At 31.1% G+C, this 70815-nt stretch overlaps 3 protein-coding genes across 7 annotated transcripts; all 3 read right to left on the minus strand.

Moving 5' to 3' along the window:
• Window positions 1-776: 776 nt before the first annotated feature.
• On the minus strand, window positions 777-8295 carry LOC100803030 (transcription factor MYB88). 2 transcript variants are annotated; one of them, XM_006573039.4, is made up of 13 exons: window positions 7973-8295; window positions 7152-7352; window positions 7011-7057; window positions 6814-6870; window positions 6557-6629; window positions 6088-6143; window positions 5814-5987; window positions 5559-5737; window positions 4829-4974; window positions 3860-3996; window positions 3587-3786; window positions 2978-3123; window positions 777-1522 (listed from the first exon to the last, which is right to left on the minus strand). In XM_006573039.4, exons 2-13 carry the CDS (start codon window positions 7248-7250, stop codon window positions 1418-1420), a joined length of 1419 nt encoding a protein of 472 aa, XP_006573102.1. In that variant the 5' UTR covers window positions 7251-7352; window positions 7973-8295; the 3' UTR covers window positions 777-1417. The 2 variants fall into 2 exon arrangements, with proteins under 2 accessions (XP_006573102.1, XP_006573101.1); XM_006573038.4 differs by having other exon boundaries at window positions 7152-7374.
• A 28856-nt stretch (window positions 8296-37151) lies between these two features.
• On the minus strand, window positions 37152-38039 carry LOC100803562 (uncharacterized). The gene has a single exon (XM_003517733.5). It carries the CDS (start codon window positions 37970-37972, stop codon window positions 37385-37387), a length of 588 nt encoding a protein of 195 aa, XP_003517781.1. The 5' UTR covers window positions 37973-38039; the 3' UTR covers window positions 37152-37384.
• A 7392-nt stretch (window positions 38040-45431) lies between these two features.
• On the minus strand, window positions 45432-48300 carry LOC100814080 (homeobox-leucine zipper protein ATHB-13-like). Of its 4 annotated transcripts, none has more exons than XM_006572822.4 (4): window positions 48152-48300; window positions 47119-47255; window positions 46657-47036; window positions 45432-45974 (listed from the first exon to the last, which is right to left on the minus strand). In XM_006572822.4, exons 1-4 carry the CDS (start codon window positions 48268-48270, stop codon window positions 45621-45623), a joined length of 990 nt encoding a protein of 329 aa, XP_006572885.1. In that variant the 5' UTR covers window positions 48271-48300; the 3' UTR covers window positions 45432-45620. The 4 variants fall into 4 exon arrangements, with proteins under 4 accessions (XP_006572885.1, XP_006572887.1, XP_006572886.1 ...); XM_006572824.4 differs by lacking the exon at window positions 48152-48300 and adding an exon at window positions 47962-48145; XM_006572823.4 differs by lacking the exon at window positions 48152-48300 and adding an exon at window positions 47379-47641.
• Window positions 48301-70815: the final 22515 nt, after the last annotated feature.

The following is a 70815-nucleotide window of genomic DNA, read 5'->3' on the forward strand; positions in this document are numbered from 1 at the left end:
AGCATTATTCATTACAAAATCAATTACACTTTTATATATATATATATATATATAAATCAGTTGTGGCTTTGACCAGCTGATATGTGTAGGTGAGATCAAGTTGTTAAGTGGAAATTGGGAGGTCATATGATTTAAAGAGTAACTTCCCTCGAGAAAGGTAACAGCTAACAAAAAACATGCTTTATTTTGTAAGGAGTTCCCTCCCTCTTTTTACCAGTCTCTTTAGCCATTGTCATTATTATTATCTTTCTCCTGTCTTCCACCACCACCCCAGAAATAATCATCCTAAATAAGACCTAGTTCCCCCCAGAATTGTTCTTCTGCAAAGCATACTCCATGGCAAAACAACCATGTCAGCTGAAAGAAAAGAGTGATAGAAATGTTTCCATGCCTGTCCGTCCAGGGTCCCAGGTATGCTCTGTAGTGTTTGTTTGTAAGTACACAACTTTTGCTTTCTTTATTTTTATGAAGTTTTTGCCTTTTGGAAACGAAATGGAGTTCATGTTGCTGAAAGCTGTTTTCAGTAGTGAAATGAGGGTCAAACTTGCAATGATTTGGCTGCCATTTGCTACCAACAGCTCTCAGTGATGTTATTTTACATTGTTTTCTTTTTTCATTTCTCTTCTTGAAAGCTTAACTTTCATAATGTTCTCTGAGACTGAGTGTGTTCATGGCTCGTTCATTTTTCCTGCTGTGAACTTAATGCTTTTCTTTTGCTTTGTTTGAACTACATATGGTTGTGTTAAATCCAGGTTAGACATGATAGAAACAGTATCTGCACACCCAAGCCAAAATGCATTTCCACTCCAATTATAACTATGTTTCAGTACATCAGAATCACAAAAGGAATAAAAAATGTTTATTCTATGATCTATGCACACCCAAAAACAACAAAGAGGAATCCAATTTGCAACTGGTTAATCTTTTTACTCTATTTTTTTTTCTTTCTCTCTTCTATCTATGTCTCTGTTCATTATATGTAGTAGGATGGCGAGTTGCCGGTGTATACATGCACTCAGGACTACTAGTACCACACTGCAAACTCTGTACAAAAAGGCAAACCAAGATCAAAAGCTGGATTGGAGAAAAAACAAACCCAGAATGATATCAAAACAAACCAAAGAATGACACACTAAGCAGTAAGCACGCTATTTTTTCGGTGCAGGTATCAAGAAAGGTAACCCTTTGAGGAGGAGGGCAAGAAAAGGACACTGTTAGATGTGTTGATGATCCTCAGAATGTACCGTTACATTCTGGAGGAGGGTATGGCTTTCAAAATTTTGGGCTGAACAAAATTGCAATCTTTCTCAAACCAGGCAGAGAAGAACTAACAGGCCATATTGCCATGGGTGGGGAGAAAGGGTTCAGAAAGGGGAAAGGACTTGTAAATGTTTTATATTTCAGATGAATTAGAGATTCAGATTAGGAGGGCTCTTTTGCAGAGTGGCGGTTGTGAGGGGTTGGCACTTGGATTGAGCGACGGAGACTCCATTCCAAGTGTTTTCATAAGGAAGCTCCTTTCCTGAAAAGAAAAAAAAAAAAACATATAAAAGAATGTCAAAGAAAAAAGAAAATATGGTTATCGTTAAGCAAAACTATGAAACAAACCATTTTTAAAAAAATAAAGATCATAAATAATTTTAACCACCAAGCAGTCCACAACTCAACATAGTCCAGCAAGAACAGACAAAGCAGAAACTTAACTAATGTGTGGTTGATGCTTAAGAATGGTAGATGTATGCTTTGTGTTCTATAGATACATCAGATGATAAATGAAGATGGTGATAACAACTAACATCTTACACTCTAAATCTTGTCACATAATTATTTCTTGTTGGGTAAGAGGTTTCTTGCTTCAATAGTTCAGCACAAAGATACAATATTTATAAGCTTCACCTATATGTTTTTGTTTTGTCAATATTTTATCAGTATATTTCTTACAAAGGAAAACAAATAAATACAAAGTGTATTTAAATGAAGAGATGAAACTATTTTTGTGGGTTAAAGTGATAAACATTGTGCCTGCAATATCTTTTCATGAAAACAAACACAGCTTCCCCATTTTTGTAGTAGTTATTGTCTTATTGAGTTGGGACTAGAAGCAGGACTAAAGACCTAGCTGTATATTTTTTTATTTTATTTTAAATATATATTGCATAATATATTATGTCAAAGTATGTGCTTCTTAAGGTAAAAGATATTGTTTTGAAGCATGTCTTGTGAAATATAATGGACCTTCCTCAAACGAAATTTTTAAGTTACAAAGTCTAAAACAGAAACTTCAAAAAACCTACATAATGTATTGCATGAGTGTCAAAAGTAACCCGCATATTAGCTTTTACAAAGCCTAGATACTTAAACTATTTAGGAATGAAAAAGATACTAAAACTAATCATGGTCAGAAAAGAAGCCTATATTATCCTTGTGACACCAAAGCTTTACCTATCAGTTTCAGTTACATGATATATTATATGTGCTTATTATTGCTAAGCAAGCTATTTCCCATCTGAAAACCTATCTCCAATTATGTAACTACCTGTCCCCTTCATACCACTTCCTAGAATAAACTTCTTTTACCCCGTTTTTTATCTGCATCAATTTGATTCCACTAATCCAAAATGATGTTAACCCCAACATTTTAAAGATAAATTCTTAAGCTCAGTAACAGTACATGACTCGATCATTAATAATTTATTTTTTATCTTCCTATTACTATCGCCACCATTAATTATGCTGAAAGATCCCCATCACTACTACTGAAGTTCCTAGCAATAAATGGTATTCAAAAGTCCTAGGGCTGATAGAGGTTGATCTTATAAGAAGTTAAGAACTACTAGAACTGTTCAGGGCACAACTTGAATGCTACATGGTTCAGTATCTCCCCTATTTGTCATTATTACAAGTATAAATGTATAATCAGACTGTAATTTTGTGGTTGGCTATATTTATTTGATCTCGAAGTGCTTGGTTAACTTACACTTTCTGAAAATTGTGGGCTAGGAATTCCAGCAGCTAAGGATCTAAACAGAGGGGTAACTTGAAGAGGTGAACTGAACTCTGAACGTGACAAGGCCGAAACAATGCCATCATTGTTTATCTGTTCCTCAGAAGATGAGAATAAATCTGTTATAGAAAGATATACATCTAATTAGTGTTGCTGATTCATTAAAATGTTATCATCTAAGCATATAACAACATTCTATTTTGAGGAATTATAAAAAATTAATTTCCTGGTAAAAATATTTCCTCTTTAGGAATAACTAACCATTTAAATTAGGGAAGGGTCTGATTGTATAAGCTTATCCAGAAGCACTTCTAAGAGAAGAAAATAAGAAGAAAAAAAATGAAATGAACTTCTTCTTTTAGAGAAGCTATATGAGAGAGCTTCTACAAGTTAGTTTATGGAGAATTTCATTTCATTTTTTTCTTCTTTTCTTCTCCTATAAGTGCATTTGGAGAAGTTTATCCAAACAGATGCTAAAGAAGTGGCTACACATTAATCAACAGAGTGGTTAAACTGGAAATATTTTTACCAAAATTTATCTTCCTTTTTACTTTTTGTTATCATGGGAATTGATTATCTAACCTTGATTCAGAGTTGCACTAGAAAGAATCCCTTGGTCACATCCCCTAACCCCTTCTGGATCTCCAATTTGTATATTCAGTTCGGTTCCAATGTCCTGATGCAGTGAATGTTCCAAATCCTCACCAGCTGAATGAGGCATGAGAGTTGATCCTGTACTGTATTCAGAACTGCCTGGAGAGTCTTCATATAGTTCCACTGGCCTATAATAGATGCAGAAACTGTTAGATATTCCATAACTCTCATGAAGTCATATTTTTAATAAAAATAAAGTACCTCCAGCATGGCTGGATTTCCTCACTACTGCTCTTTAAGTCCGCCAATAAATCTTTAAGATCTACAAGTTGTAAATCTGGAATCTTATATCTAGGAATGTCTAACTCTTTGGTTCGGTTCAGAAATTCTTGAAGAACCTGACATAAATACACACAAGGGTTAGAACATATCTTTTTAACAATGAACTTTCTCTTATTTATAAGCTGAAGAACTAAGCCTTGGTGGTATCAGCTGGTGATGGGCTTATTATAAACAAGTTGAGCCTTTTTATATTTAATTACATGCTAACAAGCTGATCTGAGAAATTATATCATATTTTTGAAAGCCATTACTAACATTTATGACTAAGTGCTCAAGAGTTCAATCCATGCCACCTCATCATTCCTAAAATTAAATTTAGTTCAAGGTAATGTGGGCTTGTGCAATATTCACACTTCAAGTGACTCTTGTGTAAAGGGACATATTGGAGATACACAAATCAATCCTAGGACTTCACCTAAAATCTTTGACATTTATAAATGCTTCAACATAGGCAGGAATGTTGTATTAGTCTAGCAATTATAGTATCATATAATGTCTGATTCTTTGTGATTTGCATATAATAAACGACCAGGGTGCTGAAGAACTAACACTGTAAAATCAGCTAGTACAGAAATACACACAAGCATTAGCAGAATAAATGTAATCTCTCCAATAATAAATGTATACTATCCAGCGGACCAATCAATCTGTTTTAGGTCTTTCAAAGCCAGCATCAAATATTGTAAAATGCTAAATGACTTCCATGATTTTCATGTAGATAGGCTTGGCATGTTAAAAACTGATTTAGTTCTGTTCATGTTGAACTTCTTCACATATAATCTATAATTCGGTCTTTTCTTTTGATGACATCAGTTGGAGCTCAGTTTTAAAGAAGCCCATAAGATGTTCAAAAATTGAAACAAAAGTTCTGAAACTATCAAGCCTCACCTTCCATGCATTTTCAAGACTTTGATCCATGTTCTCTGCATCAACTTTTAGAGCTAGTGAACTTAATAACTCTGCTTGTTGCATCAATGTGTTTATCCTTGGGTCATCCTTTTTAAGGAATGTTCCTTGAATCTTGTTGTTTTGAGCTGCAAAAGCATGATGAACCAAGAGTCACACTAGAGTGATAGAATGGACAATGTTATTTCTGGCATAATATATTTGAGGTGTTTTACTTATTTTCTATTTTCATTTTCAGTTCATATGTTCTCACTTATAACTTAAAAAATGTCACCTTGTTTTCATTTAGTTTCCTCTTTTCCTTATGTTGATTATAGTTTCACCATTTCCTTCACAAAAACTTGAAAACAGGAAACACAATAATGTGATATTTTTATAATTACCAGTTAAAAGATATTAACTGAAAATGTAAATGAAAATATAAAACAAACCAAATGATGTGTTTGTTTTATGAAAATGTTTTGTTTTCATTATCGATTACAAAAGTGTCACATTGTTTTCACTTGTTTTCTGTTTTCAAATATTTGAATAGGATATGGGCAACATACAAAACAAGGTGAAAATGATGTGACATTATTGTAGTTAATAATAAAAGCAGAAAACACTTCTGCAAACCAAACACACCCTTAATGTTGTCCTGTTCTCTTATTTTGAGTTTCACAACTGCAAGAGTTAAGTTCCATAGCAAAAATTTTCAGTCTAAAGGCATTACCATAATCGCTAAACTTCAAATTGCAGACACGATGCTGGTCTGGCAAGTTGACATTGTGAGAGTTTTGAGCTAAAACTGCAAATGGTGCTCTTGACTGCTGATTTAATAGAATCCCATTTTGTTTATGCGATCTGTCTCCAAAGTTGATCTTCTCAGTGGCATCAGAGATATGGGACCTCCTATATTGCAATAAGACGACATGTTAACATTCTTCTTAATAGAATTTGTATATTTTGATCTCTTAGATCACCATACCTCATTTTCTTAATAGCAGATTCTGATGCCACATCTGTATCACACCCATGCTGGAGAAAAATCCTTTTGTTATTTGAATTGATGTATGAAGTGTTGTTCTCGTTTGCTAATGCTTCATATTTTGCTCTCTTTTTGCACAGTGTGGAGAAACGGTTTTTCACAGCATTATCCGTTCTGCACAAAAAGCAATGAAGCATTGCAATAAGATTGACTGTTGTAAAAAAAATAATTATATTTTGTATTTTGACGAAGAAAAGAATGAAATTCTGATTACCTGCCTGAAACCACCTTTGCTATTTCTGTCCACCTGTTACCAAATATTTTTTGAGCCTACGGAGATAATAATAATAGTAAGAAATTAGTTCACAGATCATAAGTTGTCATAAATGATACAATTTAAAGTGCAACACAATTGTTGTCATCTACAGAACTATACAAGCAGAAAATCTTGGTTTAGTTACTTTTGGTTGTAATCTACCCTTGGTAGGTAGATTTTGAGGCAAAATAAATGAATTTGCCAATCACCTTGGTAATAGCACTTACAATGATCAATCCTTAAGTACATCAATGGATTGAGGTCTACCATACAGAATGGATAGACAGAGAAAAGTAAACAGGAAAAGATGAAGTGCAAAATTTCCAAGTTCCTTTAGATCACTATTTATAAACAAACTTGTTAAATTTGAATGGCAACTGCAGTGGTATAAAAATGTACCTATGGAACACAGGGAGCATCAATTTACCTCACATAAAAGCTTGTCTTCCTCTGGTGACCATCCTCCTTTCTTGAAATCAGAATTCAAATAAGTGTACCATCTGGCAAAGCATCATTTACTTAAGCATCAGATTAAGGATAAAAATAAAGAAAGAGCCATGAAATGTCTTCATGATCTAAAGGATTAAAGCAGAGGACCAAAGAAAACATCTTGAATGAATCATCATCAAAAATTCAAAACACACACACACACACACACACTATTCATCAATTCAAAAACTTCACCTTCTTCTGCACTGTCTTGTTGTTTTGTCCTTGAACTTAGAAGCAATAATTGCCCAACTGCATATAGTCGTCATGGCAATTAAAATCCCTTAGTGTCGCATATCATATGAAAATTTAAAAATCTATAGTAGTGAATATTGAGTGACTCAAAGAAAGAATAACCAAATATGGCTATGAATATGAGTGAGATTGATTACTTCTCAGTTCCATGTACACCTATCTGCTCCCTCAGTATGTCATCTTCCTGCAACCCTCATAACACTCATTAGACTCCAAAGAAGGAGAAATTCACAAAATAAAACAGAAGGAAAATAATTTTATAGTGAGAGAAGAAGGACCTCTTGACTCCACGTCACAATGTGACGCTCCTTCTTCTTAGATTCTTCATTGACCATTTGCTTCTTCTGCTTATCCTGCTGCTTCTTGATATCTTGCATGATCTTCTTCTTGTCTCCGTGTGAGTGTTTATTCTATTGCTGTGGCTCTCTTTCTTTGACGCTCCCTCCCACCCAAGTTGCATGCTAAAGCCAACGCTCCCCCTTTATAATATGAAATCTTTTTCTGTAAATTTTTATTCAAAAAGGATATAACAAAAACAAAATTAAAAACAAATAAACAAAAAGGGAAGAGAAAGAAAGAAAGAGAGAAAGAAAAGAAAGAAACCCTTCTCCCTTCTCTTTCATTCACCTTTTACACGCACACCTCACACACACATGACACTACACAACACACACTGTTGTGTTTCAAAACGGGAACCGTAACAAGCATATATTCCCCTCTCAAAAGCCACCTTAACCAAAAGTGCTATATTCAAGTGAAAGAGAAAAAATGCCAATGTATTATGGCTACTACTACTACTTCTACCCTCCGAAGAAATGGCCTCGGATCCTAACTTTTCAGACTCACTCTATCTAATTATCCCCTATAACCAAGGCAGAACATAACCCAATGCTCAAATTAGGGAGCCACAAAATGGGCAATGAAGAATACATATCAGGGCCTATAAAGGGTACATGGTCGTGGCATCAAAATCGCATTTTTCGAAACCCAAGAGAAAGAACATGTGTATGTATTCCGATCTGAAAAATATTTGAGCAACTTTGGGAATACCCAAATGAGAAAAAAAAGTGGTTTTGTTCAAAGTTTGGTAGACAAATACCTCGACTATGAAATGAATACTATTGTTGTATCTTAGATTCTCATGTCTGAGTTATACAGAAAAAAAGAAACAAAACTGAGCAGAGAGAAAAACAAGGATGGTGGTGGCGGAGGTTGAATGCAATAAACTTTTTAGTTAGAGAGAGCAGTGTAGTCATTAGTGTGTACAGTTGTACTAGGAAGTGATGTGTCTCGTTTGTTATTTTGTTCGGTTCTCTCTCTAACTTTTTTAAAACGGTCACACACTTGAAAAAAATAAAATAATGTATTACAAAAAGGAAAATAAAGGGTTTATACAATAAATAAATAAATAAAAATAATAGGTTAGTGCGCGGGTACGAAGGAGAGTTTGAAAATAACGCTGAATTTCATGAGCTACGTGCAGTGTGCAGTATATCATGGCGGCGTAGACTATTTGTCCACACTATGCAGTTTGCAGCACTAAACAAAGCTCAAAGGATTTTAAAATGTGATATGGTTAATTCAGTGCATTGGATGCATGAGTTAAAATTTGTAAATTTAAGTTTGAATAACTTGTATTTGTAAATTTGATTTGTAAAAGTAATTTAAGTTTTTTTTTTTAAATTGAGTTTTAATATAGTATTTTATATGTAAACACGTTTTTAGAGATAACTAAACATGTTATTAAATGAGTTTATTTTCCAAAAGTATGTTTAGCATTTAAAAATACTTTTACAACTGATAATCAAATAGACTCTCCGTCTATTAATTTAAGTTTGTAGATAAAAAAGTATAATTAAAACGAAAATTTTTACTAAAATAATTTTTTAATAAAAATTAATTAATATTATGCATCAATCAATATTATGGTGACAAAGGATTTTTTTAAAATAAACCATACCATGACATATGATGATGATGATACTGCAATATTTAAAGAGAACAACACTTGACCTAGAATCATATACCGATGCAACTATTATATTATATATATATATATATATATATATATATATATATATATATATATATATATATATATATATATATGATCACATATGCATAAGGTTGTAATTTGAATTTTTGTGATTTTTAAGGGGGCATGAGAAGGTACGTGATTGAGCCAACCAGCTAGCTAGCGAAGCGTCGTGACCAAACTTTTGCGTGCATTGAGAATAAATAATGGTTCGTGACTATCATGTGCTACATTTATCTTTGCATCTTTGGTCACGCTTGAATACTTGAATGTACCATTCAATTTGTGTCCCCCTTTTCCTCCATTGTTTAGGAAAATTTGGATTCGAATGGTGGCTAGACTCAACTTTGTGGAAATGTGTGTGTGAAGTGTAAGGGTTTGTCCATTGGTTGCAATGTGTTTTTGAATTTTCTCACATAGGATTGAAAATTTTGTTCTCACGCTCACATCTACCTTTCTCACCTATTAGTGCGTGACATTTTAAATGCTCTTTTTAAAAAAATAGACAAGTAGATACACATACATGTATTGAGGAATATATTACTAATGTCTTAGTATTTTTTTTTTTATTAATTCGACTTGAATGATTAACAATTATCTTGTCGATGGAGGATTTGAAAATCTAATGAAAATGTCGGACTAATAAAATTAGCTGAATTTTTTTGTCTGTGTATTGCCTTAATTCGTTTAATAATTGGTTCATCTTGATGGGAATTGCAAGCTAGAAGTCGCAGACATTCCTAGTTCCAAAATCCATTATGTTGTCAAGAATACATGGCTTTGATGTCTGACATTGAAGCATAAATAGTTTAGAATGTGTTGATTATTGTATTTTCTCTTTTCTTTTCGCATGTTCTTCAGAAATGTTTCACATGGTATCATTACATTTCAAAATTTCCCTATTATTTACTACCAATTGTTTACAAATTAAAAAGGATAATGCCAATATTATGATTATACGCCTACAAAATATTACAAATCAAAAGTCAAAGCGAAAGTAAACTCGACTACTTAAAGGATTGAATAAAGCTCTTTCACTACTCAACTTAATTGTATGGGTTCAAATAATTTGAAATCCCAAAAAATCAGCAAGAGTAAATTGTTAGTCATTTATAAAACATTCTACCATTTTTATAAAAAGAGAAAAATCAGAACAAAACTTTATATTTTGGTGACTGAACAAAACTTTATATATCATTAACTAAAACAATTTCTAAATTATCAACAATTATTCTATATAATTTTGTAAATAGGAAAGAAAATGAGGAAAAAAAACTAAAACATAATATTAATTTTATTTAATTTTATGAATCATTCACTATGATTTATATGCCAGATCGATAGCAGCTTTTTTAGAATAATTATTTTTTATTTCATACATTTTAAAATTTCACATAATTGTTGAGACAAATGATTTAACAGAGGTTAATATATATATATATATATATATATATATATATATATATATATATATATATATATTAATTAGATTCTCTCACACGTACACATATATTTGGTATAATATAAATATATTTATCCTTTTTATATAATTAAAAATAAATAATGTGTATATGCATATAAAATAAAATGAGTGGTGTGTTAAAAAGAAATGAATTAGTATTATTTTTAATATTTTTATATTTAATTATTTATTTTTTTAGGCAAGTTTTGACAAGTCAACTTGTCAATTCATGATCCTTTAAGACACCTCTAAATGGATGGCATGTACTTTTCAACCGGCTTTTCATTGACTAGTCAACTCGTCCTACCCCTATTTTAGACGGGTTGATGCATGGTATGTCGAGATGAGATGACTTCCTTTGTCACCCCTATGAGTTATTTGTTAGAAAATAAGGATGAGATGAAAACTTGAATAATGAGTTATCACTAGACACGGCTACAAAAAATATTTATTACAACACGCCAACAAAGACAGTTGACAGACATTGTCTTTGAAGATAATGTCATGGCAATTTCGTAATTAAGTTCATTAATTACAAAGACAATTTTCAAACAACCGTCTTGGAATTGGAATTGTAAATTTAAGGACAGTTATTAAAAAAACCATCATAATTGAACTCAATACAAACACGATTTTGAATGGTTTCACCTTTTCAAATTCACGCCTTTTGTCTCTCTTATCTTATTGGGCAACACACTGACCCTTTCTCTCTTTTATTCTCACTTTCTTTCTCTCGCTCTCTCTGTTGTGAAACCTCATCTTCCCTTCTCTTCTACATTTGCAGAAACAACAAATTTAATCATATTTTCACTGATGAGCTCATCCTTGTCGACACCAACGCCGACATGTTCCGCGGCGAGAAGCTCGACCTCTAGCACGCCGCCACCTTCCTCCCCCGCACCAAGACCAAAGCCTCCGCTGATTCCTCCGTCACCGTTGGCGCCTGCTAGATCGCTGGTGAGTCATGCCTCAACCTCCTCCAGAGGAACCTTTCCCTCTTCAGCATCATCATTCCGCCTCTCATCCAATACTCCCCCGACACCATTCTCCTCATCGTTTCCAACCCTGTCGACATTCTCACCTACGCGCATGCAAGAAATGAAGGAAAAAGAACTCAAGTATGCAAATTTGGAGAAAAGGTCGGCAAAGGAGAGGGCTTGGGAGGAGTGGCCATGGGAGGTGAGGCGGCACTTGATGGAGTCGGCGATGGTGGCAGCGTCAGGGGCGACGAAGGGGGTAAAGCGGATGGAGAGGATGTGAAGGGAGTTGCAGAATTTGGGAGAGTTAGGGTTTAAGGGGAGATTCTGGGAGAGTAGGAGGTGGACGAGTGCCTTCACCAGATCTGGAAGCTTCTGCTGGTCTTCTTCTTCCATTATCTGCAACCAACTACCATAGGAGAAACCTTTTTCTTTTTCTTTCCTTTTTTTCTTTCTTTTTTTAGTTTTCAAATCTCAATGGAGTAGAGTGAGAGTGAGTGTGTGAGAGAGAATGGGAAAAGAGAATATTTTTTTATTTGTTGTGGGCGGGGAAATGAAATGAGGCCCTTTATTTTTTTGAAAAGACCTATTCTCAGTTTGAATTTCTCTCACTCGCCACTCTCTAAGCAACAATAGTCAGTAGCCTCAATCCATTGTTTAGCTATATCCCAACTGATTACCTATAAGTGATGGATATATGGTTGGTTTGTTATTCTTGAAAATGAATTTTTCCTTGCAGTCATTTGCCTCCTTTAGAAGAAGCTTCAATATTTGTATAGTTTTTTCATTGACTATTGTGCCATATATTAGAAACAGGGACAATATTTGTAGTTAATTTTATTGTCTGAAGTGAATGGATTCTTCAGTTTATATGGAATGTGCTTATTTATATCACTGCCTTGGCTTACTATTGTTTGATATACCCTTCACTTTTTTACAGGGAAAGAGATACAGACAGAGATAAGAAGGTCAACTTTAAAGAATTTTTCCATGGGCTATTTGATTTGGTAAGGAACTATGATGAAGAAAGTCACAATGATACACATAATTTTGATAATTCATATCTCATATCAGTACACCTCCCTCCTTCTTAGGACAACAATACACCTCCCAACTCACCAAGTAATCTTATCTCATATAAATAGAACCAGACAAAACCTATTTTGTCAAATTAATTTTGGTTGTTTGCATTTCCCTTTTGAGATTTTATATTCAACTTTTTAATTGTTATCACTGAGTCACTGACTTAGTTTAGTTGGACACATTTATGCTAATCTACAAATGTTGACAAGCTAACATATTTTGCATTGCTTCATTATAATGGTATCGGGGAAGGAAGTTGGCAAGCACAAAAATATAAGTCGTGGTAATGACCAAAACTTTAATTTGGCAAGCTTCCTAAAAAATTAGTCGGTTGGTTGGTGTTTTCTACTTAAGGGACTTCATTGTCAACTTAAAAAATGATATGTGACTACTTCATACCTGTATATGAGTTTTGCTAATTGTGTCGAGTTGTTCCTTTATCCAGACAGTTGTTGCTTGTAGCTTTTGCAAAAGCAATGATATTTATGATCAAGACATGCACATTTTCTCATTACGATTGTAAGTGATTTTTATTCTTTGTTTTCATGTTTAATTTTGTGCAAGTAAAATAAGTATCTTCTCTGTCATTCATTCTTATTATAACTCCTTCCATGTGATTGATGTAATATTGATGACATACACCACTAAAACATATGATACACTTGAGAAGAGACCCGGAAAAGATTCAGTAACATTTAACCAACATAAATATTGTATAGAAGTTATGACAAATGTTCTTTTTTTTTTTACATTGCCCTTGTTAATCTTAGCCTGTAAATACATTTTGATATAGATGGTTGGCCTTGTCTAGATTGGTGCACGGTTCAAAATATAAGGTCAACTTAACAATGTACTTTGCCTCAATCTCTCTCAACAATTTTGTTTAATTACCACTTTCAGAGAATGTTTCTTAATGAATATCATAGCCTTGATTTTGCAGTATTTTTTATAAGTAGCTCTTTGATTTACTAAACTAATTCGATTCTTCAATTTGTGTATTTAATTTTTTTCTAAAAAGACAAATTATCATCTTAATTTTAGATATAGCAAGTTCAAGTCAAATAATATATCAAATGATGTGCATGCACCTTTGAATTCATTCATTTTGTGTATTAGCCACATTTATTATTACCCTCTTTATGTTTAGCTTCATAGGATACACAGTAGTCAACTAAATCAAGAATTAGTGTAATTTATGTATTTGTTTTCATATTACTGTATATTCAGTTTCCTGTGTGTAGTTGAAACACATTTTACACCAAATTATGCTTCTCTTTTCTCTACTTCAATCGTGCACTCAAAATTGTTTTGACATATGGTAGTTAATTTCAGGTTAAGATTAATTAAAATAGATGATGTTATCCAATGCCAATTGCTAGTTAATCAATGTCTTATTTTTTTTCCACATCATTTGAGCTCTAGATTTTCTTCGATCTACTAGAAAAGGAAATGGAATACTAAGGGTCTATTAGGCTTGAGAAAATGTTTTTTACTTTCATTATCTAATTACAAAAATGCTTCATTGTTTCCATCTTATTTCTTACTTATACAAATTTGTAGAGGAACAGGGAAAATAACCAAAATCTTGTGTGATTCATATAGTTAACCTCACTTGGTGGGATACGACTAATGTTTTTATGTGTTACTTGTTATATTATTGCTGCCATAGATTACTCTAATTGTTTTCATTAGTACTGTAGATAATAGGACTGACTTTCTTAACAATTGACCCTGACTGTATCTATTGTCAAGGGGTTGATTATGAGGTAATTCTTTTCATCTTTTAACCAATGTATAACTACTATTGTCAATCAAGAAAATGAAGGGTGAGTGCAAAATGTGTGAACTATAGAGGGATCCATCTCATAAGTTGCATCATAAAATTATGGGAAAGACTAAGTGACGATATACTGAGACTAGAGACTTGTATATCAAAGTATAAATTTGGTTTTATGCCATCAAGGTCAACTATGAGTTGGGAGATATGTACCATTTTTAATTTTTTTTAAAAGACATTCTAAGACGGTTCTATAAAAATCGTCGTAGAAAATCTACTTTCTAAGATGGTTTTTCAGAAAATCATCTTAAAATCCTTAAGTTTTTTTTTATTAAAAAAAGACATTGTAAGACGGTTTTCTGAAAAATCTTCTTAAAAAGTCTACCTTCTAAGACAGTTTTTCAAAAAATTGTCTTAAAATCCTTAAATGTTTTTTTATAAAAGGCATTCCAAACATTCTTATATCGGAAACAAAATTTAAAGAATTCATCCACCATGATTAACTTCCAATTGAACCATTCTCTTCTCCAAGAAAATCTCACCTCCACACATTTCCTTCCTACCTCCCTAAGCTATTTATCATTCCTTCCTTTTGATTTGAGTTCGAAAAAAATCCTAGGATACACATTGGCCAATGATTCTTGTCTCCCCTAACAATCAAGCAAAAAACTCACTCTTTCCCCTACACTCACCCTCCATTCCACACACTCCTCAAACCAATTTGTGTCACTAGTCTCTCCATACATTTTACGAAAATCTTTCCACCACACTCCCCACCGTACTCAGAGACCAAGACTTCATGCCACAAACCATCCTCATTTTCTTTAAATAGATCCCATATCCATTTTGCAAGAAGAGCTATGTTGAACAACACCAAGTTTTTAACCCTTAAACCCCATTGATTTTCCTTAAATAGATCTCATCTCCATTTTGCAAGAAGAACTATATTGAATAACTCCAAGTTTTTACCCCTAAGCCCCCTTGATTTTTTGGTTTGCAAATAGAATCCCAATTTACCCAAGAGACTTTCTTTTTCCCTTCCTCACAACCCATAAAAAAATCCTTTGTTTGGCCATAATTTTTCTCCTCACAAGAATAGACATTTTTTTTTAAAAAGAGAAAAACATAGGTAAAGTGGATAGAATGGAATTGGTAAGGCACACCCTCTGTGCAAAAGAAAGTAGCCTATGTTTGCAACTACTCAATTTTTTTTTTGAAAATTGTTCTATTATAGAATCTCAAGTACTCCCCCTCCTAGGATTTGTCCCAATAGGTAAACTAAGATACCTAAAAGGAATTTTTAGTAACTTGTAATTTAGAAAATCCGTATACCTCATCACCACAACCAAGTCTACACCAAAAGCCCCAATCTACTCTTAAAGAAGTTTATCTTTAATCTGGAAACCAATTCAAGGCATGTATACTTTTAATGGTTTTCACCTAATGAAAATTGTGTCGTATGCAAATTGAAGAAGATTGACTTCCACTTCCACCTCCACCTTATCTCCACCCACCAAGTAGCTAGTGTAGAGTCTTTTTTCAATTGCTTCTCTCATTTATTTGCATAATCTTTCCACCACCACATTGAACAAGAAAGATGCTAATGGATCGATCCCCTTGTCTCATGCTCTTGGAGACCTTGAATTCATTTATAGGGTTCCCATTCGCCAAAATTGATACATATGTACTCTCCAAACAAGCTTTTATCCAGAAGATTCATCTTTCAACAAAACCCAATCTCCTTAGCATGTACAACAAGAAGCTCCAGTCCACCAAATCGTATGCCTTCTCATGGTCTACTTTAAAGACCAAACAACTTCTTTTTTCATTCTAGCTTCCTCCACAACCTCGTTAGCTACCATTGCATTATGAAGCAAAGACCTATCTTTAAAAAAAGAACTTTGTCTTTGATCCACCACTTTATTCAATACTTTCTTCAATCTATTGGATAGTATTTTTGCCAACATCTTATACATGCACACCACAAGTGAGAATTGTATAAAATCATCCAATTGATTTGGCACCTCCACCTTTGGAATAAGAGAAATGAAAGACGAATTGCAACCTCTTGGAATTACCCCATTTTGATGGAATTCCTCAAGGTATCTCATGAAATCCACCTTTAACATATCCCAAAAAGCTTTGATGAATTTAAGATTAAATCCCTTTGATCCTGGGCTTTTATCCCAACCGCATTCCCAACTTGCTTTCTCCACCTTCAATTCACCAAATTTCTCCAAAAGAAACACATTGTCTTACACGGATATTTCCTTAAACTTGACACCATCCAAGACTGACTTTTCCTCGTCAACCTCCCTAATTCTCTCATCAAAATTTTTTTTAGTCTCTTCCTTGACTTTCTTAGGCTCATCCACCCAAGCACCCTCCACAAGTAACTCATTCAATAAAATCTTTTTTCTCCCCAAATTCACCGATGTGTGGAAAAATTTTGAGTTTTTATCACCCTTTCAAGCCAACTCTAGATTTTTGTCTCAACAAAGCTTCATTACATCAACAACATTCCAAAATTCCACTTGCAAATATTTTTTCCTATCAATTTCCTCCCCACTTAAAGGATAAGAATCTCCTTTAATCTCAATGTCATTCAATTCTTTGGTGATCAACTTTTGCCTTTTGTGTGTATTTATGAAATGCTCTTCATTCCATCTTTTTAAAGCATTTTTGAGAAATTTCAAATTTTCTTTTAGCACATAAGCACCCTAACCTTGAACCCTCATGAAGCTCCACTCATTCATTACAAAGGCTTCAAACTTGTTATCAAGGAACCAACAATCCAAAGCCCTAAATGGTTTGGGTCCCCAATTCACATTAGAACTCTTCATGACTAAAGGGCAATGGTCTAAAATATTTCTCTCTAAAACATATTGTGCATAAGTCGGCCAAATATTGAGCCAACTCCTAGACACCAACACCTTATCAATTCTATTCTTGGTTGCTCCATTTGATTTATACCACGTGAATCCTCTTCCCACCAAAGGTTAGTGCTTCTACTCCATCTTTGTTATGAACTTGTTGAGTTGTCTGGCTTCTCTCCCCTCCATCTCATTACCACTACTTGATGTTCCCCCAAACTTTTAATGCAATTGAAGTCCCTAATCACACACCAATGCCCCACAATGATAAATGTTTTCTTTAGTTTAAGATCTCCCCATAATTCTTTTTTGCTTCTCATGTCACGTGGCGAATACACATTAACAACAACTATTTGAGCTCCATTATTTTTCCACACACCTTCCAATCCAATGAATCCACACCCAAGAAATGTCTATGTGCAACAAAAAATTTTGGGTCCCAAATACATAGCAATCCCCTAGATGCTCCCAAAGAAGGCAAAGCTACCCATTCCAACTCCCCATCGCCCCATAGTGAAGAACACAAACATTTATCCATAACTTCTTTGTTTGTTTCTTGCACACATAGTAGCTGAATCCTCTCCTTTTTTATTAATTGTTTAACAAACTTTCTTTCACATTGCCCCCAAGTCCCCTTATGTTGTACGATAGTATCTTCATTCATCCACTATTCTATCACCCTCCACATGCTTTCTCTTCACCTTTTTCAACTTGGCCTTATCTCTTTTTTCCATAATTTATGTTTTTTCAGCCATATTTTTCTCTTCTATTCCGTATGATACCCCCATTAAATTTTGTTCCTCCCATACTTTCTCTGACCCTTCTATGTCATACACATAAGCAGAGTCAGGATATGTATTTTCAACCCTCTCATCAGTGCTAAGGTCCTCCAGAAGAATAGACTTACATATAAGTGTGCCTTTGGTTACCCATACCAACACGTCTTGTAGTTGCTAGTCCTTTTGCAAAATTCTGCCTTCTATTTCATCCACCCTCCTACATACTTGGGAGCCTTTGTACTCATCTTTTTGTGGTGACAAATCTAACATGTTCTTCATATCTCCACCATTTACAACTCTTTCACTCTTCCCTTTGATTCCAACCTCCACATCCTTTGAAATAGACTCTGTAATCATGATTGGAGTAATCATTTTAACTGAACCTTGCTTCAAAGTTATTTTCACATTGTTGAGGCTTTGAACACGCTCATACCCTATGCTAGGCTCGATAGCTTCTTCTTCTTTTTGAACTCCAGTCATATTCTGATTGTCCCTCTTATTTTGGCACAAGTTGAAATTTTGAGGTCCATTTTGAAGAGAAGTGTTGTACAAAAGACCCTCCTCTTGTTGTAATTGTCTTCCAATACTTTGCACTTCCTTTCTCCTATAGGCTCATTTTCTGCTACAACTTCCCCTATTGGATGTTCCTCCTTGAACGTCTTACACCCCACGTGGTCTTTAACGATCTTAACTCTCCTATGACAACTTTCTAACATATGGTTATTATCTGGTGGGTAATATTTTGAACTTTTCACCCTAAACTCACTCTTTTCCTTCAACACCTTCCTCTTGTGACCGCCCGGGTCATTTGGCACTTGTTCCACTTTATCATTTTCTCCTCCTTCAAAATTAGAGCATGAGGAAGCCACATCCATCCCTACTTCACTTCCCATCAAATTCGCCTTTGTCTCATTATCCTGTTCCCCCCTATCTCTAACAATCACAATGCTTCTTTACATATCATGTCTCTTCCACAACCCTCACCATATGAATCTTACCATTGATCTAATCTTGTTGCAACGATTGATGGTTTATGGTGAAGATATCTCGACCATATGTCTTGCCTCATATAACTTTTCAGCTTCCTTTGTGGCTTTGTTAGCCTTGATAAAGTTACCATATAAGCTAACCACCTACGAAAAACACTCATCACTTTTTAAATACATCATTATATTTTAAATTTGCAATGAATAATTTAAATTTTGATATATATAAAGTTAATTGTTGATAATTGTTTTTATTAAAATTTAATTTAGAGATGGAGATAAAAGACATATTAAAAGAGATAGACACATGAAAAAAAAAATCAAATATTATGAATAAAGATATAAAAAAAGATAGTTTGAGATGGTTAGGAGATTTGTTTTAGTGATTTGTAGGAAAAATGTGTGAAATACACTTGCAAACCAGAGATAAGAGAAAATATTGGGATTATATGAATGAGTTAGAGGGTAAAAGTTTCATTCTACAAGTTGTATATTATAGTTTATAGTTAACTAATATTTTAGTTTGTGCAACACACAAGATAAATACTTATTTTATATAACTAAAATTTATAATAAATAAATATTTTGAACATATAATAATATTATACTTATTATAATTCATAATAAATAAATATTTTTGAACATATAAAGCATATTTTAGATTTATGATAAATAATTTGTATTGTGTTATAATATTATTTTTAATTTCTGATAATTTTATTTTAAAAAATTATTAAAATTTAATTTAAAAATAAAGATAAAAAATGATACATCGAAAGAGATAAGAGATTAAGAAAAATCCTTAAAATGCTCTTGATGTCTATTCCAATTCAGAAGGATTCTTTTCAACTTTTCATAAACTAAATTGCATAAATTCATTTTAATTTATGTTAAAATTTTAATTTATTTTATTTTTGAGTCATTTTATTTTGTTCTCCTATAAATATTTGCTGAAACATTATCCAAATTTATTCTTATCAATAAGATATAACTTGCGAAAATGTCATATGCAAGCCCATCTTTAGGTAAAAGTTTCTCCAACAAGATTTGTTGTATCAACATTTTTTTCAATCCAACGTTTTTGAGTTATCCCTTGAAAGGAAATGCTGACATTTTCTGATATGTTGAAAACTAATATTCTAGGTGGTCTCTCTTGCCATATTTTTCAAATGAATTGCTTTCGACCGCACAATATGCACGAAGGCTACAGTCTACAAGCCTTTAATTTTCTTAAGTTAGAAATTCTCTGTTTTGCTAATTGACCTTCCGTCAAAAAGATCCAATGCAATATTTTCAAATTCGATCGTTACATATATAATAAAAGTCCAACTTTTGGTCTAATATAATGTAGATAAAGAATGTTATATCCAATAATTAAAAATAACATTGCAATAAATGACGCAATTAAAGACTAAGGTCAATTTAATTATCCATCGACATCCCAAAATGAAAGAAACCCTTTGTTGCTTTAAATTGAAAATAATAAAACAACATGACGGAAAGAGAGGGTATTGGCATGAGCCCACAGCGATATGACCTAAACCTAACAACGCTGGAATTTAGGATAGATTTACACTTTCATTAATCAAATTTGACACACTATATATGTAACATCGTGGGCCTCAAAATATAGCCTATGGGTGATTATTTGATAAAGCTCAATTTGAAATATTAATAAAGTACTGCTAATGTATTTCTATCCGTGTAGTCATTGTTGGTAGATGACAGGTGTAGACAAAGTATGTGTCAGTGCAGCACATATATTTGGTAGAGGAAAAGCCAAGCCACTAAACCCTTCAATGTGCAGCCAAAAACTATTTAAAAAATAGTGTTTAACCATAATTTTATGGTACTAACCTATGATCTTAATTAACTTTGCCATGTTGATTCATATAAAAACTGTTTTACCTACCAGATCCACCATTTCCTACGTGGACAAGATGTTGGTGTGCCACGTGGAGAGTTAAAAAAGAGAGTGCATAATAATAAACTGCACAAGTGAAGTGAGAGCCACCTTATCTAGTTTTTTGAATCTTGAAATGGCAGAGCCCTAAGGATGGCATAAAACCACAAAATGGCCACCTCATTGTTCCCTGTCTTGACACCCAAATCTCCCGCCAAAAGAGACCCATTTGATGGCCAAAACCCATGTCTCTACTCATACAAATTGGACCCATCAAAGAACTTTTTTTTCAAATAAATAAATAAATAAGTTAGTAAAATCTCCTCAATAATCTTGTGGGTGAGAAATGATACACAATTACATATTCAAAGGAAAGGGGGAAAAAGAGGAAAGGTAATGATATACAAAGGAGCTGTAAGTAAGAAAAAATGTGAATAACATTTAGAAACAGATGCTTTTAGTAGAGGGAATCTGAAGCTGAAGTTCAAGTAATATAAATAAAGGAAATGAGAAAGTAAATAAAAATTATTAGGTGAAAAAGGGGTGGTGATAAGGGTATAGTCGGTGATATTTTGTCTAGTCACTTTGTGGAACCCTATGGAAAAAAAATGCTTTTCATATAGTATACAATATACATAACCCTGTGTTTAAAAATAAAAGAGCAACTATAAAGGCTTTTAAAATTTTAAAATAGAACACATCCTCACAAGTTATATATATATATATATATATATATATATCCTCCCTATTTCCATCCATCATGCCACGAATTTGTCATTTTCGGCTATTGATTGAACATGGGCACTTAGTCCTTGGTCCTCCCTCCTTGTCCTGGCTTGACCCTATCAACCCTATAGCCTCCTCTTTTATGTATTCTATTTGTTAATCTTGTGTTAATGGGTTATGAAGATGTGATAAAGTTGCTACTAAAACGCGTTGATATTGATTTAATCTTTGACAAATCGCACGCGAGGGGATTAATTGGACCCATTGCTTTGCATTTGAATTTTATTCATACTATATATTAAATATTATAAATATATGTGATGCATGCATGTAAGTAAACAAATAATAATAATAATAATAATAATAATTCCCAGGTGTACAATAGAATAATTTCAAAACGTTCAATCACCCGGGCCAAAATGGTTATACAGTAATCTTACATAAGGTCCTAGCAATTTTAATTTTTGTACCATCTACAGTTAGGAAATTGGTGATGAGACATGCAAAGCCAGAGAGAAAGGGTGAAAATTGGGGTCATTGTTGTGGAAATTGTAATGAGCACTTGGGAGCGGAATTGCATTTTCTGAGTGTCTGAACTTCCCACCTTATATTGTTTTGTGAGAATCATAATAGTCATGACCATGACATGTACAGGAAAGTTTGGCAAAATTGCATATCCTAAGTATTAAAGGGGTCCCTTCAAAAAATGGACTGATTATAACCTTTCAAATACTATGGCCAGTTTGATAGACTTTTTAGAAGGGGTCTATTTAGTTTATATATGGACATTTCCTACCCCTCCACAATGAAATATAAAATCAAGATAATGATAAACCAAGTGGGGAAATGGGGTATAATTTCACTGGCTTTTTCTAGCTAATTGAAGGGTTTATTAAGGACCTATTATTAATGATGTTTGATGTTTTAGGTTCTTGCATCGATCAATGCTTATCTGTAACATATTTTTCAAAAGATTTCTCGAATGTGTTTGAGAAATTAAATTGTTGCTTGTGTAGCATCCTTGTGATCTGTCCAAGAGGTGATACAATTTGAACATAATAAAGTATGTTTAGTGACGTAGAAATGGCCAATATTGAAGCCAAAAAAACTGGTAAGTTTCTAATATCATCAGCTAGAGACAGATTAACAACCCGTGGCATTGAGCCTAATGACACAAAAATTAAATCAATATTATGATGGCAAAGACTATTAGGAGCTTAGTGGAGAGGCCCAAGTTCCCAAAGAGATTGATATTCGATTGGATAGGGAGGGTCTTATATGCATATTCTTTTTATAAGCCCTTCATCATGTCAAACCCCAGCGGCCACCCAATCAATTGCATAGCGCCAAGTGTCCCCATCTTTGAGCCCTAAATTTTCTTTTGCCCAAAATTAGGGAAGAAAAAATCAAAATTAATGAATAAGACATAAAGAAAAAACGTGGGGACTTTCTTCATAGGCTCTCCAAACTGTGTATATTCTTAACAAAAAGAAATAAATGTGAATCATTAAGTACTAATATTTCAATGACCATATGATAACTTGCATCTTAGTTGGTCTAATGGAGTATCCCCTAGACATTTGATTTGGCACTAGTTTACTTTTACCAGAACTTACTCTATTCTTCCTTTGGTTTTATTCACTATCTCATCGTACTTTACACTTGCTTGTGATCACATAGGTCACAGCAGAGGGGGTCACTTTTATTTGGAATAGATTTGGTTAATCTGAATTGTACCTTTTATTTTTCACTATGACTTGCTTTCACCCCCTTATACATAGCCTATGTGTATGGTCATTTATCAATCTGAAACAGTGAATACTGCTGAAAATCTAAAGTGAATACCATCTTTGAACTTCTTGTGTTGCAATATGGTTTATGGGAGTATAAAGTTTGCTTTTGCTTGGCCTCATTTGTTTTTTACTATGACCAAATACAGGTCCCCTTAATATTCTTTAGCCGTTTTACATTTGGAAAAGTTATATATTTTGATAATATGTGATCTCTCTATTCCTCACGCAAATGGGGAAGTAATCATTTCCTTTCTTAAATTCTCTGAGAAATAGAATACAACAAAACCAAAAAGCATGTGGAAAAGGGAGAAAAAACAAAATTAAAGCTAGCAAAGGGAATGTGAACATGCAATATATATCAATAAAATTAAACAATAGAGTTTCAAAAACAACTTTAATTTACAGGATAGAGGGTCCAAATATGCATGAAGGAACACAACATATAATCTCAGGCACTTGGTTTCTTAAGCACGTTTTCTGGTCCTTTGTTATTCTTGCATAAGAAAAAGCAATGTGTCTGGGGACAACTTTGTCCGGTGAAACTGCCTTTTCAATAGGGGATACTATATGAACTGTGTTTAATTTTTGGCTAAGTACAGATTAATTTGTCTTGCTGTTTGTGCTTTCTTTTGACATTCCAGTGATAAGCTATTCAACACAACTTAATCCCTCAACTTTTCTTTCTAAAAGCCACAGTTAAGATTTTTTTACGCTCCTTCATCATGCTCTTTTAGCTAAAACTAATTTGGACTTAACAAAAAAGAGGACAAGAAGGTCCAAAAAGAAGACTGGAAAAGAGAGTGTTTTACCCTACATATAAAGTTTCATTTTATGAAAATTGTTCAACAACCACATAACAAGAAAAAAAAAAAGTACAAGCATCTAGCTAAACTTTTTACTTATGCTCCTCAGTGATATAATTGTTTGTTATCCCTCCTTCCTCTCTCTCTCTCTCTCTCTCTCTCTCTCTCTCTCCGAGTACTATAAACTACCTTGTTGTGTCACATGGTTACTTTTCAGTTAACAGTCATCTGGAACATGAACAAGAATGGAGATAACTAATCTATATCACTTTATCTTGCTAATGCAAGGCCAAATGCATAAGTAGTTCAAAGGTGTCTAATCTAAGTCAAACTGGCCAAATGAAAAGAAGAGCCACTTTGGCCTATTTTGTTGATGGGCATAGTTATTTTTCCAGAGAATTAATAGAAAGGGCTATTAACAATACAAAATAATCAATTAAGTAATTGACCGGCCCTTTAATTTCATATTATTAATGTTACTTTCAGTCCTGTGAAGAAGAGAGGGAAGACAAAAAGGATATTAGAAGAAACTGTTAGAGGAATCTGATGACAAATAATATCTCTAAAATTTCTGTCTTTAACTGAGCTAAATGTTATGATCCTTGTAGCTGACTTCATCTAATTAGATAAGACTTTATTGTTGTATTGTTAGTTTCCATTAGTTGTCCCACTTTGTCACCAAAAAATTATTAAATACATTATAAGGGTTAATTGTTAAAGAAGCTAAAAGATATAGTTAAATTTGAAAAAAAAATTCTGCTGAAGAAGTTTGCAGAATGAATATGAACTTGGCTAACCTAAGTAGCTTATTGCATTACAAGTGGCATGAACCAAAATCAAACTTGACACAACATGAAACAGTACTGTCCCTACTAAAATCCCCCCTTTTTCTTTATTTCCATTTCTAGTGCAATGAGCAAAAGAAAAAAAAAATTCTTTGATTGATCCCATATGAAAAAGAAACAGGGAACAAAGGCCCCACGTGTGGAACAGAATTTGAAGTTCATGCTATTATATTTTATCTATTTTAGCTTTATGTAGATGTTGGGGCTCGTCTACTTGGGATTCCTACATCCTTGTGGGAACCATCCTTTTGATATTAGAGCCACCTTTTCAATTGGCTGTGGATTTTCACTTCACTCACTTTCTCTCCCTATCTTTTCTACTTAGCACGCTCTTGCAAAAGAAAAAGGTTTAGGAATCCTATGCCCTCTCCTTATATTCCCATAGTTTGGTTCTTTTTGCTGTATCCCTTTTGAAGATAATCATAATAATATTTCCATCCTATGTTATTATCACAACTCATCACTGCTTCAAATTATGTTACTGATTTTACGTAACTGAATATGCAGAAGCTTCTGTTCGTTCAGATAACCACTATTGTGATCATACACTTATCTTGTCACTGTACCTTTCTACTTATTATCATGACGTATATATGCCCAAATATATATATTGTTGCACACATTAATCAAACCAAAGTTTTATTTTTGGTTCACTCATTTCATAAACTTTATGATGATAATATTCAATTCAAAGTTCAAAACCAACAAATTTGTTCAACAATCTTTCCAATTGTTGTGCTCAACAAATTTGTGATGACTGTGACACTACTAGCTTAAGCTTCCTATTGAAGTGTTTGTTTGAATTCAAACATAAAGATATTGAGATTACCTATTTTAATTTCATTGGAGTTGCAGACCCTATAGACACGGCTAAGGGAATCCAATAATAATCAAGAAACTTAGGTTTTTTGGTCATGAACAAAGAAAGCGACATTTCTTCACTTCCTAAATTAAATTCCCGCCAGCATAATAAGTATTTCTATAAACCAATAGTGCTGTTTCTTAAAGGCCACGGAACAGTGACCTCTAAGTAGATGAAATTATTACCATTTGATTAATATATATATATATATATATATATATATATATATATATATATATTGTGGGGAGGTTGCTAGTGTTAGGTGAATGATGTTTGTTGTCTTTGTATAAGCTATGAGTTGTGAGAACAAGATTAATGCTATATATATTACATGTTGTTGTGTTAAATGGAATTTGATTTTGACATAAGCTTTAAAAGGGTGAGTGGGTGAGGGTTGCTTTGTTGGGGCCTAATAGCTAAGCAGAACTCTGCAAAGTGCCAAAGAGGAACTGAGGATTGGAAAAACATTATGTCATATTCCAAATGGGTCTATTTCTTTAGCATCTTTCAATAAAGAAGGCACTTAATAGAACAGCTCATATGGCTGAGGCAGGCAATTTCTCTGCTTCACACATGACTTGACATCACCTCTTTCTTTCTCATTACACCCACAAAGGCACACACTGCTGCATAATTTTGCTTTTGTCTGAGGAATAAAAATTTAATAAACCAATTTTTATTTTTTAATTTTATGTATAGGAAATTAGAAACTAGGAATGAGGAGTGCTGGAGCATGGTCAAAAGTCCCAATGAAGCAGTAACCCCAGTTTTCAGTTCCTTTTTTTGTGGCTTGAGGTTGGTCCATTTTGCTTCTTTTCTTTTGAACTGACAGAGTGTATCAGATGATAACCATTGATGAGGAAAGTATGGGAATGATCAAGTGTGGGACTTGGCTCTATTTGTTAGTCCAAACATTTTGAAGGAGATGTATAGTTGTCCCAACCCAGTTGTATAAAATATCCTCTCTTGCCACTGCCCACTTAATCATCACTGCTTTGGAATTGAGGGACCTATAAGCTACATGTATTAAATTTTAATAGCTTTGGTGAAAGTGATTAGTTGGTAGGTTGATGCAGTGGAGTTTTGTAATTGAAATATGAGCATTTGATCATTCTAATATGACTGCCACAGTCTTAGGTTTAAAAAAAAAATGATTTGTGACTGCGATTTTATCCACGACATCAAGGTTTTTGGAGTGTTTGTGATAATCGAATAAAATAAAAATATAAATATAATAGTAATGAAATATTAATATTTCATTAAGACTATATTTTCTATTTAAAATATTAGAAATTCTATTATTACTATGTTATAAGTTATAATTGTTATAATTATTTATAACAAAAATTCTTTAAATATATAAATTTTATTATATTGGAATTCTAAACTATTCTAATTCTAAACTAAAAACTTATAAAAAAATTATCAAAATCTATAAATAAATATGAAAATAGAAATTTAATTTTAATATAGAAATGGAAAAAAATAAAACAACCTCCCTATTATATGACCACAATTATAATCGCTTCTACAATATTTGTTTGTAATTTCAAACAATATCAAGAAACACAACAAAACTACGATCATGACTGCAATTTAAAACATTAATAACAATGACTATAGACTTTCATTGTAATTTTGTTTAATACACTCTCTACTCTACTTTTGGTTAAATTTATTGAAAAATTACAGATGAAGAGTAGGACTCCTTAAATAAGATATGAAACCAATGTAATTTTTTTTATTATTTTCAATAAATTTTAGTAACTAATAAAGAGTGTCTTAGATTCTTAGAAAATATGTTGTTAGTATTTTTATTTTCTTTTGCAATTTAAAACCTAAATCCACCCTCAATGATATTATAAGGATAAAAGTTAAAAATGGCTCAAGAGGGTTGTTTTTAGCAAGAGGGGCAAAAAGGGAAGGTGAAAACTAGTAGGATAAGAACAAGCGAGAGAGGATGGGGTGCAAATGTTTAGATTTTTACTTGTTAGTGCTTGCTAGAGAAAGCTGAAATGAAATAATTGAAAATTGTTTTGTTTGGGCTCGTGATATTGCCCTTTTATCTCATTTTAATTCCTTTCTTGTCAAATGCATTTTCTTTCCATTCTTTGTATTCTTTTGCTAAGTAATCATACCGTGATTTTCACCCTTTTTAAACCTTGTGTTACCCATCCCTACCATGCACATTGAGACGTTTTATTTTTAAAAGAAGGGGATATCTGTAATGAAAATACATCCTCTCGAATCAAATTTTGTAACGTGCCCATTTTTCTAATCTTTTGATGAGTGATATACCAGGCAAGATAAGATTAAGAATGAATGCAATAATTAAAGGAAAAAATTGTGAATTGTGATTGATATATTGGAAAAAAAAAAGTGATCAAATTAGACTGGAGGAGGTATAATTTTGATAATTATTATAGTATTTTATAACTTTTAATTAGATAATATTTTCTTAAAATTAATTGTTGGATTAAAAGTTCTATTCACCTGAATCACATGTGTAAAATTTTATATTAATAAAAAATTATTTATTATCTTATTTTTATAGATTAAAATTGATATAATATAAACATTTTAAAATATACTAAAATATGAATTATTTGATTATTTTTTTATTGTTGTTTAATTTTGACAAAATTTGACATAGACTATCTTGGTGATATGTAAATATAATTTAATGATAGATCAATAAAAATTACCATCTATATTAAATTATAAAAATGATATAATTTGATCCCTCCTTATTAGAAGAATATGCTAAAATTTAGGTTAGATGGTTTGAACGTGTATGGAAAAGGCATTTAGAAGCTTTAATTAGAACTTAAAAAGTAGGGTTGAAAATTGGTTAAAAAAAACCCTATAATAAGTATATATGTCAACCTAAGTCCATGTATTTTTAACCAGGACTAAGTTCAATACTAGCTCTTTCAAAAAAAAAAATGTTCAATACTAGCAAAGCCTATCCTACCTAGTATATTTCCACCCTGAAGGAGAGTATCTCAAATGAAAGTAATCTTATCGCCAATAACAAAGAATTAGAAAAGATAATAAATTTATTTTTTTTATCTGTAAGAATTAAACTCAAATATAAAAAAATTTATAATACTCTACTCACATTATTCAACTAGACCCTTATACCTAAAATTTAGTTATTGTTGTTGTATATTTCTGTATTATCTTAGGATGAAAGTTTACCCTAGCTGAGACAAAACATAACATTAATTTAACGAGTATTGAACTCTATGCCTGAAGCCCTATAGACCTTAATTACCAAACATGTCCTTTCAATTCGATCTTTAACTTAACAAAAATGCTATATATGTGGAAAACTTATTCAGATGAAGATTAATAACAATAAACAACTCAAAATGATGACAGGGGATTCTACAAGAGATCAACTTTAGTGCTAGCTATATCACATTAAGGAAGGTGTAGTGGTGAACTAGTGCCAATGCGCCACAAACAGTGCCAAACAACTCTCAAACGGATTCAGAAATTTCCAGGAAGGTGTCTCCAAATGGGATGGCACAAGTAGTTCCAACCCCTTATTCAAAGAGGCACCTTCTCTTGCCAACCCCACCTAGTTTGTGGTGCACTCCTATATGTAGCTCCTTTAGTTGATTTTAATTATGGTGAAGCATAAAATGCAAGTACACTTCATCAAGTTGCGGTGCAAAGGTTACACTTCATGCAATCTCAAACAAAGAATCAATGTCCCATTGTAGGAGGACTAACCGAGGCAAGAGTATTAGCTGGACCTGATGATTGCTCCCTTTTTCAGGAGCCTTTCATAAAATTTGTCAGAACTTAACTGAATAGAGAGATCGTAGAAGTATATGATTGAAATGGGTAGGTGGTCTTGGTTGATTTTTATTATATTTTTCCATTTTAAAGCCTATTTTAGCTGAAGTCCATGTCTGCCAAATTAATGATTCCCTTCCACATCCTCATGGGACCCCAAACTAAAGAAACGACCACTTTTTCATTACATATTATGCAGATGTTATAGATTTGGTTTAAAAAAAAGAAAAGAAAAGAAAGGGAAATATACTTTCTTTTTTTAACCATGTTGCGAAGTATGTGTTAGCTTTATTGGTCCTTAAGACTTGAGTTTAAAATCTTATTTAAAGAATTCAGATTTAATTTTACTCGAAGCAATATCATTATTGGTAAAGGAGAATATGTTTAAAAAATCACGGTTTTAATTTCAAGAAAAAATGAAGGAAATTCTTTAATTTTTCTAAAAAAATCAAAATCTAAAAAATATATTTTGTATTATTTTGAGAAACTGTTTTGCATAGTTCCCAAAAAAATACATATAATTAGAGAAAATAAATTAGAAAACTGAAATTCTTACTTTTTTTTCACTCTCTGAATTGGTTTATATATCATTACATTTAGTCTTTTTTTAAGTATAATTTCCACTCATAACTGAGAGTAACAAGGCCGACACAGTTTGTGGATAGTTGAATTTCTTAATAATGTTAACAGATTTCTTAGTTATATGTATGAAAAAGATTTTACTAGAAGGGATAAAACTAGGTATCTACTCTAAAGATCTCTATGTTTTAAAGGGTTAGTCTCATGATTTTTCACTATAAGAATACCTTATTTAAAAAAACTTACAGTATAAAGGTTATTATTATCATTTTTGTTATCTCCATGAAAATGTTTTTGTTTGAAATGATAATACAAGTTATTAAAAAATTTAAAAATATTAATGAAAATACTTATTTATCATCATTTAATATATTCCATTTTCTTTTTTGTTTATTTAAAATCTATTAAAGTAATTATATAATTTCTTGATATTACAGAAGTTTTAAAAAATTAAATCGGTGAAAAGTGGTACAAAAAACATGATTTAACTGGTTATTTTTAATATATATATATATATATATATATATATATATATATATATATATATATATATATTATTTTTAATTTTGTTACTTAAACAAAAATATTTTCAAGATAAGTAAAAACATGCATTTAAAGATTACACAAAATTATAAAAAAATGCATTTAAAATTAGCTTATACATAAGTTAATTTATAGAATTTCTCTCATATAACTTTTCTAAAAAATTATTTTTAAGCTTTACATAAACTAAATTTACCTTATAGAAAAGTTGATTTCATTTTTTTCTTATTTTTCTTCTTTTAGGAGTGCTTTTGGATAAGTTGATCTTAATAGATATTTAGTTTGATTATTTATCAAAAGGTGTAAATATATTTAAACCCAATTTCCATGGTGATTTTTTTTTTTTTTTACATATAGAATCTGCCTATACAAGAACGGTTGTTTCTTTCATGGGGGCTTAAATATCAAAGATCTCATTTAAAAAAAAAACTAAATCCATGATTATCTTAAATGTGTTAATTGAACACTAACATACAACAGTTTAATATTTTATAAGGTATGGACATATTCATATTATAAATTGTTTACAGATTCTCAAACAATATTTCAAATGACTGAAATTATATATTCCTAATTTAGGGTTCAAGACTCAAAGACATCTTTAGTGAAAACACGAAATTTCCAAAGTAATAAAAATGTGTTTATTTTGAAAATGGTTGAGATTATTGTAAGAGGATTTCCAAAATGATGTCTTGTACTTATGTATTAAGGCACTTATATGAAAAGTAATATAGAAGAAATTATCTGTGTTTTGAAAGGATACACCACAACAAAGTCACTAAGGTTGCTTTAGCGTAGTTATTTAAATAAAACAACACAACTATATTGTAATAGCATTTTTTTCTTACTTCATATAGTAATAGCACCTAGGTACACCTTTGGAAGACTTATACGAGAATTAAATTTTATCTTACTAATTAATTTTTGTATGATTTCATATTTTTTTATTAAATAATATATTATATAGTATTGTGCATGAGTGTGAAAATTAATGATGAGATCTAGTTATTATAGGAGTAGATGTAATCAAAATTTCTCCATTTTATTAATCTAATCATTAAACTAAAAGTTATTGCCAAATAAATTAATTGTACAAAATGGCGTGAATTGAAAAACACTGTTAATACTTCATCATTCAATGTCATTTTAACATATAGTATGATTTTTATTGATATATATATATATATATATATATATATATATATATATATATATATATATATATATATATATTTGTATATAAATATTAACTATTCGTCTAAATTATATATAGATATATGTGTCTGTACAAACCTTGTGTAAATTCACTGCTTTGATCACAATTCAACTAAGATTGAATTAGTACGTAGATTATAAATCACACCTTAATCAGTGAATGAATTAGTAAATAAAATCAGTTATAAAGATATAATTTTGACATTGTGAAATAAATTATCTTTTTGGAATTTTCAAAAATCATTTACTATAATTTTAAAATAAGACCAAATATAGTTTTAATATTTTGATATTAAAAATAAAAAATTATCATACATCAAAATTAATTAAAAAAAACGTTAACCAACGTAAAAATGGTATTTTTTTAGACGTACGTTTTATTAAAACTTACTCCTACTATATTCTTAAAAAAGGTTGAATTAATTTATCTATAAATTCCTTTTCAAAATATTATTTAAACAATTAAAAGTTAAGAAGTTATTACTTAATAAGACCAAACTTTTAGTAAAACAATATTAATCAAATGCGTTTTTAGTACATTTTTTATTTATTATGTTATAGAGTAAAATATTTAATAATTTTATTAATGATTAATTTTAGCTTAATAATCTGACTAGTTGTTTATATATAATAGGATATTTTCTAATTATATTTTAACAAAATTTAACGCGAGGCATTGTTTAAGATTCCATTCAGACTAACATAATTACTTATTTATCAATCAATTTAGAAAATTAGAACAAATAAATAAGTTATTGCTTCTTAAAATAAATTCAATTAAACAAGCATCTAGAATAACAAATAAAAACTAAACACATGTTGTACTTCTTAAATTATTTTTACAGCAAAATCTTGGAAAAGATTTGAGATGAAAGCTTTGTTGGCTTCTAATTATAATAACTTGGATGGGGTAAGGGGTTCAATTTCGGGTGTCACATGTCATTATGGTGTCCATGCATGCAGACCCTTTCACCAGAGAAAATCATTTGTAAATTTTTTATAATAAATATCATTAGCAACTTATAACAAAGAAATTAGCTAGAAAGAAAAAACAAAAAAATAAGATTAATATTGAGTATTGAAGTGGGGAAGTAGGATGCGACAAAATGGCAAATTCTTATTCGAAAATCAAACTAAAGTGTCGTAGAATAACACTTTCCAAAGGATGAAGCCGTTTGAAACTCAATCCTGCCCTACACACTGATAATCGTCTAATTATAATAAGAACAACCGTAATAAATGGCACCGACGATCCACACACACGAAAGTGGTTATCCATCTCATTGATGGAAGAAATTAATTTTTAATGATATATTTTTATTTTAAATTAAGAGTGCGTTTAGATAGAAAATTTTAAGTAAGAAAAATCAATGAATTTAAATTTCTTTAATTTAAAATTTATTGTTTGGATTTCTTTTATGAAGAATTTAAATTTTTGAAATTTTAAAACAGAATTTTAAATAACTAAAAATGTGAAATTTTAATTTTCTTTTAAAAAGTGAAAAATTGAAATTCTATCCTGAACAGAAGAACTTTACAAAAGCATTCTAGTATTTTTTTTATAAACTTTATTCCTTCTTCCATTTAAATTTTTTTTCGAAATCTCATTTTCAAACTAGTGATTCATTTTCTTTCACCCTCATAATTTTAATTTTTTTTGTTTAAATACAAAATCTTGAAAATAAAATAATTTTAATTGAAGTATTTGAAATTCTTAAAATTTAAAATTACCCCCTTGTTCAAATACACTCTAAGAGAATTGTTTAATATTTATAAAAAATAAATGTTAATGAGCGTCCTAAAAACATTAATTAGTAAATTTAAAGTAGAAATATTTTTATTGAGAGTTAAAAAATTATGTTATCTATAATTTTTTTATGCTCTCCTATAATTTACACAATAAATATTTTTAATTTTTAATTTTTTAACCAATATTCTAACAATAACAATACTGATTAATAAGGCCCTAAAAAAATAAGCACAAAAGTATAAATGTTTTTCTTATTCAAAGGGAGATGGAGGAACTCCAAATTCCAATATTACAACAATTCATGTATAATACTCAATTAATTGAATTAAACTCCATTGATGTAAAAAAAAAGAAAGGATAAAATTATATATCTTTTATTTTTAAATTAAAAGAATTATGTAATATTTATAAAAATAAAAATAAAAACAAGAACAAGACATTAAATTTGTATCATTAACATTTAATTTATTTAAAAATGGGATTTATTAAATTAGAAGAAGTATTTCAATAAGTTATAATTATAATTTTCTTAAAACAAATCAATGTATGACTATTAAAAATATTCCTTTTCTAAAATAAAAGATAGTATTGTTATAGGTATAGGTCAAATTATGAATCATGATCCAATCTTAAACTCATAAACTCAATTGATTATGAACAAAATTAACTTGAGATGTGTGATCTCACACTATCTTCAAGACTTATCTATGTAGTATATTAATTTTTTTAGAATTTAACTGACTTGTTTCAGTAATAATTATATCAACAAAACTAGTAAGAGTTTTTTTTTATATTTTTTTTTATGTGAACCCAAGATCATATACAGGAATAAGAAGAAGAAAAAGATGTGGAAGGGAGTGAGGCTCTTTGAACAACTTCTAAAGTATAGATATTTATAATAAAAAGTAGTGTTAAGTAATGCTTAAAGAAAATGTGAAATCAAGTTGAGAAAGTAAAATATCTATATTTTGGATAAACACTAAATTAATTTTAAAATATTTTTAAAATCAATCAATTAGAAATATTAACCTTTTGAAATATTAAACAAAATATACAATAATCTCCTAAGAAAAAGAAAGAACTTATTAGGTTTTATTTTTGGACTTATTGTGTTGGACTTACCGTGAAACAAGTTATATAAATCAAATCGAGACTGATAAAATATTAATATAACACACAATATAGCAAGTTAAATCAATTAGTGGTATGAAGGATCACAATTTTTTTTTTTCAAATGATTGTGATTATGTACTAAGGGAGTAGGAAACTAGGGAGTTGGGAAAAGTACTTATAAGGAAGGTAAGTATCCCTTAATTTCAGGGACTAATCGTTAAGTTTTCTCTCATCCAAATATTATCAACAATAAAGTCAGGTCCAAGAAAGTCACACCTAAGCAAAGTGAGAAATGGTTTTGATCCTACTTGTGGAGTATGCATTTTCTTTTGATCTTCAACCTTAAGGAGGGCCTATCTCTTTTCCAATTTATCCTGACAAGAAGAAATGTGGGGTACATGGTTTGATATTCCCCGAGAGGTTATGTCTTCTGGGTTTTTCTTTTCCTCACCCCCTTCTTGCTTATGTTTCTCCTATTTAGCTTTAGAACCCTCTAATTAGTCATTGCTCATTATGGTTTCAACATTACAATGTTCCCTTGGAGTTCACTACAAGTCTACAAGAAGCAATTTGGTGAGCAATTTGAGTTTCCAATGGCTTGCTGTAGATAACCAATCTATCAATCTTGGAAGTCAAGCTTTCCACCCTATGACAAATCCATAATATAGTCTCATTTGGACATTCATTTTGGTTGGTTTGAACTGAGACGCAGATCTCATAGAGGATTTCAAGTTTAGATTTTTACATATGCACATTTTTTAAGGGGTATTTTGACTTAACAATTCAAAGTTGACTAAGATTAGAAGACCCATTTAAAGAGTCACATGCTACCCCTGTTTTTTTTTTTTTTCTCTTACTCTTTTTACGGAGAATTTTGCAATGTTAAATACTCAAATGTTCATCAGACCATTGAATCCTCAATTTTCTCGAAAAAAACCATACTGCTTCAATCCTAAACTTACTTGAGTCTTCTGTTTCAATCTACAACTAACTTACTTGGGTACCTATTTGCAAATAACTAAATTAGACTTCAGTTCACCAACTGAATTTGTATCAAGGCCATTGATAGACTCTTTGGGTCTGGTTAGTTGAAACTCAATTTGTTCAGGTAATGACATGACAAGTTTTGGAGAGATTCTAAAAGACAGAAAAATTATCTTATCAACAACGTCATGCAATAACAAAAAAGTTTATCTTGATTTATTTTTTTCTCTATCAAGGCAACAAAATTTTAAATGTTTACATTGTCCACGGGAAATTCCTTCCAAAGTCTATTGAATAATTTTTATGGATTCCATCATTTCATCCATTCAAACCACATAACGAGCTAATAAATCTCCTTTTTGTATTGAACTTCTAATCAAATTCTTAGTAACATTCATAATTATCCACTTTAAGGATATTCCATTGTATTTTGGATTTAGTAGAATTTATTGCTAACAATTGAAGCCTCAAATTTATCATTTTAAACCAATTTCAACGAATCAATGTACAACGAGTCTATGCTTATGATAGTATATTAAGGCAGATGAAAAATTCATTTAGGTTTTGGTACGCACAATTAAAGGAGTCATTACCTTTTTGCTTTTTAAAGCGTATGTTTATATATATGACTATAATAAAGAAACAAAAATGATTATGCTCTTTCAAATACTTAATATAACTTTGTGTGGATTGCATTGAACCTCTTGTGTTTTCGCTACTTTTTATTCGTATTAATAATGTATGAAAACCGTATCTAAATAAAACAATATGTCACAAATTTAACTTATTTTATTTCCCTAATTTATTTTATTTTCTTTTTCTATCAGTGCTTATAAAGAACTTTAACTAAACTGGTAGTAACTTATATCTTGTTTGATCTATTTCCTTAAATTGGTAAGTCTGAATGACTTGTTGTATGAGGAATTTTGAGGGATCTGGATTTTTCATCCATCTCATCGTGCCCAAACTCCACAACTTGCTCATCTACCCCCGACTAAAATAATCTATTTCTATCCCTAGAGAACACATTAGGCAAAACCAAGTTTTCATCTACTGTTTTGGACTTTTGGGATTGAATATAGTTTCAGGTTCACTCCTATAATTTGATGTTTTAAACCCTCACATTCCCAGCAGGTTCAGTAACAAACTTCCATGGGATGATCATGTTGGATTCTTTTAATCCTATGTAGAGTAACATTGTCAAGTAGTAAAATTCAGAATAATTGAATACGAAATACTGTGTAGTAGAAAGTCACTTCCTTTCTATCAGTGGTTACTTCATTTCAAGCATAAGGATATATTTGCATAATTCAGCCCACTCACCCCTAGAAAGAACACCAAAGCATTCAATAACCATCAAAATGAAAAAAAAAAAAAAAGTACTAATCAAAATTCAGCACATTGTATTAACATTACTAAAAACTCAAAAGGGGGAAAAGAAGAAAATAAAAAATTTACATACGTATAGAATTAGGTATACACTTATACATAAATAAAAACCTGTGGAGAAGGTGTATAAGAAAGAATGCGAAAGGAAACTAAGTTTGTCTTTTGGTAGAGTGAATGAGTGTAGGTCTTCCCTCATTTTACTATTGTTTTATTTCAAACCAAGGACCCTAAAATCCTTTGGGTCCACTTTCGTTCAACACGATGGGTTTCTGAGCCATGGCGAGGCAATACTTGGAGATTTCTCTGAACTTGGGGACACTCCTGAGATCGACCTTTGTTCCATCCTTGAGCGTTATGACAACGTCACCCCATTCTCCGATAAAACGCGGCACGACCTGCACGTCCTTGATGACGGAGTAGGCGAAGTCGCTGCGGTCCTGGCCGCTGAGGCCCGAGATGACGGTGACGCGGAGGTTGGTGAACCTGTAGCGCAGGAACATGGCGCGTGACACCGCGGCGAGGGTGAGGGGGAGCCAGAGGAGGGTGAATCCGAGGAGGAGGTTCGCGGCGAGGTCGCCGTAGTGGGCACCGCCGTCGAAGAATATGGTCTCGCCGGAGGTGGTGGTGGTGGTGGTGGGGGGAGTGGTGGAGGTGGTGCGGGGGTTGTTGGTGGGGGAGGACACATGGAGCCGCGTGAGGCGGCGGTGGAGGGTGTGGGATTTGTGGGAGAAGGAGGTGGAGGTGGAGGAGGGTTGGTGGCTGACGGTGGAATTTGTGGCGGTGGTGGGTGGTGAGAGGAGGGGAATGGAGGCCATGTGTGTTGGAAGTAAGTGTAACTGTAACAGTAACTGTGTTATCCGTTTAGTTTGGAACTGAGAAATTTGAGTGGCAGGTAATGAAATCTTCAAAGACTTGTAGGGACCACTTTTTCCTAAGTGGCAATGATCTAACCACGTGGCTGGTCATTGACCACTTATGGTTGTTGTTGTTCTTCAAAGGCCCAATGCTTTTGATGGGTTCAAATATCACAAGCCTGCATTGTCAAGCCCAATATTCTAATAAAAACCGTTGTGTGATGTGTTGTGTGTTAGAGTTGAAGTAAGTTTGTTTAACAAGTCAAATTGTATTCACACACAAAATTAAAAAAAATAATTAAGAATCTTAAAAATTAACCTAGAGGACTCAGAGGTGTGACGTGACAAAGTGTGTGAGTTGCTCTAGTGGTGACGCGGCACATGCTCACTCTAGTGGAGAGGGGAAAACTGAAGAAGTGAAAACCTTAAGTCTCTAATATCTATGACATATTGACTACGATCAATATTATATTATTAAATTGCTGATAAGCCTGTTCAACCCATATATCATGCGGGCTACAGGTTTCATGGTGCGGCCCGTGAGCCCAAGCCCATTTGTCCAATTCTAGTTGTACCATTTGTTCCCTTACATGAAGAACGAACAAAAGTGAGAATAGCTAACTTATAAGCCACACTATTGTCATTTCTCTTTGTAAACACCAACTGGTGCTTTGTGAATGGAAGAACTGCAAGTGGATAAAAAATGTTTGCAATTTAGGCTATATTATAATGTCATTGGTATGCTGCCCAGCATTATTGGAGGTGTCTCTCTGTTCTGCTACATCTTTTTTAACATGGTCAAAAAATTGTTTATGAATAAATTTGGATATATTTTGGAAAAAGTAATGTAAATTGATAAGAACAGAACATGGCTAGTGCACTCAGAAGAGATTTTGAGTTGCACACTATTGCACTCATAAGAACGTGCATGTTAGCCCATATGCCCATGGGCCTTTTATTTAAGCCTAACAAAGAGAATAATGACTCACCCTCCACCAGGAAAGTTCAAGTTGGACCAAAACAATAAATGAAAGAAAAATTATAGATAAGCATCCAATATGCTAATATACCCCAAATGCCAACCTTATCCTTTAACCCTGAACTGGAAAAAAAATGCAGAGGTAATGTTGTGGACGACAACAACAAAAAAAGAATATAACTGTTTGAATTATGAATGGGGGGGGGGTGTTTAGGGGTATATAGGTGACAGGGAAAGTATCAAATCTTTTACATAACCACACTCATCTTAATGACTCATACCAAAGTGCAAAGCAGGATTGAATTGGAACAAATAGTCTAAATTAAATAAATGATCTTTTTAAATTTATTCATTTAAATTTAATCCCATAATTATCAAGCACATTCCATGTATGTTGTCTTTTATAGAGATCTTTCATTCAAAATATAGCACTGTTAAAGTGATGATACACACAGAAGTTAGTAAATATAAAGACTAAAATGTAAAAAAAAGGACTAAAATATATACTACACAAAATAAGATAAAAGTTTAATTAAGTCATATATATGAATAACAAAACAAAATAAAGTTGGGTGAGTGAGAACGAAAATTATCTAAATATCTAATAGAATGCATAGAATCAACAAGAGCAGACTGGAACCCACTTAAATTGCATGTGCAGGCACTAGGACCAGGTGGCTTAAAACTTACTCCCATTAGTACCCTAAAGAATCCAATGTTTTTCTCATATACCTACCTAATATGTGCTTGTCTTGGTATATATTTTTTCCAACTGTTTTCCATCTCAAACAACAAAGTGATAATTATATTACATGGAATAGTAGGGTGTCCTTCTTTAAAAATTATGCAATAATAGTCATGTTTGCTCATCCGAATAGCTACCATACACCTTATTATATATATTGCCTGCACATGTATGGAACAACTAACTCATAGCATCAACCTCGAAGTTAGATGAAATATAACTTTGTACTTATAAATGTGGATAATTTAGTATTATAATATGGACTTTTCCATCAGAACCTAGTATAGTTGCTGTAACCAACTAAAAGGCTACTTATAATTATGTTATGTAGCCGTTGACAGAATCCACACATTATATTAAAATATAGTAAAATACTTTCTAATGTAAAGAACAAAGCAATAACTACAAAATTATTGCATTTGAAATCACATGTTCTCCACACTCTTTATGAGCATTATAATCCCAAACATGCTGGGAATATATGCTCACATTCTGCAACTCTTGAAAAAAAAAAACCCTAACAACCCTTTGATACGTTTAGAAACCCCCAAGCACGTGGCCACCTAACGATTCTACCATTTTTTTAATTATGTCCACTGAAAAAAAAATTAGAAAAAAATAAAAACTTTGCTTAGTTAAAATCGTAGTTGGCTTCTGAAACTGTCATCAAAATGCCAAAATTTTCCGCCATTGGCTAATTTTTAATTTTAAGCCAAGTTCACATGATCCCATACATATAACAGCGTAATACTTTAATATATAATAGGCAATGCAGAGTGTATCACATGTATTGTTTAATACAGAAATGGATACTTACGTATATCATGGTATTTACAACGAAGCCATGCGAAAGATTAGGGTCTTATTCAGGTTCCATATATGCCAATATCATAATGAGAAGTTTATAGATATATAAGTTTCCGAAATTACAAGGAGTTGTGCCTTTCAGACGAAGCAATTGCTTGAAAGCAATGTTGTGTCTTATTGTACCATTTATTAGCATTCATTAATTAACAACCAATACTGTTTCACTGGTATAAATAAATTGTTGAACATGAACACCTAATATTAGTTTTTCTTTTAGAACTAGCAGCGTCCTTTATGTTTGAAAATGAAATGCAAGCGATTGTTCTGACTATCTCGAATTGCTTTCCTGTCAAGAGATCAAGTGTTCATATTTATCCAACCATATCTCGAGTAGAATTTTTTGTTATCAACAATATCTATAGAAAATTAAATAAGAAAAAAAAGAAGAAATGTGTAAAGTGTGAAGTAACTTCTTTTTTTAAACAAAGACAATGCTAGGATAAGAAGGTTGCTATGATCTCAATTAAATTGACACGTACCACTATAATCAAGTGCCTTAAGAATCAGAGATAATATTAGAAGAGTTACAATACCTTACATATCTTACTCAACCAATTGAGTTAATTAGTTAAACCCCATTAACATCAAAAGTTTAATATAAACATACAAATAATTATTTTGAATAACTTTTTAATAAATATGTATTAAAAAATACAATAAAATGAGACAACAAGATTAAATAAATAAGACTTTTTATATAAATTAAAATTAACTTGTACTTTAATTTTTTAAAACTTTTTGAAAATATTTATTTATACTCAACATAGTTGGGATTTAAAAAAGTCTTAAAATAAGGATTTACAACCAACATTATGTTGCTTTGTCTAGAACTAGACTCAACCTTTTGAAAAAATATATGAATTTAAACTTTGTAGATAAAAAAAAGATATCTTTGAAATATATATGATACCTTATTATAAGTGATTAAGTATGTTCTTTATAAAGATTAATTATTAACATAATTGATAAATACTTCACATCTATAATATAATTACTAAAAATAAAAGATTTTACAATTGAAAAACTCTCATGATGTAGAAGCTAACTGAAATTGAATATTATGCGTATAGCATACAGGGTGTGCATCAAGTTATTATATGAGTAACTCTCGGTAAAATTATGTTATTTAGTAATTTTTTATATATACTAAATTTTAATAATTTATCCATTAAATTAGAAAAAAATTATAGAATAGATCAAATTTACAATTTTTAATAAATTTTAAAGCTATTAATATTTCATTAAATATATTTAATTTGACATATAGTATACTTTTTTTTAAAAAAAAAAATATAAGTAAATATCTACTATAAAATTATCTAACTAGAAATATTCGATTTATCTGAAACTTAGTATGAAGATTACAATAATATCAAAACATTCAGAAGTTGAAATATAAAATTTAATACATAAGCAAAAAATTATTATTGAACAAAGTGACTCTACTAAGATTTACTCCTACAGAACTTTCTTAAAGCATTTTCTAAAATTTTTCATTAACAAAAATAAAAAATAAATGTATTAGTGTATTGAAAACATAAAATAGCTAATATTTCTAGTTAATAATTAAAAAGATTTAGAATTATTCATATCTTTAACTTTCTTCATAATAAATTCAGTTTTTTTTTTTTTCATTCCCTGTGGCTAATTAAAACAGCCAGAGACTATCAAGAAGAGACGACAGATCGACAGAAAGGGAAGCATCCTTGCATGAAATTTAGCAAGTTAGGGAACAACTCATTCATACTAGAAAAGAAAAGAATGACACAAGGTAGGTGAAACAGCGTGTATCAATTTGACAAAGAGTGATTAGAAAAATGTTGCAAGAAGCGTGCTGGAAGGGGAAGAAATTAATAGATCGATGACAGTGAAAAGATTCATTTGCGATTGCCATTAATATGATGATGTTGATGGTCTCTACACTGTCCAAGCAAAACTCTGAAAATAACAGATCATATGATTTTTTTTTAAAAGATAGAGAGATAAGCAAGCCAAAGTGTAAAGAACATTAGAATATATAAGTGAAATTTATTTTATATATATATATATATATATATATATATATATATATAAATTTAGGTTATCTTTCAAACCAAATCAATGATTAATCAAATGAGATTCATTTAAGAGATTAATTTTTTTAATAAATATTTTAATTCCTCACATGCATCAATCTAAAATTGAACCCTAAAATGGAATCTTGATTTCATATTTCAAAAATATAATTATCTGTTAATCATATCATCCTATTATATATATATATATATTCACCTGAGCTTTCTACTGTTATTATTATGCATGCCATGACGTGATACAATTTTGACTAATAAATTGTGACAATTTATTATTTGGTTTAAACTTCAGGGTGCAATTTTGACCACTGTCATCACTGCCATATCATATATATAGAAGAAAATAAAGTGCAAGTAAAGCGATGAACAGAAAGTGGGGTGTGAAAACGCATTTAGATGGATGCTAGAGAGTGGGTGACATGATATCACATGAAGCCTCCCATTAAACCCTAAAAATGGTGCAGTGGTGAATGAATACTCTGATTGATCAGCGCCAAAAAATAAAAAGTGGGTACGGCCAAATCACAAATGTTCTTCTCCATATCTAAAAATTCTTTATTTACTGTTAGTCACCACGTTTTATTTAACACATTCTATGTAACATGTAAACAATTAAAAAGAAAATTTATAAACATGATTTACACACTTGTATATTTAATATGTATGAAGTTTTTATTATAGTGATATAGAAAGTACTAGCACCTAATTTTTTTTCATACGAAACCCCTTTTTCCTATGTTGTCATGAACAACAAAATCGTCAATATCTCATTCACGAGGATGCCTATTTCCAACTATCTTTCTATAGGAAAAAAAGTGTTAAAAAATACACATTGGGAAATAAAATGATCTATTTTGTATTTAAATTATATTATAAACAAATGACATATTAAATAGTGTACTTGTCGATGAGGTCTTGAAGCATAAAAATTGTTCAACCGTGTAAAGACTTTACGTGTATCCACACACCTATGTGTCGTCAACAACTTTGACAAGTGGAAAAATAAGAATAAAGAAGTGATATTGGAATCCTTTCAACGTACAACCTAAGACTCTGTTTATAGCACCCTAAAGATACCAAATTTCTCATCAAATCAAAATCATTATTGATAGTATCCTTTTTTAAGTTATATTATTTCTTAATACCTTTTATTGCAAACCATTTAACAATTAAAATTGAAATAATAATTGACCAAGTCAAACTTATATCTAGCCGTCTTTTCAACTCAAATTCCAAATACAAAATCATACATGGTTGTTTCTCTTCTTTCACCAAATCTTTCATATTATTTATATTTTCAATGCTAGCAAAAATATAATAATATTCCACCTTTCTGAAATCAATTAATCATTTGATCATATTAAATTCTCTAATTTAATTAATCATCAAATACTAAAATAATTTCTTTAATAGAGATTAGAACACTCGTTTGTGTGTGACTCCGTAGATTCAATACTAAGCTGGTAATATATTAATCAAATTAATATACTAATCAAGGTAAACTTCTAGCAACACTATTTAACGTCTGGATAGCATGAAGTAGCATATTACTTCAAGAACTATTAGAAGAGTGGTGTAATAATTTCTTCCATCTTTACAGCTCTGGGTTAACTCTAGAGTATGATATTACTGTCAAACCCCTTTTGAGTTAACTCATAATGACTTAAGAAACTCATTTCTTCTTTCATTTAATTTTCCTGGCTAGGATATAATTTTATTCATAGAGTTCAAACTCATTACCAAGAGTTGATGGATTCCTTCTTGATTAATCATTAATTCTACAGGTATTTAATCATATTCAATATCCATTCAACAAGTGCTCTAAAGCATTAGGTGTCCGGAATCAAAATACAACAAATAACTTGTTATTACTATGACAATCTCAGGTCAAAGAAAACTATTATACCTCTTCTTGAGAATTTTCTATTGACAGATTATGATAAATTTTAACCATTAGAAAATTTCAATTGAGTCAGTTCAATGATCACATCAACATGTAACTCATCTATATATGCAAATTAATAAATGAGATCTATTAATATTTATCCAATAAATACTATCACATATATATTAATCTATCCGGATTATTGATATCCTATTTACAATAATCATATGATCAAGAATGATTTAGATTAAAATTAGAACAAACTTATTTCTCATTATCATAATCTCTATTATAATAACAAGTCTTTAATTTTAATCAATGACATTATCAAATGGACCATTTGATCAAATAATGAAATATGATAACAAAAATAAAATAATACTTCATTATTAAAATTAAAATTGATTACATGATAATTTAAATCGTGGACATACAAATTTATTCCCAATATTTTATTTTCTTCCACTCTTCCATCTGCTTGTTTTCTTCCCCCTCTTAGAATTTGTGTTTGATTCTCTTTCTTTTTTTATGCCTACTTTGTTAAGTTCGGGTGGATTTCTTTCATTGTTGGTACTGATTGATGAGATCAGCTCAAATCATTACAGGGTCTTTCTTCAGAGCAATGGCAAACATTTTTGCTCTAGAATACATTGCACGGTTATGATTCCAAAGCAAACGCTAAATTAATAATCGGTTTAAGAAAATTTAAGGGAGTAAGGGAATGGGAATCTCTCCTTATTTTAATGTTACACTCCATGTTGCCTGCACTAGCAAGCATGGTTTTAATTTCTCATTCCCCATTAATTAACTCATGAACCAAATAGTAGCATTACTCAAAAGTTTCAAGAAAATTTTCAAGCGCCGCCAGAAAATTTCTACTTGATATATATCCTATTTTATACACCAAGTTTCCAAAACATGGGTTTTTAATTTAAGAACTCATCATAATAAAGTATGGTGTGATAAATTGATGGACACCCTCTTGATTTCACAGGGAAAAAGAAAACCTACTACATCCAATTTTTTAAATTAATTAATAACTCTCTCTTCCTTTGGAATATTCAATTGAAATGTTGCTGCTCCAACCATGGCCAAAACCCCGATTGATCATCCATGCCACAAAACATGTTGCTTAGGCTTTCTTCTTTGACCATTTGGTCAATCTTTTGGCATGATGGAAGGTCTGGTCTTGAAGAGGTTTGGAAAAGCTGAGCAACTCCTGCAGGCCTAGCAGAAGAAGGAGGAAAGAGGGGTCTGCTTTGCTGATGTGTAGAATGAGGACTGTCAATAGCTGGTGTCCTTGAGATATCCAACTTGATGTCTGAGCTGTTCTCACTTCTATTGCTGCAGGATCCTTCTGTTTCTTTGTTAAGGTTTATGGATTCAGTTGGTTCTCTACTTTTCAGTGCCAATATCTGCACCAGAAAATATTGATTAATCCAATAAGGGTACAATAACAAAATATGCAATATGCATGCAGAAAGTAGGACCTAAAAGGCTAAAACATTAAACACCACCCCTATTAGTTAGCCCCCCAAAAGACCAAAACAAAAAGTGCTAACATGAGAGTTTTATAAGATATCTAGATTCTAGAAACTAGAATATGGTATGATGAGAAATTGAAAAATGAAAACGGTTATGTGCAAAACAAAACCAGTGTGGACTATGCAAGAGAGGGAATGGAAGTTGTCATTGGAGAGATGATGGATCATTGAATCTTGAAGAAGTCACTGTAGATGAAAGGAAAAAGCACAACTTTATAGAAAGTCACTCACTAGTTAGAGAAGGGGTGAAAGGAACGGTTCTGGAAACTATACACAAGTCAAAAAAGCATAAACACTTAAAGAAAAAAAAAAGATCATCATTGCTACCACCAAGCTTTATTCTGCAGAATCAAAACAATCTCATCAAAACAGTCTCACATAGCAGAAATTCAACATGTCCATTCATCTTTTATTTATTTATTTTTCACTTTTCCATAAAAAAATAAAGTTCAAAAGCAAAATAAAAAAAATGATGTGAAAGTAAACAGGAGATATACTACACTACAGCACTAAATGATTGGAATTTGATTGTGTTAGAAGGAAAACTACTAACTTCAGCCTGAAGTTTTTGGTTCTGAGCTTGAAGTGCATCATTATCTGACTTGACAGCTTCATACTGTCTTTTGAGAACATCATAGTCTTTCTCCAACTGCTTGGTCTTCCACCTAGCCCTTCTGTTCTGGAACCATATAGCAATTTGTCTTGGCTGCAAGCCAAGTGCTCTTGCAAGCTGCATTTTCCTCTCTGGCTCAAGCTTGTTCCCCAACTCAAAGCTCTTCTCAAGTGTCTTCACTTGCTCCATGTTGAGCCTCCTCTTCTTCTCCCCTGCTTGTGATCCATCATCAGACAAATCTTCCTCGGCATTGACCTCTTCTCCATGCTCAATCCCTGATGAAAATGACATGGATCTCTTTCCTAGAAAGGTCACTCCCCCTGCATCAACATTAGGAAACCGGTATCAGTCACAGAATATTTGAGTGTGTTGTTTGATTCTTAGTTTTTAGAGAGAGTGTACCATGATATTCTTGAGGTGCACACGTTGGTAGAATTGAGGTGAGGGATGGTGGAGGTTGATGATGATGATCATCATGGTGAGGAGTTTGGAGCATGAAATTTGCTGGGAAGAAAGCCATCTCATTGCAGGTTTTATGCCTGCCACAAAATCTTCAAAATCAGCTGAATGATAGTGTGATCGCCACTTTGAAGGAATAAGAAATTAATGATTGCAGATGCTATAAGCTTTAATAAAGAAGGAAGGGTAAAGGATTTCTGCACCACATCCTCAGACAAATATTTTAGGAGCAAACTAAACAAGTTCTTCAGATGAAAGAGGATGCACTAATTGTTCTGAATGATGGCTTGTATATACATTATCAGTTCTAGCTAGAGCTTTTGTTCTCTAGTGTTACTATTTGAAAGGAAAATGAAGTTGAGAGGGAGAGGGAAGGAGGGATGGGAGGAGAGAGAGAGAGAGATGTTTGAATCTATAGACTAGTTCTAGGCCTCAACTTCCATATATATCACTGTTTTTTTTTTATATTTCCTTTCCTTATTATAAGTAAACTATTAGTGTCAAATAATAAAGAAATTCAATTTATTATGTACACAAAAAAGGAAAAACAATTAGTTAAGCATTTGTAGGAAAAAAAAATGCAGTAATTATATTAAATATGAAAGTGTAAGGATGTTCAGTGTACGTAGGAAAATAATAAAGAAAAGGATATTATGTTTAGAAAAAGGAGAAAAGGAAAGCTTGCTTCTCTGCCTCAACTTGTCTAATATTATTCCAATGTGGTGTGTGCATGTGTAAAGCTCTAAAAAATGTAATTATTTTCCTAATGATAAACTAGTTTCTCACTTAGGAGACAAGAGGAGGGGGGTTCTTCTTTACAAAGACAGTTGTCTTTAAAATATAATGATGGAATTGGCAAATTGGCAATGCAGCTAGATGCTTTCCATAGTCTATGATTCCATTGTTAAAAGCAAATGGAGAGATTCAGATACTATAATTCTTTAAGGTTGAAGTGGGAAATGGCCATGATGATTACATTAATAAAAAGTCATAAGCAAAAGACATAAGATGGGGCAAGTGTTTGAGAGGGAAAGATGGATGATAGAGAGAGAGAGAGAGAGAGAGAGAGAGGTTTTTGTTAGGAAAAGAAAACATTTACATGGTGAGGGTGATATTTGTGTGTGTTGTGTTAAATTTTGTGAATGGAAGAGGTTACTTAAGAAAAAAGAGAAGTGAGTTGGCTATAACTTTAAGTCCAAAATGGATTGTGTTTTTTGTAAGAGAGAGAGAAAGAGAAAAGGAAAGGGAGAAGGGGCAGGAATCTAGGGGATGGGTCCAATGAGGAGGGGCAGGGTTTGCTACCTAACCCACCAACAGCTATCGTGTATTAGGACGAAGCTCTTTCGCATCAGCCATTATCCTTTTGCATCACTTCCAACCCAATTCCTATCTCTGTATTCAGGTTATGTCAGGGGTTGAAATATTTTTTTTTTAATCCATAAAATGTAAATTATTAATTTTTATTAGTAAAAAGATTTAAACTCATAATTTCTCTTTTTTTTTATTATTAAGTGAATTTTATATCTTTATTTCCTCTAATTATGTCATGAAGTTGAAGCTTGAAATCACAACTACCTAAGCCTCTTGATGGTGCAATTTCTCATTAGTAACTAGTCCTATTTTTATACTGTGTTTTCAATTTGAGAGTTTCCTCTTATTTTTATTTTAAAATTATTTAAATAAGAAAGAAAATAAAATTATTTAAAATTATTTAATGAAAAGGGTACATATTATATTCCACCAAGAGTGAAAATATTTTCCTGTTGTTGTTACCCTACCAGAGCTGGTCTTCTTTGTCATTTTCCTAGCCATATATAATGTAAGAATGATCCATGACACTCAAGTGCCAATCTACACTTACGGCATTTCCATTTTAACAGCCCATTTTTATTTTAACATTTTGAGAATTTTTTAGACGGGTCTAACTATTGCACATTACTTATATTTACCTTTTATAATTTAAGGCGTGTATGATTTGACATTGAATCACATTTAATATCAAAGTTTTATGTCATAGAAATCACATTCAACATGTTTTGGAACGAATAATGTTTATAAAACATTTTATAATTATATATTTAAGAAATAATATTATTTGTCAATTATGTTAAATTAGATTAATTATAAACAGATAAGTGATATAATATGATAAAAAAATAAAATAAAAGATTTATAGCAGTGGAATGTCTAAAAAATATAATGTCTATCTACATGACACATAACCACTACTCCTTTCACCTGACCTTAGCCACTGTCAACTCCCTTCCAAATTGGCCCGCAGTACATAGCCAGCATACATTATATATTCTCTCTTTCTACCTTCTCTTCCCTCTATCTTTTGTACTCAAGTTTCAACACAAAATAAAGATGAAATACATAATAGAATAATCAAGGTGCACCAATTATATATATATATATATATATATATATCTTGGTATGCATTTTGCAACTCATCTAAACTATGGTTTAGCTGTGTGTGTCATTTTGTGCTAGACCCTTCACCATGGAAGAGAAGTCAAACCACAATTTTGCAATACCCTATATAAGATTGTAAGGGTAAAGGACCAAGTGTTCAAGATTTATGGTTGCCCTTTTAACATGTGCCAGTTTGGCTTATGATACAAGGCAATTCATTATGGGTGCAAGACTTGGCTATCTGAGAAGGAGACAGAGAAATAGAGGCAGCAGGAAATTACTTCCCTCTTTCAAACTGCAATTTCTTCCACTATAAGTTGCCAGAGAGGACCAGTTGAAGTGTGTGGTACAATGTGAAATTTAATTTTGAAAATGAAGGTTTCCACATCAACGGGTAAAAAAGGACATGTACATTTTGCTAATGATTGTTGAGTTTGCTAACTTAAATCAAAATGATTTTGTTTTTGTACCAAAACAAAGCTTACTTGAATCACAATCGTGTCAATGTGAGAAATTTGTTTTTTCCTATAAAGTGCCATCATACTTGTTAAGTAAGAGATTGATTGGGTTATGGTTAAACGTCAAAATGGCAGTATCTTCCAACAATATCTTTTTTATATAGAGAGATTTCAAGATTTAACTTAAGTATTTAATGGGTATAAACTTTTCTACTGTGTAACACATCGATTAGAAAGTGTACGTTCATTTACATATAAGGTTTTTATGTTCTTTTCTATAAAGTAAAAAGTACAATAAAATTTACTATTATTTTTCCGTTGTTGTGTTTTCGTCAATCACTTTCTTATATTTCAATTAGGAAGTTTACAGACACATGGGAGCCAATGAAGGAATTAAATTTCCAACACTTGGTCCCAAATTAGCTTAATCAGCTATAAACATGCATCACCACGGGTTCTTCCTTGAGTTAACGGCTTGAGACTTTATGCCTAATCCATCAATCAATTGATTTAACATTTAAAATCGATGGTTTGATTTTGACTTCTATATTAAAACTATTGAGTTACCTGAGCCGTTCGCGAGTATTTAACAATATTAATTATTAAATACAATTAATATTTTATTTTTATTATGTATATGATGTAAATATATAAATATTTAAAATAAATTCATTTTAAAAGAATATGTTTATTTTTTGATAAAATTTAGTTTAATAATATTTTATTATAAAAAAGTCAATGATTAAAAAAGATATAGATAAGAATAAAAAATTAACATATAAATATTGATGTTAAAACTCTAACTGTGTTTGATGGAAAAGAAAGAAATAGGTGAAAATAGGATGAATGAAAATAGGAAAAAAAATAGAGTAAATTTAAATAAAGTGAAATTAAAAGTGCTAGTTCGAGAGAAATGAGAGAAAAATAAGGTATATATATATATATAATTAAAATAAACTATATATTTTCAGAATATGATAATCAATTTTCATTTTAAGTCTTGGGCATGAAATCGATTTTCAAAATGACGGTCTAATAGATTTTCAAAATGTTCTGACCTTGCATTACCAACATAATGGATTTTTCATTGCAAGTATATTGAATAATATAATCAATTTTCAAAGTCAATAATCAATAATTAATTTTAAAAATATATTATTTTGTGTTAATATAAACGTGATAGTTGATTATTAATCAACAAAAAAAAACTTATTATTTTCATGAGAAAAGCATTTTATTATTATTTCTGGTCCTTCGTAATTATAAGAAATAAGTAATAGTTTATTTTATATTATTCACTTACTTCTTATAAAAAGAATCGAGAATGTAGTATTAATTATTTTGTAATTGAGTAAAGAGAAAAGATCATGACATTCACATCTTATCATTAAGCGCATGTCATTTCCTATCTCCTAGCTATTTTCACTCTCTTCTTCCTATTTTCTCACTATTTCAATGTAGCGAATTAAAGCTTAAGAGAGAAAATCTCAATATATAAAAGGGAGAAAGTCTTAGATAACTTTTTTCCCGCTCAAATTGGGGGTAGAATAGTAAATTAGTTATAGAGGTTGATAGCTAATTGAAAACAATTAAAATTAAATAGAAAAAAGTTAATGAAACCATTTAATACATGTATTGGGAATTGGAACCAATTGTATTCTTCTCCGCAAACTTTTGACTCTTTGTTTTCCATTTTGCATTAATGGTACGTTTTAATGACCACCCACAATGATATATAATGGAAGATACAATATAAGATGAAGAGGTAGTTGTTTAAACTCTTCCTATTTAAATTTCGATTATTGGAATTCAAAATTTGTTCTTTTGAGATTTTTTTTTCAAATTGGATTTTTTTTATTACTCCTTTCAAATTGATTTTGTTCAAGTCTTCTCTCAATAGAACCTTCTGTCATTACTACTTTCAACACATTCGGGTATTTTGTTTTTATTCTAAACTTTTCTTTTACATGTTAAGATGTATGATGGGTATGATTCTCTATGTTTGATTGTGTTTCTCTTTTGGCTTATGCTTCAATAACACGATGTGTTTCTTTATTTGGCTCATGTTTTTGTTCGGATTTTGGGTTTTTTCAGGAAAAAAATATTATTATAAAAAATTAATTAAAATACACATTACCGATAGTAAATGCATGAAATATTTACATTTGTAATAACAAATCATTTTTACAATTGACGAACTTATTTTTAATATGAAGCAATTCAAATTTAGAGGTTTTTGAAATCTTGAAATCAACTACTATTAGTTATGATATATTATAAATTCAAGGCATTATATTAGATTCAATTAACTTCTGCAATTCCTCTTTAAGATGCATTAAAAGGAATGTTGTAATATCATTTTTGAAATTTTAAACATTTAAAAATATGTTATAAATGCTTTCTTGAAACTAATAGTTAGTGTGAGATTAGTAATTTTAAGTTGATTTAATTTAATTATTAAAAAAATTATAAATATTTTTTTTTTGAAATTTTACACTTTTAAAATGTAATAAATGCTTTCTATAAAGTTGGTATACTTGGTGTTGATTAATTAAATTTAATTTTACTAAGTTTAAAAATTGTTATGCATATTTTTTTTGAAAATTTAAACTTTTAATAATTGTTATAAATGCACTTTTGAAACTATGAATAGTTAATATTAAATTAGTAATGTGTTGCGTAAATGCTTTGTTGAAATGATAAAAAAAAACGATAAAAATGTCTTTGGAAATTGAGGTTAAATAAGTAAATTTATACTTGTTATATTTTATTATTTAAAAATTGTTCTCAATGTTTTCTTTAAATTTTATTTTTTTGGAAAGTCATAAATAATCCTAAAAATGTCATAAATACTTTGTTGAAACTAGGAATAATTGAAGTTAAGTTATTAATTTTTTTATTTTACTCTGTTGCTTTTTATTTTTCTTTTTAAGGTTGTTACACGAGAATAAAAAAAAATTACAATATATTTTCTTAATAATAATGAGATAGTTGTGAGGTTTTTTACCTCTTTTTTTACTCCACAATAAATATGAGTAAATTAATGAAGATTGTCAGACAAGTAACAATATAATTGATAGTAAACAAAAATAACTAATATGATCTTTGACTTTGGAAATGATCGATAAATAGAAGTAATTTTTCTAAAAAACTGATATATAAGAGGGAGTCACTATTACAATTGGTATACATGCTTTTTTGAATTTTTGAATGATATTACAAATGCTGTCTTGAAACTAAAAATTTTGAACTTAAATAATTATGGTTAAATGTTATAATTCTTGAATTTTAATAATTTAAAAATTGTTATAAAAGCTAGCTTCCTGATAATTGTTGCACATAATTACATTGGAATTACATTGAATAGAACAATTATCTATTTTTTTTCTTAATTTTTGTTAAGTTTGACCTTGATTAGTTAGAATTTAGTGTCTTATAGAACGTTAGGCAGGTAAATAAAGCTTTAAGCCCTTTCTTCAAGTTTTGTGTTTTTTTTCAGAGTTTGTGGAACAAGAGAGGAAGAAGAAATTGCCACAGCAAAGAAGACTTGCCCAGTGAGCTATGCTCGCCTAGCGAATGAGGTCATTCTAAAGAGGACACGTGGTAGCTGAGGAATGGAGAAAGAGAGTCCAAATCATCTTCACAACTCGGCCAACCAGTAGAGCAAATTGAAGAGTGACTTTTGAAATTCATGAAGAACTCTCCCAAAGAGTATTGCGTTCTCTGAAGTGAAAATACAAGGGTTTTGAGCCCATTATAAAAGGGACATTCCCTTAGGATAAGAGAGAATCAACTTAGGGCATAATGAGGAGTGAAAACAAAAAGCACTCTAGGCTTCTTCCTTGTTCTTCACCATTTTCTCTCCTTTCACTTTTGTATTTTTCTATTTTGTAAGGTCTCTCATGATAATGAGAGGCTAAATCACCCATTGCTGGGGGCTTGGTACATTAAACACTGTGATGTAATTATCTTCATCTATGCAATGCTCTTTTCAATGTTATTGCTTAATTTCTTTTGTTATTGTCCTTTTATGGTTCGATCACCCATATGTATGTTTATATAGAGTGAGAGTCATTGAGAAATGTTACTCCTATTAAGAACTGAAAGTAGCTTCTAATGAACTCATGTTTAGGGATAAAATGATATTTATTTGCTCTATTTTAATCCTTGTTTTGATACAAGTCACTTGGCTTAACTTGCTAAGGGATTAATAGTTAAACTAAGTGATTTAGGCCCTTCTATTAGAGGAATCTTGATTAGGGCATTTTTATGGATTAGGATAACACTTGAATGAACATTGAGTAGTGAAAAGTTGTTAATATTGTATCAAGAGTGGTTTAGTAAGGCCAAACACCCATCAACTTCACATATTTTGCACTTCTCCTATTTTTGCCTTCTAAGTGTTTGTGTTTTAACTTTTGTAGTTGTGTCCTATTTTGACTTATTATTTAATACTTATTGCTTTTGTTACTTTTAATTCTTGCGCTTTAGTTTCAAAAGCAATTAATCGGGGATGGGCATTGAGAACTGGGGTACACAAAGGAGGCTAGGTCAAACAAAGTAGTGATGCACACGATATTTAAGAGAAATAAACAAGAAATTGGCCTGGTGACATGGTTCACCTGGGAACCAGTCACCATTTCCAAGTAGATCAAATCTAGTAATGTTAAATAAGTTAATTCGAATCGAGTATTGGATAAAATTCTCAAACTGTTCAATTAATCAAAGGATCATGCTACATTTAAAAAAACATATAAGTGTTTTCACTTAACTGAAGGTAAATGGGGACTAAATTTGTAGAGTCAGATCAAAATGCTCCATGATGAGCCAAAAATTAAAGCAGTGGTCTTATGGTTCAAGAACACATGCATAATACATAGAAGGTTAACCACCGGTCAATACAAAAATAACTAGAAGGATTCAATCTTTAAGTCAATTGGAGCAGGTTGCGAATGTAATTTAGGGACTGAAGTTGCTGTTAGATGTAAAACTAAAAGAGTATTGCAACTATATATAAAGATAAATTAGTGAATGTAATATTAAGATTTTGTTACTTTTTAAGATTTACAAGCTAATTCTCATTTTAATAAATAACTGACAAGATTGAACAAAACAAATTTTAGGTTTAAACGTATCATCTTATAAATTTTAATTTATAAAAAAACCATTATTTCATAAAAATATAAAATTATATTTTCACATTTTTTTGTCCATAATCTAGTTATATTTAAATAAAAGGTGCATGTGATATTGAAAATATTAACATAACAAATCGTAAGCTAAATTACACTTTTGCCACCCATATTTTACTTTTTGTGAATTTTATGACCAAATTATAGATTTTGCATATTCTGTCACCCAATTTTCAAAAATTCACACATTTCACCACTCAATATATATATAAAATAAGTCAAAATGTGTGAAATTTTATATTATATAAACTAAGTTACATTAACATAAATTTGGAGAAATGGATAGGAGGGGAAGATTCTATTTATAAAAATTTATAGTCTGATTTCTATTTTCAGCTAATGTTTGCTCTCTTCTAATACTAGGGATTCAAAGGAGAGAGAAGGAGATTTACAACATTTCAAATGTTTTAACTAAATATGATCTATTCTTATGTTTTTAATTCAAAATTATAAGGATTTAAAATAAATAAATTTTTAAAATCTCACTCCTTTTGTAAAACAAACAAAAAATTAAATGATCTCTTTGATTCTATTTATAAATTTAATATGATCTTTTTATAAAATTATCTATAGTGTTTCTTAACATTAATTCTTTTTAAACTGAAATACCCTTAATTAAAAGAGGTTGTAATAACAAATAATTTGAAGAGAGAGGGAGAAAGGAGTTTTAGTTACAATGGTTGATTTTGAAAAAAAAATAGACATATTTTAATATCAACTAAATTACTTTTTTTTTAATTTTGATAAATTATATAATTGAATCTTATTAATAAAACTGAAAAAAGTATGTATTTTATCTAATCAAAGGTACAAGAAGCATTCCTACCCATATACATTCATATGTCCTATAAAGCTCTTAAACAAAGTATAGGGTCTGTAATCATTCATAACAACAAAAAGAAAAAAGTCCTTTCCTTGGTAGTTGACCATGGTCAATATCAAAGTTTTATTGAGTCAAACGTAGCATTTGCGTTGTCATCCTTGAAAATGATATTCTATGTAACCATGCATATAGTTGGCAAATCATGCAACCCACAAAGCCTATTAATTGTAATTTGTTCCTTGTCAAACTACAACTATATCTTAAAAATTACTACTGCTACAGTTGTTGGGTAAAATTACTTATAGCATAATTTTCAAATAGACGAGGAAAACATGCAAGAAAATATGAGGTGACACCGTGTATTGAACACATATTTTATTTTACTATTAGTGGAAACTTATAAGAAATGATGCATGTTGGTGCCATTTGGAATAAGTAATAAATATCCTTTTAAAACAATTTTTAACTAAAAAACATTTTAAAATTGTATTTTTTTTAAGATAGTTTTCTGTAAAATTATTGTAGAAAGTGTAAACTTTCTGATCTTCTATGACAATAATTAATAACCAATTATATATAATGCACAATGCACAAATTAACCGACGTTGAAAGTGTTTTTCGTATTAGTGAGTATCGATCCTTACACCAAAAGGCTCATTTTGCATTTATATGTACACAGCTCAGTGATATGTCCGAGGACATTAAGGTTGTGTCAAAAAACTAAACAAATCTGATGTAAAATTGAATTGAAGCATTTTGATAAAGTCAAAATGTTTCAAAGAAAAAGTTAAATTGAATCATTTTATGAGAACGGTTGGATTAATCAAACCATTTTAAACAGAAATTTAGTTCAGTTTGATTTTGTTGCATAAAAAAATCTATTTATATAAAAAATGGATAGCTGAATATATATTAAACGGAATTCTTAAAGTAAAACTGAACCTTTTTTTAATACCATTGAATCAATTTACTTTACAAAAGCGATTCGGTGGTTAACTGAACCACTATTATAAAGTGGATCGAAAATGGATCTGTTCAATATTTTTTTTAAAAAAAAAATCCAATTTTAGCACACTCCCAGCCGAGGTTATCTTGAAGGTGTGCCTGGTTGGGTGAAGGTGCATGCCCTCATGCAAGTACGGCAAAAGATCAACACTGACTGGAGGTGGAACCCAAAACCTAAATATTGGAAGCTAAGGAAGGCTTGTTGGCCTTGTTCATGATCAGCATGACACTTTGGTGTTGAGTTTCATGGGATTTTTCCCTACCCATTACGTCCTTCTGGAGGATTTACATGCAATTAGACAAGGACTAATGCGCGTTTGGCCCCTTGGTCTACGACACCTTCCTTCTGATCAATCGTTTTGTGTCTTGCCATTTCTAATCATGCTCCCTTAGCTTCCACGGATTTATTGTTTATGTTTTTGAATTACCTATATTGAAATACGTACTATATTAGATATTTAATTGAATCGAGTAAATTCAAAACTATTATGATAACCTTACACAAATTTAGTGTTACATCAGTAGTCTGCAGTTTCACAATATTCTCAAGGTAAGAATGGACCGTGTTCATAAGTTTCATCTCCTTGTCCAGTGGTTCTACAGTACTACTACAATTTATCAACAAGTATTAAATTCATATAAGTAGTCTATCATTGTGTGTACTCGTGCATGACTCCTCCAGCTTGATATATATAACTACTACTATTTTGAAAAGGAGATCAAGTTATAGATTTTAAATAATTACTAAGAGCTTAATTAATTTTTATGTATTGTCAAGCTAAAAAAAATTATATTATCAATCAATAAAAAATAGGTTAGACTTGTACACGTCATATTTGAAACAAAAGAATGAGAAGGAAATAAAACTAGTATTTTCTACTACCCAATACCCATCGTTTGGTACGCTGCAACAACGAAGGAAAGCACAAAAGGCTAATATTTGTGTAATTAGTTATATACAAATTCAAATACAATTATAAATCTAATATTTTCAAAGGAAGTTTTGTATAATTAGAATGGATAATGCATTTATAAAGATAATTATTTTAATACATATATATATATATATATATATATATATATATATATCTATAATTTAATTTGTATATTTTTTTTGTAATATTCAAAATCATATTTACTAACATATAATTTAAAAATAAAAAATAATAGATAAATACATTAAAAAAATTGTAATAATACCCAAAATTATAAATTATAATTTTTTTTTTACCATAATCACACTAAGGCTTGAACTTATAACTTCATCCAGTCTACCCCAACACCCCACCACTAATTATAAGTCGAGTGAGTTAAATTATAAACTTAATACTTGTACATAATGTGAGATATTTTATTAGTTTTTATATATTTAAATAATCATATTAAAATTTTAGGTGAGATAGAGATAAAAATAAATTTGTCTTATCTTATGAGCATTCCTACCAATCTTATAGATATTCAAAATTACTTGAGGTTGTTTGCAGTCAAAGTCAAAACACGAATGAGTGAGAATTTCAGTTGAAAGGAAATTCCACAATAATTTATGAAGCAATAATTAGAGTTAAACTAATAGAAAAATCGAAAAAATGGGATGTGTTTGGATTTTTTTGGCAAGATGTGTTTGGATTACACGTTGCTAGTTAATTTCTTCCCACTAGAGCAAATGCATACATGGACATGGTTGTGGAGTTTGGATAAATTGTGCATGGGTATGACCATTTAGTGCTTGCTCAAAGTTTGGCTTTATAAGTATGGGCAGAGGAAAATGAAGAGCATTCTTATTTCATGAAAAAAAAATCGAATCAATCTGGTCTTGAGAAAAGGAACAAAAGGATCCCACTAATCTAAGTATCGGTTATAATAGGACATTAATGGACCCCATATAAATATTGTTTTAATATTTAGCCAAAGATAAGCAACTCTCGAAACTTAACATGCCTTTATTAGTTGGAAGCTGAAAGGGTGGCCCATTGGCATAGGGTGGGTGCATGTTCCTTGGACTTTCTTTCTTAATTTCTCTCAATCCTCTTCTTTCCTCAATTTTGCAATTCAGTTAAATAACTAAAAATAGGAAATATCAATAATAAAACGAAATTTTAATTAGGTGGGAAAACTATATAGCTAATGAATCTTCCCATCCACATGCTCTTATGCTTTTGGTGAGTTCAGCTTACTCAATTTCCATGTGCTACCTTTGCTTGACATATTTCTCTTTCTAATGAGTGCTTCCATTTCTTAAAATAATAAAAAATAATAATAACAACCATAGTGCTGTTCCTTTGTCCAAATTTTCAATTTCTGAATTTTGGGACTATTCGTGGAGATATGCTTTGATGGTGATTCGTCAACTACTAGTTCACTTATGTTCGTTTTTATTTTAAATTTTTAATGTATCCTAGTGGCCAATTTTTATTTTTTTTACTTTCTGACGGAAACAGATGGACCGTACATCCGAACCGTCCATTCCGGAGGACACTTGGTGGATTGGCTCCATTTTGAAAATGCCATCCATTTGATAGATAAAGAAGTTCGAGGGCTTTACCAAAAGGAGGTAAAAAAAAATTAAATAAATCTAAAGGCAAATACTAGGGTAGAAACTAGATATGGTAAAAAAATTCATATTCATGGGTATCCGTCTGAATTCATCCTGACGGATATGGGTTCGGATTTTCCCCGATAACCAAAAGTTGTATACGGGTACGGGTATGAGATTATTATATTCGCCCCGACCCTTAATCCGAACCCGCCCCGCCACTTAAAATTTTTAGAATTTTTACATAATTTAGTCAAAAGGCTTAGAATTTTTATTACTAGTTAATTTTATTTTAGAATTTTTACATAATGTAATATTTTTTTTAAGAATTTTTGTAGACACATGCGTTATAATAAATTTATTGATATATAAGTAGTTAAAAATAAATGTTTAACAATCAATTTATTTTTTTAAAATCAAATTTTTAATATTTTCTTTACCAAAAAAAATTATTTTTCTAATTTGAATTGGGTACTGGACGAGGTCGGGGATATCCGATACCCAACAGATACGGGATGAGATAATAAATTTTAACTCATCAAATATTGGGTATAGGAACATGTTGGGAAGTCGGGTTTGGAGATTGGAGAAACAATACTCGTCCCCGTCCCGCTCCATTGCCATGTCTAATAGAACCTAGAAAGGGGAAAAAATGAATGAAAGAGGAGAAGGAGCTAGTAAGCATTTTTTGCATCTTTACAAATCATACAATGAAAACTAGAAACATCTAGCTTTTCCAAATTATATAAAATACTCGTTTAGACAACTAAAAGAGATATGCCCAGTGCCATAGCTAAATTTCAGATCAAAACTTGATGCAAAACATTAGAACTCTTTGATATATACTATCTCTTAATACCATAACTGTCGGGTATCAAAATGACATGATATTTTATTAAAGTTGAGAAATAAGATCAAATAAGATATTTAATGTGGAAACTTCTCTATAGATAAGAAAAAAGAATATCATGAGTAAGAGTAGAAAATATTTTTATTAAATATTAGAAAATTATATCTATTTAAGTATAAGGAGAGATCAATTATATCTTCTTTTTAAAATATGAGAAATATATGTTGTTCACATCGGATCCCAGAGGCCTCAAAGCTAAAGGCTTTAGAGTCGTTAACCAAATATCTTAGAGTGCATGTAAACTAAGAGTGTTACTTTTATTTGTGGAATGTCATTGGAGCAAAAGTCCGAATCCAAATATTAGAGGTTCAATTGTCTCACTATATATGGTCTGTCCAATATTCTCAGTCGGACGGTCTATTGCTCACCAACACTAAACCTTTAGATGTGAATGCTTAAGCATTCACGTTTGAGTATGCCTTGATTGGACGATCTTTTATACTCAATGAGAGAATCTCACAAAAAATATAATCTTTTTAAATATTTTTCTCTTCGATGTTGGAATGATACGATCGTTGGGAATACTCAAAATTATGTGAAAACAGAAATTTTTTAGCTTCATCATTTATTTCATTGGAATGCAATTGAAGACATTTGCTCTCCACCACCAATGCTTAGTCAACTTGTATACATATAAACAATAGGAAAAAATGTTCAATTTTTTTTTTTACTTTTTTCACACACAAAAAAAATGAAATTTTCTCATGCACAATCTTCCACATATAGTCATTTTGTGAGCTCTTAAAAAAATATTCCACCTCACTTGTCCTATGATACTTCTATTTTTGATAGATCATAGGAGGGTTTACATCATGTGTAGGTTGTTTTTTATGTGAATCGTCTGTATGTCCATGCATTTTTTTCTCTATTATTTCTTTGATAAAGTGGTACGGTGTTGAAAACTTACATGTGATGTGCAAAACACTCTGTCTTTCACAATACACATAAATTTTCTACATCTTTTGCTCAAATTATTTCATTAATATTAACTTTTGAATTCAAATAGCTTTCTTGCATATATGCTCATATACTTGCTATGTAGTAAGCTTTTATAGTAGAAAGAGCTTTAATAGTTTGTAGTATGGATAACCAACTTTTCATTCCTCTTGCAATTGTGAATACATAGCATGCAATGAATTTTCTTTATTAAGATCATATGCAAAATCTGAATATACATACTTTAACAATAAATTCTTATCCTACAAACCATAATGCAACACTCTTTGTTAGGACATATTTTTATGTTATTTTATTGATTCATTATTGTTGTACCAGTTTGTTAGTCTATTAAGTTTTATTAGTCTTTAATTAGTCAATTAGGACTTTGACTAGTCCGTTATTAGCTAGTTCGTTATTTTGTTATTCTTGTTTTTATTCTTGAGTTGGTTCATAGAACTCCTATATAAGTTGTAATTGTCTCACTGATTAATAGCATAAAAAGGTCTTTATTCAAAAATCCCAATATGGTATCAGAGCGGGTTAAGACCCGCTTGGCTTCCGCTCTTTGATTTGGTAAAAGCGATAAAATTATTTATTTTCCTCATTCGTGATACTGTCTTCGCACCAAATTTAACTCATTTCTTATTCAAGATTCTTGTCATGGAGGAAGAAACACATACAAAGACCACTTCTTAGGGAGATGAAACTTAGAATATATCGAGTCCCTACTACCTCCATCCTAGAGAAAGTCCAAGAATGGTCCTTGTTTCTCCTCCTCTAAATGCCAACAATTATCACACATGGAGCAGAGGTATGTTTAGAACTTTATGGTCAAAAAACAAACTAGAATTCGTTGATGGTACATTGCCAATGCCAAAAAAGGAAGATGCAAATTATAAAGCATGACAGAGATGCAACATTATGGTAGTCTCCTGGATCACTCGATCCCTTTCCCCTCGGATTGCACAAAGTACAATTTATATAGATAATGCCAAGATGCTATGGGATGAGCTCAAAGAAAGATTTACAAAAGGAAATTATTTTAGAGTTTATGATTTGCTTCAAGAAATACACTCCATCAAGCAGGGAGAGAAAAGTGTCACTGTTTTCTTTACAAAATTAAAGATTTTGTGGGATGAGTTGGATATGCTGAGTCCTGCTCCGGATTGTTCATGTACAGTCAAATGTACCTGTGATTTGATTAAATCAATCCAAAAGAAACAGGAAATTGAACAGGTGATATGCTTCTTGAAAGGTTTAGGAGAAGTTTATGGTACTGTGAAATCAAATATTTTGATGATGGATCCTCTCCCATCCATCAACAAGGCTTATGTCTTAGTCTTGCAATAAGAAGGACAACTGCAAGGAAATGGAACTAGTGACTCAAAGGTTTTTTTACCTCCTCAAATCAGCAGAATAATCAAGGGAATTGAAGGCCACAAGGGAGAGGGGGTAGCAGCCTTGGTAGAGGAAGAGGTAATGGAATCTTGGGCAGAGGAGATGGAAATGTTGGAAGAGGAAGAGGGCACAACTATACAAGCAAATAGTGCACATATTGCAATAAATTTGGCCACACAGTTGACCAATGCTACTCAAAGCATAGTTTTCATTTGGGTTTCAAACCAAGAAACAACTCTGCAATTAATAATTTTGTGGCACCCGAGGGAGAACAAAGTTAGTATGAAATTTATAATTCTCTTCAAGGTTCACAAGGTGGAACTGTCACCTCTCCGGGAGTTCAGTTCAAACCTGAACAACTACACCAGTTGCTCACTATGTTGCAGCAGTCCTACACTAAATCAACTCACTTAGTAAGTCAGATCACTTCAGGGAATGTTGATGAATCTTCTTCACAACAACAAAATTGCCTTTCGGGTAGATTTCTTTCAAAATTTGCTACTTGGATTCTTGATAGTGGTGCCACTGATCATGTTACACATGATTCTTCCTTTCTTGTCACTTTTCATGCTATTAAACCTATACATGTCAATCTTCCAAATGGAATTACTGTCACTGCTAAATATTTTGGTTATGTACAACTTTCTAAAAACCTGTGGCTATATAATGTTTTATATATTCCTGACTTTACTTTCAACATAGTCTCTATCCCCTAACTTGTTTGTACTTTGAATTGCAAGCTCACTTTTTATCAATCTTATTGTGATATACAAGACATGCCTTCATTGAAGATGATTGGGCATGCTGAATTGAATAAAGGATTATTACTTAAGAGCACTAGCGATTCTTGCTATTACTTGTTGCCTCAATACTAAAACTGATTTTGTATATACAAATAGCTTAAATTATGTGAGTGATATTTGGCACTTACGATTAGGCCATCCATCTAATAAAGTTCTTGATCAAGTATGTACCAACTTTCCTTATGTCAAAATAAATAAAAATAGTGTTTGTGATACATGCCATTTAGCAAAACAAAGCAAGCTTCCTTTTTCTTTTAGTGTTACTGCTACACACAAGCCTTTTGAATTAGTTCACATGGATATTTGGGGACCCCTTGCTACCCCCTCTTTGCATGGACACAAATATTTTCTTACTGTGGTAGATGATTTTACAAGGCACACTTGGTTGTTCCTCATGAAATTAAAATTTGAAACTAGAAACCTCATTGAAAACTTTATCATCTTTGTTCGTAATCAATTTAATGTTATTGTTAAGACTATTAGATCAGACAATGGTGCTGAATTTGTCTATCCTGAACTCTATAACAAATATGGTATTTTACATCATACTTCATGTGTTGCCACACCACAACAAAATTCAGTTGTGGAGAGAAAACATGTTCATATTTTAAATGTAACTTAAAGTCTTCTTTTTTAATCACATTTGCTCAAAATATTTTGGTCCTATGCTGTTACACATGCTGTTCACTTAATAAATAGATTACCTTCACCTGTTCTTAAACAAAGGTCTCCTTTTGAAATGTTATATGAGAAGCCGCCTACACTTCTTGATTTAAAAATTTTTGGGTCTTTATGCTATGCATCAACTTTAGAGCAGAATAGATCCAAACTTGATCCGAGAGCTAAGAAGTGTATATTTCTTGGTTTCAAGTTTGGAACCAAAGGGTACATAGTTTTTGATTTGCATACTAGATAAATATCTTTTTCTAGGAATGTTATGTTTTATGAACATGTTTTCCCTTATTCTATAAATGTTGCCACTCATCCCACATCAGTTTCTACTTCCCCAATTGCTTCAGATTTCTTTAACTTTCTTCTTGACCCACTCCCTTCACATTCCCAACCTGCACCTGAATCTCTTAATCCCCTCAATAATTCTAATAACCCTACACATATTCCCATTTTATCTGCATCTCAACCTGTTTTGCCCGAAGCTGCTCCTGCCACTAGAAGATCTTCCAGGATCAGAAAAGCCCCTGAGTATTTGAAAGACTTTCATTGTCAATTCACTCAATCAACAGGTAATGGTGAATCCTCACCACTAGGTCATACTCTATATCTTTTGTCTTAAGTTTTGTCTTTTCATTCTATTTCTCCTTCGCACCTTAAATATACTCTTGTCATCTCCACCACAAATGAACCAAAGACATATAACCAAGCCATTAAGTCTAAGGAATGGATACAAGCTATGGAAAGTGAATTACATGCACTTGAAGCAAATAATACTTGGTATCTCACTAAGTTGCCGAGAGGCAAAGTCCCTATTGGTTGTAGGTGGGTCTATAAGATCAAACATCATGTTGATGGTTCAATTGAGAGACATAAGGCTCGATTGGTCGCCAAGGGTTACACTCAACAAGAAGGAGTAGATTTTTTGAATACTTTCAGCCCTGTGGCCAAGTTAACTACAGTTCGGTTATTGCTTGCTTTTGTAGCTGTTAAAAATTGGGATTTACAGCAATTGGACGTTGATAATGCCTTCTTACATGGCGATCTTCATGAAGAGGTATATATGGAGTTACCACTGGGTCTTGTTCCAGCTACCCCAAATCAAGTGTGTCGTCTCACCAAGTCTCTCTATGGTCTTAAGCAAGCCAGCCGTCAATGGTTTGCCAAGCTGTCCAGCTTCCTTGTTTCAATTGGTTTCTCTCCTTCCCCTTTTGATCACTCTCTCTTCACCAAGCAACATGGTTCCTCTTTCACAACCCTTCTTGTGTACGTTGATGATGTCATTCTCACTGGAAATTCACCTTCTGAGATAACCTCTGTCAAACAGCTTCTACATCACAAGCTTTGCATCAAAGATCTTGGCAAACTCAAGTATTTCTTAGGTCTTGAAGTATCTCGAACCAGTAAAGGCATTCATATATGCCAATGGAAATATGCACTTGATATTCTTTCTGAATCAGGAATGCTTGCTTCTAAACCATGCTCTACTCCTATGATCAAAGGGAACAAACTGCTATATGATGATACTGCTCCTCCCTATGACCAAATTGCCTACAGAAGACTTATTGGACGTTTATTGTATTTGACCACGACCAGACCCGATATTTTGTTTGTTGTTCAACATCTTAGCCAATTCATGTAGTCGCCTAGGCAACCTCATTTTGATGCCGCTGCTCGTGTCCTTCAATATATTAAAGGTTGTCCCGCTCAAGGTCTTTTCTTCCCAACAGATTTTGACTTACAATTGAAGGCTTTTAGTGACTCGGATTGGGCAACCTGCCCCACTACTCGTTGGTCTATTACTGGATACTGCATTTTTCTTGGATCATCCTTAATCTCCTGGAGATCAAAAAAACATATTACAATTTCTCATTCCTCTTCTGAAGCTGAATATCGTACCTTGGCCTCCACCACTTGTGAGCTTCAATGGCTAACTTTGTTGCTACAAAATCTTTATGTTCCCGATATCACTCTGCTCTTCTCTATTGTGATAGCAAGTCCACAAGGCATATTGCTTCTAGTCCTAGTTTTCATGAGCACACCAAGCACATCAACATTGATTGTCACATTGTCCGCGAGAAGCTGCAAGCCAAATTGTTGACTTCTTCACTAAGCCTTTGGAAACAACCACTTTTCAGAACTTGATGTCCAAGCTGGGAGTGTTAACCATCCACTCTCCAACTTGAGGGGAGGGGGTGTTAGGACATATTTTTATGCTATTTTATTGATTCATTATTGCTGTACCAATTTGTTAGTCTATTAAGTTTTATTAATCTTTAATTAGTCCATTAGGATTTTGGCTAGTCCATTATTAACTAGTTCGTTATTTTGTTATTCTTGAATTGGTTCATAGAACTCTTGTATAAGCTATAATTATCTCATCGATTAATAGTAGAAAATGATCTTTATTCAGAAATCCCAATACTCTTTAATATGTTGAAGGAGATTATTTTAATAGCATTTCAATGCTTTCTACCAAAATTGTACGAATTTCGAGACTAAATCAAATAGTCTAACACAAACTGACACAAAAGAAAGGATGATGATATTTTGGCAAACCTCCATTTGCTACCAACATTAATTTGTAACGGTTACACAAATTAACAAGCACGAATTTTTGTTTTCTCAAGACAATATGCATCTACATTAACTACAACCAAATGTCATAGTTTGGTTCAATGAGAATCATGCCAGCATTGAATACATCCTCAAATTGAACAATAATGGGAACAAATTTGGTTAGGAATGATGCTTACTTTTTAATGAGAGAGAGAGATTCATTTCCTCCAGTTTTGTAGTTTAAAAGGATTTAAGATTTAGAGGGGTTTAACTAGCATTGGTATAAATAGAAACATATATACATTCTCTACTATGAAAGAAAAAATGTGAGGTACAATTGGGGTGCAGTAATTAGAAATACTAGACAATCAAACTTAGAAATATAAATAGAGGAGTTAGCTTCTGGTGTCAACTTAAAATATATATGTATATAAATAGAAAGTATATTCATTCTCTACTATCAAACAAATTATGTAAGCTACAGTTTTGGTAGTAATTAATTAGGATACTAGACAATACATTAACTCTAAGGAAGGAAAAAGAATATTTGAGAACTATATAGATCCTAAGCAAAGTAGCCAAATATGATATAATTATACAATCCTAAAACATATAAAGATAAATCAAAATAAAATCTCAATAAGTTTAATAAGCAAATAAGTTCAAACTTGACTTTAAGTTTGATTATATAAATAAGTCAAATTCAAACTTTTAAAAACACATAAATAATGCGCGTATATTTTATATGAGAATGTCTATAATATTAAATTAATAAACTTAAAAACTTTGAAAATATATTTTATAAACGGAATAACAATTAAATAATAAATAAATAAACTAAATAAATCAAACTCAATTTTCATTTTCCTACTGTACCAAAAAACTCAAACAAACAATTATTTACCTTAGATTTTCAGAACGTTTACGTTCCATGAGAACAGTTGTGAACTTGTGATAATTAATTTGAAACAATTAGTTAGATTGATTGAAGGCTTTGTCTATTGAAAAGTTATTATTAATTAGAGAGGCAAAAGCAGCTTAATGAAACACTAAGATCGATGAAAGCTTTTGATGCTGGCTACTTTTTAAGAATCTCTGGTTACACATAAAGGGCCAGATTTAACCAACTAGATAGACATGTGTGAAATGAACAAGCTCCTTTTTGCTTTTGTATACTATTAACGTTTTTGATGTATGTATATATAAAGGTGATTAACCAATTCCTAGCAGCAAAAACAAAAGTGATGATGGAATTGACCAGCCACCTATTATAGTTGGATAGATAACAGGCAACTATATAAGCATAACATATGCCATGCCTGCATCAACGCCAGACAAGCTCGGAGATTGCAATCTTTCTGCTTAATTAGTGCTACCTACGTATCATTAAATATATATTTATCTCATTTTTAGAGTATTACAAAATAATGTTTATATATTTTCTGTTTTTTAATATGTAAAAATATTATTTATAATTAAAAAAATACTAATTTAAGAAAAATCAAGGAAAGGTGGGCCCGGGGGAGAATTGACCATGGGACAAATCCAAGGAAAATAATTTGTTCTAGCCAAAATACATCCTTGAGAAGGACGAGAACAACTTTAAGGCATGATTAAACTTTAGACCAAAAATTAATCCCAAAATCAATTTAAAGGATAGTTTATTCCATAGAAAAAATCACCTGATTAAAAATAATTTTGCTCTAAACTTTTTCTATCAACCATCTCAAAGTATCATCGTTTTATCTTTATTCATATACTTGGTATTCTTAATCTTAAATTATTTTTTTAAATCATAATTTTAAACGAATATATATATATATTCTTATATTTATATTAATGATAAAGTAACATTCTATATATTCGTTATTGGGTATATTTATATATTTGCTGCCCACTCACAACCCAACTAAAGAACACAGCATTTTCCATATATCATAAAACAAAAAAATTATTTTTACACTGTTTTATTGTTACACCTTACAATCTCATTTACTAATGTTGAAAAAACATAAATGATTTAATTAAAAATAAAAAACATAGGAAATTGATTGTAAAGTGGAACAGATATAATTTCATTCTTTGAATTAATAATGAAAAATTATTAATACTACAGGGTATACTATTGTATATGATTATCTCTATTTTTTATGTGTTTTTATACATACTTCAAAAATATATTCCAAAATATATATAAGAAGACAACTTATCCCCTTTTAATTTCCTAAAAAATTCCCCTTTTAATTCACAGAACATTTTCCTAAACAATAAAATGTAAAGTGATGTCAACTTGTCGGGGCTGATCGTACTATGCTGCATGTGGCAAGTTGGATAACATCATATATAAATCAGAATTTTGCCATTATCAAATATATTAAAACCACGATGTTAACTCACTGAATTGATGAGCTATAATTACTATATCATACTATAATTACAAATTGTATGATTTATGGTTATCAAACTCTCGAATTAATTTACTCACTCTTACGAGTTTACTTGTTCTTTAAGAGTTGATTCTTGAGTAAACTCTATTTTTAGTAAACTTTGAACAAATTTTATAAATTCTAAAGTGAATTCGGTAGACTCTCGAGTTTACCACCGAATCAACGAGTTAACAAGTTAAAAAAATTAAACCAAAATGTAAGTCATTTTTTATTATTTTTTGTCTGTTTAGCATTCAACATATCTTCATTTAGTGTATTATTCTCAAATACAAAATTATTACCTTTAATAATATCAAACTCTTAATGAGAATGATCTACCACTACTATAACATCTACAAATTATTATCTAGTAATAATGTATTATTACTAGATTTTGTTATTTAAATAGTCTGAATTTTATGATTTATTATTTTACTTTATTATATTGTTGAAATATTTAATTAGTATGTTATTGATGCATATTTTATGATTATTTTTATATGTAGTAAACTCTTACAGATTTATTTATGAGTTGAGTCCACAAGTCGAATCTATAAAACTCTTATGAATATACCTAAACTCTTCAGTTTTATAAGCTTAGTATCTTCTGCTACATGCAAATGCAGTCTACAACTTTCACAAACGGGTAGGAAAAATAAATGAGTATTAATTTGAATGTCGGATGCGCCAGTCTGTGTATTAACAAATCTTCCATACTTCACATTGTTAGTAATTGGCTCAGTCAACAGGTTCTATTGGCCAATGCAACAAGCTCGATCCGTGTAAATACCACAAGGTGAAACAAATTTGAATATAAAAATAAGAAGAAATGAAGAAAAAAAGTTGCTGTTTTAAGAGACGTATTCCAACTAATCCATTATGATAGTGATAAGAGTTAAAATAAATGCATGAAAATTTATATTTAGTCTTCATTGCCATCATTGTAAAAATAAAAAATAGAGAAAGAAGACAAAATCTCAACCAATATGCGTGACAGATATATCTTCACAAGGATCGTAGATGTTGACACAGCAAAAAAAGCCTTGCAATATATTGGACGAGTTTCGTAACATTATTAAGGTACTCAAAACTAAAAAAAATATGTAAAACCATTTTTCTATTTTATGTACCTGTTCATATGTTAAGAAGAAAAAAAGTTTCAATATAATAAATAATTTCCATTAACATTACAAAATGAGAAAAAAGTTATATATTGAGAGTGTACATTTTTTTATACAATTATCTCAATCACAACCGATTATATACCATAAGTTTATTTTATTTTACACTATTAGTGTATAAACATTAAAATAATAAAAAAATTATTTTTCTTTAACAAAACTTTCTATTTTTTTCATTGTTATTAACATTGGATCAAGATGATCAATTTGACCAAAAGTTATATAGATGTAATTTATTTTTTTTCTCTTTCTATATATATGTATATATAGAGTACAACTTCTATGAGAATATTGTCTTATGTGAGAATATGAGAATAACTAATAACAAT

This window comes from Glycine max, chromosome 1 (genome assembly GCF_000004515.6).
Source record: "Glycine max cultivar Williams 82 chromosome 1, Glycine_max_v4.0, whole genome shotgun sequence".
NCBI classification, from domain to species: Eukaryota; Viridiplantae; Streptophyta; class Magnoliopsida; order Fabales; family Fabaceae; genus Glycine; species Glycine max.

What these genes read in the sequence shown, in the direction of transcription:
- LOC100803030 (XM_006573039.4), bottom strand. Translation starts at nt 7,250, where the DNA reads ATGCAAGATATCAAGAAGCAGCAGGATAAGCAGAAGAAGCAAATGGTC. An exon ending in TAGTGCAACTCTGAATCAAG is followed by an intron (nt 3,124 to 3,586) that starts GTTAGATAATCA and finishes TTTCTATAACAG; the next exon opens with ATTTATTCTCATCTTCTGAG. An exon ending in GCCCACAATTTTCAGAAAGT is followed by an intron (nt 1,523 to 2,977) that starts GTAAGTTAACCA and finishes TTTTCTTTTCAG; the next exon opens with GAAAGGAGCTTCCTTATGAA.
- LOC100814080 (XM_006572822.4), bottom strand. Translation starts at nt 48,270, where the DNA reads ATGTTTTCTTTTCCTAACAAAAACCTCTCTCTCTCTCTCTCTCTCTCT. An exon ending in GCTTATGACTTTTTATTAAT is followed by an intron (nt 47,256 to 48,151) that starts GTAATCATCATG and finishes ATTTTGTGGCAG; the next exon opens with GCATAAAACCTGCAATGAGA. An exon ending in TGCACCTCAAGAATATCATG is followed by an intron (nt 47,037 to 47,118) that starts GTACACTCTCTC and finishes ATGTTGATGCAG; the next exon opens with GGGGAGTGACCTTTCTAGGA.
- LOC100803562 (XM_003517733.5), bottom strand. Translation starts at nt 37,972, where the DNA reads ATGGCCTCCATTCCCCTCCTCTCACCACCCACCACCGCCACAAATTCC.